Raw genomic sequence first — 66,121 nt, 5'->3', positions numbered from 1 at the left:
CGGTGGTGGTGTGTGTGGTCGTGTAGCGGTGGTGGTGTGTGTGGTCGTGTAGCGGTGGTGGTGTGTGTGGTTGTGTAGCGGTGGTGGTGTGTGTGGGTTGTGTATCGGTGGTGTGTGTGTGGGTTGTGTAGCGGTGGTGGTGGTGTGTGTGTGGTTGTGTAGCGGTGGTGGTGTGTGTGGGTTGTGTAGCGGTGGTGGTGTGTGTGGGTTGTGTAGCGGTGGTGGTGTGTGTGTGTGGTTGTGTAGCGGTGGTGGTGTGTGTGGTTGTGTAGCGGTGGTGGTGTGTGTGGGTTGTGTAGCGGTGGTGGTGGTGTGTGTGGTTGTGTAGCGGTGGTGGTGTGTGTGGTTGTGTAGCGGTGGTGGTGGTGTGTGTGGGTTGTGTAGCGGTGGTGGTGTGTGGGTTGTGTAGCGGTGGTGGTGTGTGGGTTGTGTAGCGGTGGTGTGTGTGTGGGTTGTGTAGCGGTGGTGGTGTGTGTGGGTTGTGTAGCGGTGGGTGGTGGTGTGTGTGGGTTGTGTAGCGGTGGTGGTGTGTGTGGGTTGTGTAGCGGTGGTGGTGGTGTGTGTGTGGTTGTGTAGCGGTGGTGGTGTGTGTGGGTTGTGTAGCGGTGGTGGTGTGTGTGGTTGTGTAGCAGTGGTGGTGTGTGTGGGTTGTGTAGCGGTGGTGGTGTGTGTGTGGTTGTGTAGCGGTGGTGGTGTGTGTAGGCTGTGTAGTGATGGTGTGTGTGTGTAGGCTGGTGTGTGAGGTTGTGTAGCGGTGGGGGTGGTGTGTGTGGGTTGTGTAGCGGTGGTGGTGGTGTGTGTGGTTGTGTAGCGGTGGTGGTGTGTGTGCTTGTGTAGTGATGGTGTGTGTGTGTGTGTGGGTTGTGTAGCGGTGGTGGTGGTGTGTGTGGTTGTGTAGCGGTGGTGGTGTGTGGGTTGTGTAGCGGTGGTGGTGGTGTGTGGTTGTGTAGCGGTGGTGGTGTGTGTGGTTGTGTAGCGGTGGTGGTGGTGTGTGTGGGTTGTGTAGCGGTGGTGGTGTGTGTGTTGTGTAGTTGTGGTTTGTAGGTTATGTTGCAGTGGTGTGTGTGGGTTGTGTAACGGTTGTGTGTGTGGGTTGTGTAGCGGTGGTGGTGTGTGTGGGTTGTGTAGCGGTGGTGGTGTGTGTGGTTGTGTAGCGGTGGTGGTGTGTGTGTGGTTGTGTAGCGGTGGTGGTGTGTGTGTGGGTTGTGTAGCGGTGGTGGTGTGTGTGGTTGTGTAGCGGTGGTGGTGTGTGTGGGTTGTGTAGCGGTGGTGGTGTGTGTGGTTGTGTAGCGGTGGTGGTGGTGTGTGGGTGGGTGGGTTGTGTAGCAGGTGGGTGGTGTGTGTGGTTGTGTAGCGGTGGTGGTGTGTGTGGTTGTGTAGCGGTGGTGGTGGTGGGTGGTGTGTGTGGTTGTGTAGCGGATAGTGTGTGTGTTGTGTAGCGGTGGTGGTGGTGTGTGAGGTTGTGTAGCGGTGGGGGTGGTGTGTGTGGGTTGTGTAGCGGTGGTGGTGGTGTGTGTGGTTGTGTAGCGGTGGTGGTGTGTGTGCTTGTGTAGTGATGGTGTGTGTGTGTGTGTGGGTTGTGTAGCGGTGGTGGTGGTGTGTGTGGTTGTGTAGCGGTGGTGGTGTGTGGGTTGTGTAGCGGTGGTGGTGGTGTGTGGTTGTGTAGCGGTGGTGGTGTGTGTGGTTGTGTAGCGGTGGTGGTGGTGTGTGTGGGTTGTGTAGCGGTGGTGGTGTGTGTGGTTGTGTAGTGGTGGTGTGTGTGGTTGTGTAGCAGTGGTGAGTATGTGTGTTGTGTAGTTGTGGTTTGTAGGTTATGTTGCAGTGGTGTGTGTGGGTTGTGTAACGGTTGTGTGTGTGGGTTGTGTAGCGGTGGTGGTGTGTGTGGGTTGTGTAGCGGTGGTGGTGTGTGTGGTTGTGTAGCGGTGGTGGTGTGTATGTGTGTTGTGTAGCGGTGTGTGGTGTGTGTGGGTTGTGTAGCGGTGGTGGTGTGTGTGTGGTTGTGTAGCGGTGGTGGTGTGTGTGTGGTTGTGTAGCGGTGGTGGTGTGTGTGTGGTTGTGTAGCGGTGGTGGTGTGTGTGGTTGTGTAGCGGTGGTGGTGGTGTGTGTGGTTGTGTAGCGGTGGTGGTGGTGTGTGTGGGTTGTGTAGCGGTGGTGTGTGTGTGTGGGTTGTGTAGCGGTGGTGGTGGTGTGTGTGGTTGTGTAGCGGTGGTGGTGTGTGTGTGGTTGTGTAGCGGTGGTGGTGTGTGTGGGTTGTGTAGCGGTGGTGGTGTGTGTGGTTGTGTAGCGGTGGTGGTGTGTGTGGGTTGTGTAGCGGTGGTGGTGTGTGTGGTTGTGTAGCAGTGGTGGTGTGTGTGGGTTGTGTAGCGGTGGTGGTGGGTGTGGGTTGTGTAGCGGTGGTGGTGGTGTGTGGGTTGTGTAGCGGTGGTGGTGTGTGTGGGTTGTGTAGCGGTGGTGGTGTGTGTGGTTGTGTAGCGGTGGTGGTGGTGTGTGTGTGTGGGTTGTGTAGCGGTGGTGGTGGTGTGTGGTTGTGTAGTGGTGTTGGTGTGTGTGGTTGTGTAGCGGTGGTGGTGGTGTGTGTGGGTTGTGTAGCGGTGGTGTGTGTGTGTGTGGGTTGTGTAGCGGTGGTGGTGGTGTGTGTGGGTTGTGTAGCGGTGGTGGTGTGTGTGGGTTGTGTAGCGGTGGTTGCGTGTGTGGTTGTGTAGCGGTGGTGGTGGTGTGTGGGTTGTGTAGCGGTGGTGGTGGTAGTGTGTGTGGTTGTGTAGCGGTGGTGGTGTGTGTGGTTGTGTAGCGGTGGTGGTGTGTGTGGTTGTGTGGTTGTGTAGCAGTGGTGTGTGTGTGTGGTTGTGTAGCGGTGGTGGTGTGTGTGGGTTGTGTAGCGGTGGTGGTGGTGTGTGTGGGTTGTGTAGCGGTGGTGGTGGTGGTGTGTGTGGTTGTGTAGCGGTGGTGGTGTGTGTGGTTGTGTAGCGGTGGTGGTGTGTGTGGGTTGTGTAGCGGTGGTGGTGGTGGTGTGTGTGGTTGTGTAGCGGTGGTGGTGTGTGTGGTTGTGTAGCGGTGGTGGTGTGTGTGGTTGTGTGGTTGTGTAGCAGTGGTGTGTTGTTGTGTGGTTGTGTAGCGGTGGTGGTGTGTGTGGTTGTGTAGCGGTGGTGTGTGTGGTTGTGTGGTTGTGTAGCAGTGGTGTGTGTGTGTGTGGGTTGTGTAGCGGTGGTGGTGTGTGTGTGGTTGTGTAGCAGTGGTGTGTGTGTGTGGTTGTGTAGCGGTGGTGTGTGTGGTTGTGTGGTTGTGTAGCAGTGGTGTGTGTGTGTGGGTTGTGTAGCGGTGGTGGTGTGTGTGGGTTGTGTAGCGGTGGTGGTGTGTGTGGTTGTGTAGCGGTGGTGGTGTGTGTGGTTGTGTGGTTGTGTAGCAGTGGTGTGTGTGTGTGGTTGTGTAGCGGTGGTGGTGTGTGTGGGTTGTGTAGCGGTGGTGGTGGTGTGTGTGGGTTGTGTAGCGGTGGTGGTGTGTGTGGTTGTGTAGCGGTGGTGGTGTGTGTGGTTGTGTAGCGGTGGTGGTGTGTGTGGGTTGTGTAGCGGTGGTGGTGGTGGTGTGTGTGGTTGTGTAGCGGTGGTGGTGTGTGTGGTTGTGTAGCGGTGGTGGTGTGTGTGGTTGTGTGGTTGTGTAGCAGTGGTGTGTTGTTGTGTGGTTGTGTAGCGGTGGTGGTGTGTGTGGTTGTGTAGCGGTGGTGTGTGTGGTTGTGTGGTTGTGTAGCAGTGGTGTGTGTGTGTGGGTTGTGTAGCGGTGGTGGTGTGTGTGGTTGTGTAGCAGTGGTGTGTGTGTGTGGTTGTGTAGCGGTGGTGTGTGTGGTTGTGTGGTTGTGTAGCAGTGGTGTGTGTGTGTGGGTTGTGTAGCGGTGGTGGTGTGTGTGGGTTGTGTAGCGGTGGTGGTGTGTGTGGGTTGTGTAGCGGTGGTGGTGTGTGTGGTTGTGTGGTTGTGTAGCAGTGGTGTGTGTGTGTGTGGTTGTGTAGCGGTGGTGGTGTGTGTGGGTTGTGTAGCGGTGGTGGTGTGTGTGGTTGTGTAGCGGTGGTGGTGTGTGTGGGTTGTGTAGCGGTGGTGGTGTGTGTGGTTGTGTAGTGGTGGTGGTGTGTGTGGTTGTGTGGTTGTGTAGCAGTGGTGTGTGTGTGTGGTTGTGTAGCGGTGGTGGTGTGTGTGTGTGGTTGTGTAGTGGTGGTGGTGTGTGTGGTTGTGTAGCGGTGGTGGTGTGTGTGTGTGGTTGTGTAGTGGTGGTGGTGCGTGTGGTTGTGTAGCGGTGGTGGTGTGTGTGGTTGTGTAGCGGTGGTGGTGTGTGTGTGTGGTTGTGTAGTGGTGGTGGTGCGTGTGGTTGTGTAGCGGTGGTGGTGTGTGTGGTTGTGTGGTTGTGTAGCGGTGGTGGTGGTGGGTGTGGGTTGTGTAGCGGTGGTGGTGGTGGTGTGTGTGGTTGTGTAGCGGTGGTGGTGTGTGTGGTTGTGTAGCGGTGGTGGTGTGTGTGGTTGTGTGGTTGTGTAGCGGTGGTGGTGGTGGTGTGTGTGGTTGTGTAGCGGTGGTGGTGTGTGTGGTTGTGTAGCGGTGGTGGTGTGTGTGGTTGTGTGGTTGTGTAGCGGTGGTGGTGGTGGTGCGTGTGGTTGTGTAGCGGTGGTGGTGTGTGTGGTTGTGTGGTTGTGTAGCGGTGGTGGTGGTGGGTGTGGGTTGTGTAGCGGTGGTGGGTGGTGGTGTGTGTGGTTGTGTAGCGGTGGTGGTGTGTGTGGTTGTGTAGCGGTGGTGGTGTGTGTGGTTGTGTGGTTGTGTAGCGGTGGTGGTGGTGGTGTGTGTGGTTGTGTAGCAGGCTATCTGTAGTCACATTCCTGCCTCCTGTATTTTTAACCTGCTTATCAGGAGGAGAGGTGGTCGGGAGGTGTTGATGGTATCAGTTAGTTGTAACCAACACCTCCCACTCTCCACCCTGCTGTCTGCACCACACCACACAACACACACCCCCCTCCCCCCCCCCCCTCTCTCTCCCTCCCCCCCTCTCCTCCCCCCCCCTCTCCCCCCCCCTCTCTCTCGCTGGCTACACTGCACATGATGGATGGTTTGATATTATTCATTAGGTCTTACATGTAGTGTGTAGGGCTGATGGAGCCACGTGTCGTGTCATTGGAAGTTACAGGTCATTTGTTATAAGTTACAGGTCATTTGTTATAAGCTACATGTTATTTGTTATAAGTTAAGTGTTATTTGTTATAAGTTAAGTGTTATTTGTTATAAGTTACATGTTATTTGTTATAAGCTACATGTTATTTGTTATAAGTTAAGTGTTATTTGTTATAAGTTAAGTGTTATTTGTTATAAGTTACATGTTATTTGTTATAAGTTAAGTGTTATTTGTTATAAGTTAAGTGTTATTTGTTATAAGTTACATGTTATTTGTTATAAGTTACATGTTATTTGTTATAAGTTACATGTTATTTGTTATAAGCTACATGTTATTTGTTATAAGTTAAGTGTTATTTGTTATAAGTTAAGTGTTATTTGTTATAAGTTACATGTTATTTGTTATAAGTTAAGTGTTATTTGTTATAAGTTACATGTTATTTGTTATAAGCTACATGTTATTTGTTATAAGTTAAGTGTTATTTGTTATAAGTTAAGTGTTATTTGTTATAAGTTACATGTTATTTGTTATAAGTTAAGTGTTATTTGTTATAAGTTAAGTGTTATTTGTTATAAGTTACATGTTATTTGTTATAAGTTACATGTTATTTGTTATAAGTTACATGTTATTTGTTATAAGTTACATATTATGTTATAAGTTACATGTTATTTGTTATAAGTTAAGTGTTATTTGTTATAAGTTAAGTGTTATTTGTTATGTTACATGTTATTTGTTATAAGTTACATGTTATTTGTTATAAGTTACATGTTATTTGTTATAAGTTACATGTTATTTGTTATAAGTTAAGTGTTATTTGTTATGTTACATGTTATTTGTTATAAGTTACATGTTATTTGTTATAAGTTACATGTTATTTGTTATAAGTTAAGTGTTATTTGTTATAAGTTAACTGTTATTTGTTATAAGTTACATGTTATTTGTTGTAAGTTACATGTTATTTGTTGTAAGTTACATGTTATTTGTTGTAAGTTACATGTTATTTGTTATAAATACACAATAAAGTGAAACCTGAACTGTGTCTGTTTCACATGTGCACAAACTTTATAATTATTAAGTATCATAACACAACTATCCTAATATGACTGTTAATACACAGTAAGACTCATGAATAGTAGATGTAACGTAACTATTAAAAATATTATGAAAGTATAACTAGTAAACATGACTAGCAAATATAACTAGTAAGCATAACTAGTAAGTATAACTAGTAAATATGACTAATCAATATAGCTATAAAGTATAACTAGTAAGCACAACTAGTAAATATAACTAATAAATGTAAGTGTGGCGGCCACTAGGGGCTATGCCTCTCACCCAGCAGGGCTGTGGGCGGGGGGCGTGGCTTACGTTCCCGGGCTTTCTGGTGCAGGGTTGTTCCTGTTTCAGTTGGTTTTTGGAGCTGAGGAATAAACATCAGACTCGCCTTGGTCTCCTGTGTTTTTCCTCATCCTGCCACATTGGTGACCCCGAACTGAACATGCTTGGAGCAGAAGAGGAGTGTGAATCCACTTCGGCCACGCCGCCCCAACTCTCACAGCCGGCCGTTCTCGCCGCGGCTGTGAAACTCCCAGAGTTCTGGCAGAGCGACCCGGCCTCGTGGTTCCAGCATGTCGAGGCGCTGTTCCACCTCCGAGTTCACAGCGGCCATTCAGCACGTGGCCGGGAAGTCCAACCTTGTTGCTGATTGTCTGTCACGTGTGCTTGTGTGTCCTGTGCACCTCGGTGTGGATTTCTCCGCTATGGCTGCCGACCAGCCCAGCGACCCGGACGTCCTTGCCCTTAGGTCACCGCGTACCGGCCTCGAGCTAGAAGACGCGGTGATGCAGGAAGGCAGTCCTGCCCTCCTCTGCGATGTCTCCACCGGCCGTCCCCGCCCCGTTGTTCCAGTGGCCTGGCGCCGTCGAGTTTTCGATTCGATTCACTCCCTCTCGCACCCTGGAGTTCGGGCGTCGGTGAAGTTGGTCGGTTCCAAGTTCGTCTGGCCTGGCCTCCGCAAGGACGTCAAGGGGTGGGCGGCTGCATGTGTAGCGTGCCAGCGCGCTAAGGTCCACCAGCACACTAAGTCGCCCCTCGAACCGTTTCCGATCCCGGCCAGACGTTTCGACCACGTGCATGTGGACCTGGTGGGTCCTCTACCTTCTTCACGGGGTTTTACGCACCTGCTCACAATGGTAGATCGGACCACCAGGTGGCCAGAGGCTGTCCCTCTGTCCTCCACAACATCCTCGGACGATGCACGCGCGTTTCTTTCCTCCTGGGTCGCCCGTTTCGGCACTCCGTCAGATATCACCTCAGACAGGGGCCCCCAGTTCGTGTCAGATCTCTGGTCGGCACTTGTGCGATCCTTGGGTGTGCAGGTACACCGCACTACCACGTACCACCCTCAGGCTAACGGCTTGTGTGAACGTTTTCACCGGTCGCTCAAGGCAGTGCTGCGCTGCGCTCTCGGATGGTAACTGGGTGGATCATTTACCTTGGGTTACGCTCGGGTTGCGTTCGGCTCCTAAGGAGGACCTCGACGCTTCGCCCGCTGAGCTGGTGCTCGGTCAGCCGCTCCGCGTCCCTGGGGAATTTTTGCCTGGGAGTTCCGCTCCTCGACCCCGTCCGGCCGTTTATCCTCGTTTGTCCGACAGCACTCAGGTTCCAGGCCCCGTTCACCACTGTTTCCCGCGGTCGTTCGTGCCTGCGGAGCTCATGTCGGCTCGTTTTGTTTTTGTACGGCATGATGCTCACCGCTCGCCCCTCCAACCCCCATACGATGGCCCATTTCGGGTTCTTGAGACGGGTCCTAAGGGTTTTGTGCTGGATATGGGTAGGCGTAGGGAGCGTGTCACGCTTGATGGGCTTAAACCGGCGCACAGGGTGGCAGGCGAAGTTGTGTTTCCGGCCCAGGTTCCCCGTCGGGGTCGTCCTCCTTCCGGGACCCCGGCAGTGTCTTCACGGGTTCAGCGTTCTGCTTCTCAGCCGGCTTTGGACTGTGTTTCACCTACGGTTTCGGCTGAGGGACGGCGCAGCCGTTATGGCAGGCTGCTTAAGCCTCCAGTGAGACACTGATTTTCTTTCCAGGAGTCCCTTCTGGGTGTTCGGGGGAGGCTGTGTGGTGGACACTAGGGGCTATGCCTCTCACCCAGCAGGGCTGTGAGCTGGGGGCGTGGTTTACGTTCCCGGGCTCTCTGGTGCAGGGTTGTTCCTGTTTCAGTTTGGTTTTGGAGCTGAGGAATAAAGTTCAAACTCGCCTTCGTCTCCTGTGTTTTTCCTCATCCTGCCACATAACTAGTAAATATAACTAGTAAGTACTGTAATGTGACTTTCACTGACAGCTAAATCCATTCATTTTATAATGATTTAATGGGTGGCATTGAAACAAACTCATAAGGTCAAAGGTCAATGTTGGCACAATGGTGGGGATGCTCACATGGGTCACATGGTGACGTCATGGTGGCATCACATGCACAACTTCTTCATAAACATTTCCATTATTCCATAAGAGATTTTTGTTATTTAAGCAAATTTCTTTCTTCATTAGAAATCAATCTGCACCACTCTGTGTCCGCCCCCATGCGGTCATAGTCAGTACTACACGTTATGGACAGCACGTCAGATTTGTCGGTCAGGTCTTTCCTAAGAGTCTTGACGTACATCTTCTTTCATCAGCGCGTGTGGGATAGGCAGCGGTGGGACAGACAGAGTACATGAGGAGTCAAGTCCATAAGACGGTCTTTCATGGACCATAAAGTCTTAGACACAGAACATTATTTACTGTAGATACTGCTGGGTTAGTGTGTACACATCCAGGTTGTCCTCTTCTGTTTACGATGTAGTTCTTGAGTCTTGACTCGGCTCAGGTGATGATGGACTCGGGGAGCCTGGTAGTGGCACCTCCTTCCCCCTACACACAAACCCTTGGCAGGAAGCATTGCTTCACAACTTCCTGCTTAAAACTGGATTATGGGAATCAATTGTCTGCCAAGGCGCCCCAGCAGAGTTCCCCTGTGACGCAGGGCCCAGGACTCCTGAATGTCAAGCTCCCTTCTCAGGAGCAGTCCCCCGTGCTGGGAAATGACTGCATAGGATGAAATGAACAGTTTCAATTAACCAGCACATCTGAACAGGCTGTGTATGATATGTCTGCCCCCCTGAGGCATTATGACTGCTAAGTGCAATGCCACAAGTCCAGTCCCAGGAAGCATTATGACTGCTAAATACAACGTCACAAGTCCAGTCCCAGGAAGCATTATGACTGATAAATACAATGCCACAAGTCCAGTCCCAGGAAGCATTATGACTGCTAAATACAATGCCACAAGTCCAGTCCCAGGAAGCATTATGACTGACAAATACAACCCCACAAGTCCAGCCCCAGGAAGCATTATGACTGACAAATACAACCCCACAAGTCCAGCCCCAGGAAGCATTATGACTGCTAAATACAACGTCACAAGTCCAGTCCCAGGAAGCATTTTGACTGATAAATACAATGCCACAAGTCCAGTCCCAGGAAGAATTATGACTGCTTAATACAACATCACAAGTCCAGTCCCAGGAAGCATTTTGACTGATAAATACAATGCCACAAGTCCAGTCCCAGGAAGCATTATGACTGACAAATACAACCCCACAAGTCCAGCCCCAGGAAGCATTATGACTGACAAATACAACCCCACAAGTCCAGCCCTAGGAAGCATTATGACTGATAAATACAATGCCACAAGTCCAGCAGGAAGCATTATGACTGATAAATACAACGCCACAAGTCCAGTCCCAGGAAGAATTATGACTGCTAAATACAACATCACAAGTCCAGCCCCAGGAAGCATTTTGACTGATAAATACAACGCCACAAGTCCAGTCCCAGGAAGAATTATGACTGCTAAATACAACATCACAAGTCCAGTCCCAGAAAGAATTATGACTGCTAAATACAACATCACAAGTCCAGTCCCAGGAAGCATTATGATTGATAAATACAACGTCACAAGTCCAGTCCCAGGGAGCTGAATCAGTTCACCTGGACACACCCCACCCTTATAAACAATACAGTGACTGCAGGTGTCCCCACCCTCATAAACAATACAGTGACTGCAGGTATCCCCACCCTTATAAACAATACAGTGACTGCAGGTACCCCCGCCCTTATAAACAATACAGTGACTGCAGGTACCCCACCCTTATAAACAATACAGTGACTGCAGGTATCCCCACCCTTATAAACAACACAGTGACTACAGGTGTCCCTACCCTTATAAACAATACAGTGACTGCAGGTACCCCACCCTTATAAACAATACAGTGACTGCAGGTATCCCCACCCTTATAAACAACACAGTGACTACAGGTGTCCCTACCCTTATAAACAATACAGTGGCATAACGACCGACCCCCCCCCCCACCAGTTCAGGGATGGTCTTTCCCTCCTCACAATGATGGCCTCTTTGTCTCCCCGTTCAAACCAGCGTTCCTCCTGGCACGTAACAGCCTACGTCGGATCTACCATTTGGGCAACGTGGGCATGTGCCCAGGGGCCCCTAAGCATAAAAGGGCCCTCTGCGATGGGAGGAAAAAGAAATGTATGCAGTTTTTTTTAATGTCGGGCTCCACAGATATATGACACAAAGCTTGACCCATCCTCTTGATAATTATCCCGTCAGAATGAAATAAAACTTGTTTCCGAGAAAGTTAAGTCCCATGACTGATTATCACAGTGGTGTCCAATATAATAATCATTTGTCCAAGTGGTGACTGGTGAGCAAGCGGCAAGACACTATAGACTGGCTAAGGGTCAAGGTGGGCGGGCATAGAGAGCAGGGGGCTCACACTGCACAGATTCAAGATCAGGTTTCTGAAGCCTAGTCAAGGTTGAAAACAGTGGAATCAATTTTTACCTGACCCACTATCAGTTAGGTTGCATCAGTGAGAAGTCCATCCCTCCATCCATCCAGCCAACCATCCATCATCCATCCATCCATCCATTATCCAACCACTTATCCTGCTCTCAGGGTCGCGGGGATGCTGGAGCCTATCCCAGCAGTCATTGGGCGGCAGGCAGGGAGACACCCTGGACTGGCCGCCAGGCCATCAGAGGTCACACACACACACACACACACACACACACACACACACACAATGAATTAACACTTTATCATGTCAAAAAAAGAAAAGAAAATAGAATAAAAAGAAAATGGAAATAAAAATGCTTCTGCTGAACGGCTCACTGTATTCAAGTGTCTCCCACTTGATTGGGATCACGTGAATTTGAGTCCAGACCTTTTTCACGCCAGGTAGACCGGCATCGTCTATGCTTCCCTGTCCCCGTGAGTCTAAAGTGAAGACTGATTACACAGGACCCTGACACCGAGACTGACTCTGTTTAACCACCGGCAGAGGGCCTCTCTACTCCAGCATGTGTCCTGGTGGATCACAAGGCCCTGGCACCTGCTACGTACTGTTGATATTCCAGGCTGGACTCCCTCGCACAGCCTTCACTGCCAGGTCTCTCTCCTGTGGACTTCACGGTACGACGCTGGCTCAGTGTTAAAGGACACGCAGTTCAAGCCCGGAGCCTTCCAGTTTTAGGAAGTACGCCGTGCTCTCAGGCGACTGCAGGGTGCGCTGGGCTGAAGGGTCCACCGAAGGACAGGTGTTCGTACCCCCTCCATCCTTCTTCGTTTTGCTGGAGGTGGATTTCGTATGTGTCGGCACTGCCTGTGGCATACCGTAAAATCCCGTGGGCCCTTTCGCTATTAAGGTGCGGTTATAGTGACAATTAACGACTTAAAATGACCAATACACAATGTACACTGCAAGCTCGGTGAGATAGCTAACCTTCTGATGACCCAACTTGGAATCAAACCCACCCACCACACAAACCACGCCACGCTCACCAACACACAGCTCTGTAGCAGCAAGCCAAAAAACGGCCGATACCATGGCAACAGGAAACCCCAAATTCAGAGAAGTGAGCGGGAAAACCTGCCAAGCAGCAGAAAATGGACGGCGTTACCCAAAAGCCCAGCGGGGCTGCAAAAAGAAAGAAAAGAAATGAAAGACAGGAAAAGGAAGTGAAAGAAGCGGCCACAATAAAAAAAAATGTTAGATTTTTTTCCTCTCAAAAAAGCTAAACAAAGGTCCATCTGCAGCAGACCGGTGTGTTTACCTGGTTAGCCTGTGAGCTGGTGAGTAGGCTGCAGGCCAGCCGAAACCGTTCAAACCTTCTAGTCCACTTCCCACTCCTGGGGTCTTGAAAGGTTGATGCCTCAGGTGGTTGGCTCGAGTCCACTTCCCACTCCTGGGGTCTTGAAAGGTTGATGCCTCAGGTGGTTGGATCTAGTCCACTTCCCACTCCCGGGGTCTTGAAAGGTTGATTTCTCAGGTGGTTGGCTCGAGTCCACTTCCCACTCCTGGGGTCTTGAAAGGTTGATGCCTCAGGTGGTTGGATCTAGTCCACTTCTCACTCCCGGGGTCTTGAAAGGTTGATGCCTCAGGTGGTTGGATCTAGTCCATTTCTCACTCCCGGGGTCTTGAAAGGTTGATGCCTCAGGTGGTTGGATCTAGTCCATTTCTCACTCCCGGGGTCTTGAAAGGTTGATGCCTCAGGTGGTTGGATCTAGTCCACTTCTCACTCCCGGGGTCTTGAAAGGTTGATGCCTCAGGTGGTTGGATCTAGTCCACTTCCCACTCCCGGGGTCTTGAAAGGTTGATGCCTCAGGTGGTTGGATCTAGTCCATTTCTCACTCCCGGGGTCTTGAAAGGTTGATGCCTCAGGTGGTTGGATCTAGTCCACTTCCCACTCCTGGGGTCTTGAAAGGTTGATGCCTCAGGTGGTTGGATCTAGTCCACTTCCCACTCCTGGGGTCTTGAAAGGTTGATGCCTCAGGTGGTTGGATACTGAAGGTGGCGTTTGGTGGAGCACGTGGAGCTGGCTGAGGCGGCTGCAGTGCCGATGGTCCTGCCTCGTCATCCATGTTATTGCCTCGCTGCTGCTAAAGCTAGCTAAAGCTAACACACCCCGCCTGCCTCTCTCTCTTCCTCGTCTTTTCTTTTTCTGCTCTCACTCACCCGGACTGCCGCGCCGCTTCCGGCACCGTGTCGTGTTTTATAGGAACAGAGTCAGCGCGGCAGTAGGGATCTCATCAATACAACTCCCGTGAAGCTCTTCTTCCACAGCCTCTAGAAAAGCTACTCTTCTTCGCCAGTACATGTTAACCACGGCTCTGTAACTGGGCCTCCGGTGCCATCTACTGGCGTAATGTCACAATTCACAACTACATGTAGTATTGCAGTACGCCACAGACGCCGAGCTAGCAAGTAGTAACGACAGCCTGGAAGCGTCTACCGTCGGTCGCAGCAATGCACAGCTAGCTAGCAACGAAAACGTTAGCCTGGGAGTCTTTAGCTCCAGCAGCGACACACCGCCTCTGCTCGGGGTACAACAAGATAGGGAAACGACGAAAAAACGGAAGAAGAAACGAACAAAGACGCGAATGACCAACCAGTGGAACGTGACGTTACTTCAGGCTCATTTGCAGTGGCAGGGCCCATCATTCGTGAAGACCCTGCGGTATGGGGCTGGAGTACAGGCGGACGCTCCTTCCTCCCCACAGCGACACCTACAGCTCGATCATATATATAGACACATATAGCCGAGGATCCCCTTTCCTAATAATGTTACATAACATAACTACAACTTTCAAGGCTCCCATATAAAACATGTGCCGAACACACCGCCCCTCAATAAAACTCAGATACACTCCCAGAACTTTTTTGTGCTTTCTCGTGTTTCCCAAACTAACTACCAACATTGTTTATGGTCTAACGTTCCACCTCACCTCTCATATAAAATATTCCACATCACTTTGTTTTCTTGTCTTTTAGCACATTCTGTTTAGCGGTATTTCTCTCACATATCACAGTACTAATAGTGGTGTAAGTAGGACTGGTCCTGGATGTTCATCTCAGAAAGAACCAATGACCCGTAGCCCTATCTGCTGAACAAGCTCTGAACAAGCTGCAGGCCAGTTCCGGTTTCATTCCAGTTTGACTTGCTCAAAGCCACTGGTATCAAACAAATGAATCCAACCGGACTGTAATTTAGGAACCAATTATTTGTTTTTTTGTTGGTTTTTTGTTTGTTTGTTTGTTTGTTCCGTTTGAATGTCACGTTGAACACAGACGACTTCTACTCAGCCTGTCTGATCATCAGAAACTCCAACTTTTAAGTTAATATGTTCATACTCCTTATTCACTAAATTCCCAATGTGCCTCTTGCTCATTACTTCGCACATCCCTTTGCTCATTACTTTGGAGTATTCATTTCAGACGTTATCGATCACTGCGGCCCGTCCATTTTACCAGATTTTCTTTGAGGTCACGTGATTTTGGAGGCGCTTTATTCAAATGTAATTGTATTCGTTCATTCATTCATTCATTCATTCATTCATTCATTCATTCATTCATTCATATGTAAATGGAAACAAAGTAAAGGAAGTGGGTGAATAACGAGGTCACATCGTAGGATACCATGGTTTCATCCGGTTCCAGTTTTACGCCTTGGACCTTGTCCACGAAGTCAATGGAGTTTTGGATATGGTGAGGTGTTTCGCCCACTAAAGGGGTCAAGATGTTGGCTATATGTTTGGCAATGTTGTACGTGACCGAGTTTATGCTGCTGACGATGGGCCTGAGGGGGGCTCCATCTTTATGGATCTTAGGGAGTCCATATATGCATGGAATGTTATCTTGTGGGTAGAGACGGTGGTATTGTATCCGATCAATGGTTCCTCCTTTCTGTAGTTTCTGTAGGTACTCTATTATTCTCCTCTTGTAACCACTAGTAGGATCGTGTCTCAGAGGTCCATAGGTGTCGGTGTTGCTGAGTAATGATGTGATCTTGGCGTGGTAGTCTGTTGTGTTGAGGATCACCGTGCATCTCCCCTTATCTGCTGGAAGGATAGTGATGTTTTCATCCTTGCTCAGGGCTGTCACGGCTTTCCTTTCCTCCATGGTTAGGTTGGAAGGAGGGAGTTTCACATTGGACAGAGCTGCTGATACCTTTAGCTGTTCCGCCTCGGTTTCCGTTAGCTTGTTTTTCCTTATGGCTGATTCCGTGGATGTGATGAGGTCAACTATAGGTAGTTGTTTGGGTGTCATGGCGAAGTTCAGTCCTACGGGACGACACCCTCCACAATAGGACCAACCTCAACCCAGACCAGATTTGCCAACTACTGGACCTTTGCCTGAACACTACATATTTCCAATTCGGGGGCCAGTTTTACAGACAGAAACACGGCTGTGCAATGGGCTCACCAGTATCGCCCATTGTGGCCAACTTATATATGGAAGAGGTAGAACACAGGGCCCTGAACTCCTTCAGAGGAACACCTCCGAGCCACTGGTTCAGATATGTGGACGACACATGGGTCAAAATCCAAACACAAGAGGTGCAAGCGTTTACCAAACACATCAACTGAGTGGACAAGAACATTAAGTTCACAAGGGAAGACGTAAAGAACAACAGTTTGCCCTTCTTGGACTGTGACGTCCACATTGGGGGAGACAGGAGCCTCCACATTGGGGTTTACAGGAAACCTACACACACAGACCAGTATCTACTTTTCGACTCACACCACCCTCTGGAACACAAACTGAGCGTCATCAGAACTCTGCAACACAGAGCTGACAATGTGCCCAGCAGCACTCAGGCCCAACGAGAAGAACACAAACACCTGAGGGGAGCTTTAAAAACCTGCGGCTACCCCAGTTGGACCTTTGTGAAAACTGCAACACGTTCCAGAAAGACCAACCAGGTGAGCGACGAGGAGAAAAGGAACAGAAGGAAGAGCACAGTCATCCCGTATGTTTCTGGGGTCTCCGAGAAACTCAGGAGAATTTTCAACAAACACCGCATCCTGGTATACTTCAAACCCAGCAACATACTCCCACAAAGACTGGTTCATCCCAAAGACCGTGTACCACACACCCGGAACAGCAATCTGGTGTATGCTGTACAATGCAATGAGGACTGTACTGACCTATACATAGGAGGAACCAAACAACCACTACACAAACGGATGGCCCAACACAGAAGGCCAAACTCCTCAGGACAAGACTCAGCAGCAGTCTATCTACACCTAAAGGAGAAGACACACTCCTTCCAGGACAGCAACGTACACATTTTGGACAGGGAAGATAGATGGTTTGAAAGAGGGGTGAAGGAAGCCATCTATGTGAAACTGGAAAAACCATCCCTCAACAGAGGAGGAGGTCTGCGACACCACCTATCTCCCACTTACAATGCCGTCCTTTCATCTCTACCCAGGAGACTCAAGAAGCCTAGCCTCCAAGAACAACAGTCGCTCACTAACGGCTCCAACCACTCTCATGACCACTGAACAATGAAGTGGAAACTAACACCCCCAACCACCGTCGCTGCTAAACAAATGCAAATCAACAGCTCCGATGGCGACGGGCGCGGCCAAACATCGGTACACAAAAGAGCCACGCATATCTATGGCTCTGACAGCGACTCCTAGAAGATAAATACTGAGTCTCATCAGCAGCCAGTCAGACTAGCTTGGTCTAGTCAGACTAGCTTGGTCTAGTCAGAAAAGAACTGAGGAAGCCTCTTGGATGAGAGGCGAAACGTCTTCACGGATATATACCAAGTCCAGCTGCACTTGATTCACCTCCTTTGGAGAACCATGACGACCTGGATGAATGAGAACATTCACAGACAAAAAAGTAAAGGAAGCCAAACTAAACTCCATTCTGGACCAGGCCATATTGGATGTAATGAGCAACAACGGCCGCTGGGTGGCACTGACTTCATTCTAATCGGTGGGCAGGCGGCGTGTGCCAGTGGGCAGCCGGAAGTTGGGTGTTAATTCTGTTTCGCGGTCTCTTCCTGTCTGCCGTGTCCTGTGAAGTCTGTTCAGACGTACTGTCGTGGCTGTTTTTCATTTGCTTATCTGTTTCATTTTCCTTGTTCTTCCTCTCGGTATAACTTGTGCATGGAAAAGAAATGGTTCGTTAATGAGTATAAATGCATGTAAAGTAAGCACACAGCTGAGCCATTAACCTTATTAACAGATCTGATGATTAAAGGACGAACACGTGCTTGTGTAACATGACGTCAGTGCTGAAAACCAGACGAACGTCACACTCCTCCTCTCACATCCAGGAGGTCCAGTCCTACGCAGTAGCAGGAGACCTGGCGGAGCGCCCACATGGAGTACATCTGAGTACTACATGAGTACATGGAACACAACACAATAAACACACACGTGTAAAGTCAGTACACACATGTAGGACATGTGACGTGTGGACCGGCCGGAGTGCAAAGAACAGCAAGCCAAAGTAGTAGTAGTACTAGTAGTAGTAGTACTACCCCTGATATTACTAACAATCATACAGGATGAGATGAATAGTAGTAGTAGTAGTACTACCCCTGATATTACTAACAATCATACAGGATGAGATGAATAGTAGTAGTAGTAGTAGTATTAGACACAGGATGAGTAGTAGTCGTAGTAGCAGTAGTAGTAGTAGACACAGGATGAGTAGTAGTAGTAGTAGTAGTAGACACAGGATGAGATGAGTAATAGCAGTAGTAGTAGTAGACACAGGTTGAGATGAGTAGTAGTAGCAGTAGTAGTAGACACAGGTTGAGATGAGTAGTAGTAGCAGTAGTAGTAGACACAGGTTGAGATGAGTAGTAGTAGCAGTAGTAGTAGACACAGGTTGAGATGAGTAGTAGTAGTAGCAGTAGTAGTAGTAGACACAGGTTGAGATGAGTAGTAGTGGCAGAAGTAGTAGTAATAGACAAGATGAGAGTAGTAGTAGTAAGCACAGGATGAGAGGAGTAATAGTAGTAGACACAAGATGAGATGAGTAGCAGTAGTAGTAGACAGGTTGAGGTGAGTAGTAGTAGCAGAAGTAGTAGACACAGGTTGAGATGAGTAGTAGTAGCAGTAGTAGTAGACACAGGTTGAGGTGAGTAGTAGTAGTAGTAGACACAGGTTGAGAGTAGTAGTAGTAGCAGTAGTAGTAGTAATAGACACAAGATGAGAGTAGTAGTAGTAGTAGTAAACACAGGATGAGATGATGAGTAATAGTAGAAGTAGTAGTAGTACACATAAGATGAGATGAGTAGTAGCAGTAGTCGTAGTAGTGGTAGTAGTAGTAGTAGTAGTAGTAGTAGACACGAGATGAGTAGCAGTAGCCGTAGTAATAGTAGACACAGGTTGATATGAGTAGTAGTAGCAGTAGTAGTAGACACAGGTTGAGATGAGTAGTAGTAGTAGTAGTAGTAGACACAGGTTGAGATGAGTAGTAGTAGCAGTAGTAGTAGACACAGGTTGAGATGAGTAGTAGTAGTAGTAGTAGTAGTAGTAGTAGTAGTAGTAGACACAGGTTGAGATGAGTAGTAGTAGTAGTAGTAGTAGTAGTAGTAGTAGACACAGGTTGAGATGAGCAAGCTGCTGATTGAGACCGTTCTGCTTATCGTTGATGGATGGAGGGAGGGAGGGGGGGATGAAGCAGGGATGATGGAGGGAGGGAGGGGGGATGAAGCAGGGATGATGGAGAGATGGAGGGAGGGATGAAGCAGGGATGATGGAGGGAGGGAGGGAGGGGGGATGAAGCAGGGATGATGGAGGGAGGGAGGGATGAAGCAGGGATGATGGAGGGAGGGGGGGATGAAGCAGGGATGATGGAGGGAACGGGGGGGATGAAGCAGGGATGATGGAGGGAACGGGGGGGATGAAGCAGGGATGATGGAGGGAGGGGGGGGATGAAGCAGGGATGATGGAGGGAGGGGGAATGAAGCAGGGATGATGGAGGGAGGGAGGGGGGATGAAGCAGAGATGATGGAGGGAGGGAGGGGGGATGAAGCAGAGATGATGGAGGAAGGGAGGGGGGGATGAAGCAGAGATGATGGATGGAGGGAGGGGGGGATGAAGCAGAGATGATGGAGGGAGGGAGGGGGGATGAAGCAGGGATGATGGAGGGAGGGAGGGAGGGAGGGGGATGAAGCAGGGATGATGGAGGGAGGGAGGGAGGGAGGGAGGGGGATGAAGCAGAGATGATGGAGGGAGGGAGGGGGGATGAAGCAGGGATGATGGAGGGAGGGAGGGAGGGGGATGAAGCAGGGATGATGGATGGAGGGAGGGAGGGAGGGGGATGAAGCAGGGATGATGGAGGGAGGGAGGGAGGGAGGGGGATGAAGCAGGGATGATGGATGGATTGGCAGAAGAATGGATGAGGAGATGGGCACTCTACAGTTTCATGGAGGAACTTCAGTCATTACTCTGATTAATTATACATGCCAGCTACAGGTCAGCCACCTGTTCACACACACACACACACACACACACGTGTGTGTGTGTGTGTGTGTGTGTGTGTGTGTGTGTGTGTGTGTGTGTGTGTGTGTGTGTGTGTGTGTTTCCCATTTAAACGACCTCTGAACCAGTCAAAGCGGTTCTTACCACGTCACGTCTCTTGCTAACACAACGACTCACCGAACGGCTCCTGGTTACAAGTAGCTACAGGAAAAGACTAGAACACAATAGAAGACAATAAGATACAATAGAAGACAATAAGATACAATAGAATCCTCTTTATTAGTCACGTGTGCATACATACAAGTGAGGTCATTCTCGGCACGTAACATCCTGTTGTACAGGAGCAGCGGGCGGCTGCAGCATCCGGGGACCAATTCCCCTTCTTCTTTCCACTGCCTTGCTCAGGGACACAGGCAGGAGTATGAACCCTAACACGCATGTCTTCTTGATGGTGGGAGGAAAGCCACGCAGACAGGGGGAGAACATGAAGACTCCACACAGAGAGGACCTGGGACGGCCGGGGGTTCGAACCCAGGACCTTCTTGCTGTGAGGAAGAGTGCTGACCACTGGACCAGCAGCAGGCTCACTGGAACGGGTCCTGGCTGTGTGACACAGCAGGTCACCAGCAGGGAGGAGCAGCACCGTCAGGCTGGTGGGAGGTGGTGTTGACAGGGAGCCTCCTCACCAGTCACCGGAGTCCGGACCACAGCGCTGCTCCTCCTCCCCCCGCCTGCTTCACCTTATGTCCCGCTCATTAAATATGAAGAAGAGTCAACAGCCGCTGTCACTCCACCTCTCCACACCCCATCCCTGAGCACTGGTAACCATGGAAACACCTAGGGTAAACACACACACACACACACACACACACACACACACACAAAGACGGTTTCCTCCCACCATCAAAGAAAGACATGCATGTTAGGGTTAACGCTCCTGCCTGTGCCCCTGAGCAAGGCAGTGGAAAGAAGCACTGGAGTTGGTCTGTGGTACTATGTTAGTACTGATAGAGGTACTGTTGTCTGTGTACTATGTGTATCAGTATGTACTGGGGTACTATGTTAGTACTGATAGAGGTACTGTTGTCTGTGTACTATGTGTATCAGTATGTACTGGGGTACTATGTTAGTACTGATAGAGGTACTGTTGCCTGTGTACCATGTGTATCAGTGTGTACTGTGGTACTACTATGTTAGTACTGTTAGAGGTACTGTTGTCCGTGTACCGTGTGTCTCAGTATGTACTGTGGTACTACTATGTTAGTACTGATAGAGGTACTGCTGTCTGTGTACCATGTGTATCAGTGTGTACTGGGGTACTATGTTAGTACTGATAGAGGTACTGTTGTCTGTGTACCGTGTGTCTCAGTGTGTACTGTGGTACTATGTTAGTACTGATAGAGGTACTGCTGTCTGTGTACCGTGTCTCAGTGTGTACTGTGGTACTACTATGTTAGTACTGATAGAGGTACTGCTGTCTGTGTACCGTGTGTCTCAGTGTGTACTGTGGTACTACTATGTTAGTACTGGTAGAGGTACTGCTGTCTGTGTACCGTGTGTCTCAGTGTGTACTGGGGTACTACTATGTTAGTACTGGTAGAGGTACTGCTGTCCGTGTACATGTATGGGCCCAGGTATAAAATGGAGGCAGGTGTTCTGTACCAGCACATTTACCAGTTTTCAGTTTATTCACCAACTTCACAAATTTACAAAAAACCCCAAGTCACAGAACCAAACACTTCTCTTATAAAAACAACAGACAGGATTCTGTTTTCTTTGTTCACTTCTACATTCATTTTTTCTTCCGATTGTTGATTTGAAAAAAAAAACTTACAAAAATACAAAAAGCCACGTCAGACCAAGTCGTACCCCCCGAATACCCACCGTCACCGGTTACTGCACGGAAACAAGCTCAACAGTAACGCTAAAGTAAAGAAACCCGACTATCACACATTACACACCTCCCACACCCTGTCGTCACAAAGCTGTCAGGCCACACCCCTCAAGCCACGCCCCATCAGGCTACTCCCCCTTTCATTCCGCGTGTATCCGGGGGGCGGGGCTTAGGTAGGTCAATATAGTGCCTTAACCTACCACAGTATAAATCAGGTGTCATCTTGAGTTGAGCACTGAGCGAGCAAGTGAACTTTCGGTGTTTAAGCACCCAGTGATGAGACCGGGTCATTTATTAGAAACATTCGAACATGGTCACTGTTCCCCTTTTCCTCCCGAGCTCGGTGAGCAGGAGGTAACTAACACAGTAGACTGCGGAGCACAGGGATACGTCTAAAGCTGGCTGGAAACTGTAGATTTACAGGCGAATTCATCAAATCTCGTCTCATCATCAGCCACTCCTCCGGGGTCGGGTCGCGGTGGCAGCAAGCTAAGTAGGGCACTCCAGACATCCCTCTCCCCAGCAACATCCTCCAGCTCCTCCTGGGGGATCCCAGGGCGTTCCCAGGCCAGATTGGACATGTAGTCCGTACAGCGAGTTCGCACAGATCAAGTCCACACGAGACCGCACCAGTGAGATGGCGGATACAAGTGGCTGAAATGCGTTTCCTCCGTAGGGTGTCCGGGCTCAGCCCTAGAGACAGGGTGAGGAGCTCGGACATCCGGAGGGAGCTCGGAGTAGAGCCGCTGCTCCTTCACATCGAAAGGAGCCAGTTGAGGTGGTTCGGGCATGTGATCAGGATGCCTCCTGGGCGCCTTCCTTTGGAGGTTTACCGGGTACGGCCAACTGGGAGGAGACCCCGGGGTAGGCCCAATTCAATATCGCATTAAAAACAATGACCATGACCCACAGCACAAACTGGCATTGTCCAGTTTTCACCAAGTGCACATGCAGAAGGCATCAGATGTGTTGTGGCAGAGAATGAGACGAGCAGGCGATCAGGACAAGTCTGGTCTGCAGTCATCATGGTTGTAAGTACCGGCTACAGATAGGCCAGCCTACCGACCCTGTTTTCAGAGGGAAAAGAAAATTAACGGATACTTGCTCTTTCCTCTCCACATGCATTCGAATTATAAACTAGAGGAGTGCACTACATAGACTGCATATCCCTGCCAGGCAGGTATCCCTGCCCCGTCTCCGGTGTTCGGATTTAGGCGACAAACCAGCTGAGGAGATAGCACTCAGATGCGGTATGAAACAGGGTCTTCAAAGGTTTTGAATCACTGCAACCATGAAAGGTCCTTGATCATACATCACAACTGTGCACAAACATCATCAGGCTGACAGGCCCAGTAGGATGAGATTAGCGGCGGGCTGACAGGCCCAGTAGGATGAGATTAGCGGCGGGTTGACAGGCCCAGTAGGATGAGATTAGCGGCGGGCTGACAGGCCCAGTAGGATGAGATTAGCGGCGGACTGACAGGCCCAGTAGGATGAGATTAGCAGAGAGCTGACAGGCCCAGTAGGATGAGATTAGCGGCGGGTTGACAGGCCCAGTAGGATGAGATTAGCGGCGGACTGACAGGCCCAGTAGGATGAGATTAGCGGCGGGCTGACAGGCCCAGTAGGATGAGATTAGCGGCGGGTTGACAGGCCCAGTAGGATGAGATTAGCGGCGGGTTGACAGGGCCAATAGGATGAGATTAGCGGCGGGCTAACAGGCCCAGTAGAATGAGATTAGCGGCGGGTTGACAGGCCCAGTAGGATGAGATTAGCGGCGGGCTGACAGGCCCAGTAGGATGAGATTAGCAGAGAGCTGACAGGCCCAGCAGGATGAGATGAGCAGCGAGCTGACAGGCCCAGTAGGATGAGATTAGCGGCGGGCTGTCAGGCCCAGTAGGATGAGTTTAGCGGCGGGTTGACAGGCCCAGCAGCATGAGATTAGCAGCGGGTTGACAGGCACAGTAGGATGAGATTAGCGGCAGGCTGACAGGCCCAGTAGGATGAGATTAGCAGCGGGCTGACAGGCCCAGTAGGATGAGATTAGCGGCGGGTTGACAGGCCCAGTAGGATGAGATTAGCAGTGGGCTGACAGGCCAGTAGGATGAGATTAGCAGAGAGCTGGCAGGGCCAGTAGGATGAGTTTAGTGGCAGGCAGACAGAGCCAGTAGGATGAGATTAGCGGCGGGCTGACAGGCCCAGTAGGATGAGATTAGTGGCAGGCTGACAGGCCCAGTAGGATGAGATTAGCGGTGGGCTGACAGGCTCAGTAGTATGAGATTAGCAGAGTTGACAGGCACAGTAGGATGAGATTAGCTACGGGCTGACAGGCCCAGTAGGATGAGATTAGCAGAGAGCTGACAGGCCCAGTAGGATGAGTTTAGTGGCGGGCTGACAGGCCCAGTAGGATGAGATTAGTGGCGGGTTGACAGGCCCAGTAGGATGAGATTAGTGGTGGGCTGACAGGCCCAGTAGGATGAGTTTAGCGGCAGGCTGACAGGGCCAGTAGGATGAGTTTAGCGGCAGGCTGACAGGGCCAGTAGGATGAGATTAGCGGCGGGTTGACAGGCCCGATAGGATGAGATAAACAGCGGACGGATACGCACACACGGAGATGAAATCCGGTGTTTCTCCTGCCGTTATAAGATTTTTGCTCAGTGCCAAAGTCGACTGAACAAACTGTTTGATATGCAGCGCTCAGGCTAAAAACAAAACTAATTAAAATAAAATAAAATAACAAAATCTGCCTTATAAAAATATTTTGCCTGTCAGTCTGTGGATGTGCAGCTTCCTAGGTGGACCCTCACATGAATGTGACCACGGGTGACTAGACTCGCTAGCCCTCGGCTAACGGGTAGGACCCCTTAGTTGGCTAGTTAGCGCAGTCCCGGCTGCGGCGGTTCCCGGCTGCCCCCCCACGAAGGTATCCCCACCGTCAAATTAAACTCTAAACATCACGAGTCGCTCAGCACTTGCAGAGTCATATTGACACAGGTTTACAATACAAACCCATCCCAGTACACCTGATTTCACTAAACAACACAACTGGAAACAGGCGGTGACACGTTGGGTTGTACTGAAAACCTGCTGACACACAACTCTCCATGACACATGGTCCAACATTGCTGCAAAACTGTCTATACGCTCCCTCAGATACAAGGAAGTACATCTAAAAATCAGCTTTCTGCTACAGATTGTAAACATCGCTCGCAACTTAGCTCGATTCCGCTAAAATCACCACGACAGCGTCGTGCTCACAGCGGCTACCAGTGTAATGGCCACTGTGGGGTCCGAGTTGGCTTCACAAGAGGGCTGCCACCTTTTAAATTACTTTAAAGTTACAACAGTGAATATCCTTATTTTACAGTTTAATCACTTCACTTTTTCAAACCCAACACTACCTACCTTCCTCTTCTTCTTCTTCGTTTGGCTGCCATGATGAAGATGGAAAAATCTATGCACCCTATGTCTTGATGCTGCTCAATAATCCAGGTAAGGAATTCACAGAAGGTTGAACCAGTTCATCTGGACACCAGAAAAGTTTCGTCATCAGCTAAGTGACCTCTTCAGTCTCACCTGACTGCAGGTACCCCACCCTTATAAACAATACAGTGACTGCAGGTACCCCCACCCTTATAAACAATACAGTGACTGCAGGTACCCCCACCCTTATAAACAATACAGTGACTGCAGGTGTCCCCACCCTTATAAACAATACAGTGACTGCAGGTGTCCCCACCCTTATAAACAATACAGTGGCATAATGACCCAAACCAGCGACCAGTTTCATATGCAAATATGGGTGTGACCATTAACTAGAGTTACCATGGCCATGTGTACTATTCACAGAGGATTGGGGAATAGTTGCAATCACTGCACAGAAGAGCTAAGGGCCCAGACACACCAAACCAACTAGCGGCAACGAAGGCTGACTGTTGCGTCGCCTCACGTTGCCTGCCATCCGACCAAAAAGTAGCACTTGAACACACTGCAAAGACTACAGCCGATGGCCAACTAGCATGTACGTTCTGCACTGATTCGCAAAGCTGAACAGCCAATCAGAGTGACCTCTCTCACTGACAGGCTCTGCCAATTCAACATGCTGAATTGGCCGAAAAGCTGGCGACAGGGGTCCGGCTAGTGCCAACGGTGTGAGACACTCCTCAAAACTAGGGTCACAGACGCTCACTGACGGCCTGACATTGGCCGATGGCCGACCATTGGCCTGGTGTGTCAGGGCCCTAACACGTCAGGCCAGGAATCCACAGTCCACACCATCTAGAGGCCAGTGGCCTCTCTTTCGAGGAGGAACGCTGGTTTGGCCATCTGTGTGAAGAGGGAGCCACCATCCCTGAACTGAGAGGGGGGCCTATTGCTGTTTTCGGTCATTATGCCACTGTATTGTTTATAAGGGTTGGGATACCTGCAGTCAGTTGACACTGAAGAAGTCACCAAGATGAGCGATGAAACATTTCTCTGAATAGATGTGTCCAGAGGAACTGATTCAACTCTCTGTGACTACGCACATCATTTTTCCTGGCAAAGTCATCATGTGAATCTTCAGGATTGTAACTTTAAAACACTAAGACGTTTTAAGTGATATCAAACAGAATGTCATGGTTGTATTTTTATGGATGCTGCGTGATCTTTCTGATTCAAGCAGACGGGACGTCAGCATCTTCTCATGGTTCATCTCTGATCACAGAACTTGCTCTACGTCCCGGCGGGTTTTGGCTTCATCGGCCGGATCTGAACCCAACTTTGAATCTGGACTGATGGATGACAGGATGAGGTGGATCAGAAAGACTTCCATCTGATGGCAGACAGAATGGTGTGGATGAAGTACAGCAGGGTAGCCATATAAGAGAATACCTGGGGAAAAAACAAGAGAGAGAGAGAGAGAGAGATGTTGACCATAAACATATTAATGTCCCAAAAATCTGATTTTACTGTTCATAGAAGCTTTGGGAAACCCGTTTCCCTTGGGGTAGGCCAGTCTTAGCCAATGAAGGACTGTTGGGCATCGGGGTAGGCCATTCTAGGCCTACCCCGATGCCCAACAGTCCTTCATTGTGGACACTGATGCCAGTAACGTAGGGATTGCAGTTGTCCTCTCCCAGCGGGGAGAAAATGGGGAGCATGTCGTGGCCTACTTCAGTCGTACCCTGAGTCAGGCAGAAAAGAACTACTGCGTAACCTGATGCAAGCTGCTGGCAGTGGTTCTGGCAGTATGACACTTCCAGCCATATTTAAAGGGCAGCCACTCCCTCATCTGCACTGACCATGCCTCACTTACCTGGCTTGAGGACAAGGTAAGTGAGGGCCACCCTGAGGGTCAGGTAGCCTGATGGCTGGAGACCCTTCAAGGGTATGACTTCGAAATGCAGCATCGGGCGGGGCGACACCATAGCAACTCTTGCATATTTGTTCTCTGTATGAATTTCCATTTCCCTTCACTAGTTCCATGATTTATTGTTATGTTGCTGTTGATGTTCATTCATTCATTCATCATCAGCTGCTTCTCTGGGGTCGGGTCGTGGTGGCAGAAAGCTAAGTAGGGCACCCCGGACACCCGTCTCCCCAGAAACGCCCTCCAGCTCCTCCTGGGGGATCCCAAGGTGTTCCCAGACCAGCTTGGACATGTAGTCCCTCCAGTGAGTTCTGGGTCTACCCCGGGGTCTCCTCCCAGTTGGCCGTGCCCGGAAAACCTCCAAAGGAAGGCGCCCAGGAGGCATCCTAATCAGATGCCCGAACCACTTCAACTGGCTCCTTTCGATGCGAAGGAGCAGCGGCTCTACTCCGAGCTCCCTCCGGATGTCCGAGCTCTTTCCCCTATCTCTAAGGCTGAGCCCAGACACCCTACGGAGGAAACTCATTTCAGCCGCTTGTATCTGCGATCTCATGCTTTTGGTCACTACCCAAAGCTCATGACCATAGGTGAGGATTGGAATGAAGACTGACTGGTAAATTGAGAGGTTTGCCTTCTGGCTCAGCTCCCTCTTCACCACAATGGTCTGGTACAACGTCCACATTACTGCTGATGCTGCACCAATCCGCCTGTCAATCCCCTGCTCCATCCTACACAGTAGATGTATTTATTGATTTAAAAAAACATTCGACACAATAGATCACAACATATTAATTGCTAAATTACATACATGTGGTGTGAGAAGAGTGGTTTTAAATTGGTTAAGCAGTTATTTAGATGACAGAAAGCAATTTGTTCAGTTTGCTGGCAATACATCTGAGTGCATGCAGATTGAACGTGGAGTCCCACAAGGCTCGGTGTTGGGGCCGAAACTTTTCATTTTATATATCAGTGACATATGTGAAGTGTCAAAGATACTGCAGTTTGTTTTGTTTGCAGATGACACTCTTTGTTTAGTTCAGGAGATGACTTAAAAGTTTAGGAGAAAGCATTGTAAATGAAATGGTCCAACTGAAAAGATGGTTTGAGGAAAATAAGTTATCATTTAATATGAACAAAACTAAGTTTATGACATGGAAATCTCATATAGCATATGTAAACAAGGGTGTGTAAGATTATTTCTGTTCAGAACAAAGCAAAGTACATGTTAGATTACAAGGTAATGTGAATTCTGTACTGTTCACTTATTTTGCCATATTTCAGTTACTGTGTGGAAGTGTGGGGCAACATAAAGCCATTGGTGATATGACAGAAAAGAGCAGTAAGAATGATTCATAAAGTGGATCCAAGAGAACACACCGACGGACTGTTTATGAAGTCAGGATTAATGAAACTTAGAGGTTTAGCTGTGTTACAGACATTGTTAGTTATGTACAGGGCAAAAAGCAGAGTATCACCAGAAGATTTACAAAAGTTATTTGTTCTTAGTTCAGAGGACGAGGACCATAGAAGGGGATGTAATTTTAAACATCAGTATGCACGTGCTACTTTAAAGCAGATGTGTATTTCGGTATGTGGCGCCAAACTGTGGAATTCTTTAGAGAGCGATCTGAAGGGCTGTACAAATATCTCTCAGCTCCACAACATGTATAAGGAGATAACACTTAGACAGTATGGAGTCGTCAGCTAATGGGTTGTCAGTTGATGGTGAATCATTGTGTATGGCTTTGTGATTCTCTCTCATTTCTCATGTAGCTGTGAGAGTTAGTTGTTGAGTAACTGACTGACAGACCATGTATTCAGTTGTGTGTTTATGTTTGAGTAAGGGGCAGGTAAAATAAAGTGTCCTTCTCCCTGCTCCTCTTCGGCCATGCAATGTGTAAACTGAGTTGCGTTTGATCATGAATTGCTTGTTTCTGTCTGGAGCTGTGCATTCCCATGAGCAGAATAAATAATAATGAAATGCAATATTAAATAGATGTTAATAAATAGATACAAGAGCTTCTTCAGATAAAGCCGACTCACCACGGCAGAGATATCCAGCTGGTAGTTCTTGAAGTTGGTGCCATCTTTCTTTTCCAGGGTCACTTTCGCCAAAGCCACTGAAGCACTGAGGTAGAAGAAGGCTGCCACGCCATGGTAAATAAAGTCCTACAAGAAAGAAGAGTAGAAGAAGAGATGAAACAGTTCATCTCAAGTTCAAGTTGTTTTGTTTGTCAAATGCACACATGCCCAACACTGCTGGCAATGAAATGCTTAGCCATCAGTTCATCTGGAAGAAACACAGAGCAGTCAGCAGTAAAACCAGTAGAAAACCAGTAGAACAAGTAGAACATCAACCACTGTCCCCAGTGCAGTCAAGGTCTAAGGGACTCTTGCACTCCAGCTGACCTACTTGGTGAGACATGTGGTGCAGTGACTTCTGGCGCTGCAAAGAAATTGAAAAGCACACAGGAACAGGCGCAGGAGGAAATTACAAGATAAAAGGAGGCAACTCCCACTCCACTTGCAGGAGCCAATCCACTGTACTAGTGGAAGGAGCACCAGAGCGAGTATCCACTCGTCACACCTTGTAAAGAGATACCTGTGTATCCCGGACACAAGTGTTTCCCCAGAGAGTCTTCTGTACCACGGGGGATATAATCATAGCACAGGAGTGCATTTAGCCCAGACAATGCTGATCAAATTCTGTTCCTGAACAAAAATCTGAAGACAAAGTGGGCCTGCTACTGAACTCACGTGTTGGAGGGTCTGTTCAGTGTTCACCTCAGACAGGCCAGAGGTTACTCAGCTAAAGACAGGCCAGACGGTCAGGACACTTGATACTTAACATGTAACCATTCAGGCGTCCGGGTAGCGTAGCAGTCTATTCCGTTGCCTACCAACACGGGGATCGCTGGTTCGAATCCCCGTGTTACCTCCGACTTGGTCGGGCGTCCCTACAGACACAACTGGCCGTGTCTGCGGGTGGGAAGCCGGATGTGGGTATGTGTCCTGGTCGCTGCACTAGCGCCTCCTCTGGTCGGTCGGGGCGCCTGTTCGGGAAGGGGGGAGGGGAACTGGGGGAATAGCGGGATCCTCCCACGCACTACCTCCCCCTGGTGAAACTCCTCACTGTCAGGTGAAAAGAAGCGGCTGGTGACTCCACATGTATGGGAGGAGGCATGTGGTAGTCTGCAGCCCTCCCCGGATCAGCAGAGGGGGCGGAGCAGAGACCGGGACGGCTCGGAAGAGTGGGGTAATTGGCCAAGTACAACTCGAGGAGGTCGGTGAGGTATGGGGGAGCCAGTTTGTGAAGGCCTTTATAAGTAAGAACCAGGAGTTTGTAATTGATCCGGTGGGAGATGGGTAGCCAGTGGAGGTCTTTTAGGACCGGGGTGATGTGGTGCCAGGATTTGGTGAAAGTTAAAAGTCGGGCGGATGCGTTCTGGACCAATTGGAGTCTCTTGATAGAGCTAGCACTGATGCCATAGAGGAGTGAGTTGCAGTAATCAAGTGTCTGAAACAGACAGAGTGGTCAGCAGCACCGGGGCTCCGCAGGGGACGGTCCTGTCTCCCTTCCTTTTCACCCTCTACACCACGGACTTCAACTACCACACAGAGTCCTGCCGTCTTCAGGAGTTCTCTGATGACTCTGCTGTAGTTGGATGCACCAGTAAGGGCGAGGAGGCTGAGTAGAGGGCTGTGGTGGGAAACTTTGTCACGTGGTGTGAGCGGTACAATCTGTAGCTCAGCGTGACTAAGACAAAGGAGTTGATTGTTGATCTGAAGAGGGACATGACACCAGTGACCCCTGTCCCCACCCAGGGGGTCAGTGTGGACACTGTGGAATACTACAAGTACCTGGGGGTGTATATAGACAATAAACTGATCCACAAGGCCGGTGACGTTGTGGGGGTGGAGCTGGATTCTCTGGCGGCGGTTTCTGGGGACAATGTCTTCCACCCACTCCATGACATGCTGGTTGGGCACAGGAGTACTTTTAGTAAGAGACTCATTCTGCTGAAAAGCACCACAGAGCGCCACAGGAGGTCAGTCCTGCCTGTGGCCATCAAACTTTACAACTCCTCCCTCAGACTCAGACTGTCAGACACTCTGAGTTAATGGTCATTGGACCGGCCCTGTCGGGTTTTGTTCCTGCTGCTTGTTGTGTGCTGCGGTAGTGCAGTATAGATAGGGTGGTATGTGCACCATGCTTGCTGATATATTTTGTTCTTATTTCTATTTCTTATTTTATCTTTTATTTCTATTTGGTTCTGATTTTCTTGTTTCTATTTGTTTCTATTTTCTTATCTTGTATCTTTTTAGTTTTTAGTTATTAGAGTGTGAGTGTCTGTAGTAGAACCCAATTTCCTCTTGGGGATCATTGATTCTGATTCTGATTCTGACGTCTGGACTGTTTGTGGTTTCAGACTGGCTCACCGCGGCGGCCCAGCTGCTCCTGTTGTGATGCCCCCCGCAGGCGAACACCAGCATCCAGATGAAGGTCATGACGAAGCAGAAGACGGAGACGAACATGACCCAGCCCTGTGGGTTCGCTGGGTCCACCAGAGTACACGCCACTAGGATCCACACCAGACCTCCAAACACCTGCAGAACACACGGCTTACAGATAACTGTGCTCTGTGTAGCATATCTGCTATCCTGAACCATCATGTGACAAGTACAAAACAAGATATACGACTAGAAGACATTATCAATAGTAAATATCCTTATATGACTGATAAATTGTATGACGAGTAAATAATAAAACAGATAAATATAATGACTAATGAATATCATAACAAGACCAGTAAATATTTTGAGTAGTGAATAACAAGTAAGCATCCTACTAAGGATTATAAATGTCATCACATGTCTAGTAACCATCATAATGTGACTAGTAAATATGACTAGTAATCATCATAATGTGACTAGTAAATATGACTAGTAAATATGAGAAGGAACCATCATAATGTAAAAAGTAAACATGACTAGTAACCGTCACAATGTGACTCGTAAATATGACTAGTAACCATCTTAATGTGACTCGTAAATATGACTAGTAACCATCATAATGTTCATTCATTCATTCATTCATTCATTCATTCATCATCAGCCATTTCTCTGAGGTCGGATCGCGGTGGCAGCAAGCTAAGTAGGGTACTCCAGACGTCCCTCTCCCCAACAACGCCCTGCAGTTCCTGCTGGGGAATCCCAAGGTGTTCCCAGGCCAGATTGGACATGTAGTCCCTCCAGCAAGTTCTGGGTCTACCCCGGGGTCTCCTCCCAGTTGGCCGTGCCCGGTAAACCTCCAAAGGAAGGCACCCAGGAGGCATCCTAATTAGATGCCCGAACCACCTCAACTGGCTCCTTTCGATGTGAAGGAGCAGCGGCTCTACTCCGAGCTCCCTCCGGACGTCCCTCCTCACCCTATCTCTAAGGCTGAGCCCAGACACTCTACGGAGGAAACTCATTTCAGCCACTTGTATCCGCGATCTCACCCTTTCAGTCACTACCCAAAGCTCCTGACCATAGGTGAGGGTTGGAACAAAGACTGACTGGTAAACTGAGAGCTTTGCCTTCCGGCTCAGCTCCCTCTTCACCACAACGGTCCGGTACAATGTCCACATTACTGCTGATGCTGCACCAATCCACCTGTCAATCTCCCGCTCCATCCTACCCTCACTCGTCAACAAGACCCCGAGATACCTGAACTCCTTCACTTGAGACAACAACTCATCCCCAACCCGGAGGGAGCAATCCACCATTTTCCGGTAGAGAACCATGGCCTCAGACTTGGAGGTGCTGACTCTCATCTCGGCCATTTCACACTCAGCTGCAAACCGCCCCAGTGCGCTGGAGGTCACGTTCTGATGAAGCCAACAAAACCACATCATCTGTGAAGAGCAGAGATGCAATTCTGAGGTTCCCAAAACAGACACTCCTCACCTTGGCTGCACCTTGAGATCCTGTCCATGAATATCACAAACAGAATGGGAGACTAGGGACAAACTTGGCGGAGTCTGACACCCACCGAAAACGTGTTTGACTTTGTGCCGAGAATGTGGACACAGCTCTCACTTTGGTTATACAAGAACCAGATGGCTTCTAGCAACTGCACCGGTACCCCATACTCCCACAGTACCCCCCATAGAGTGCCCCGGGTACACCGGGCACTCTGTGTGCGTGTATATATATATATATATATAAACACTAAACACTGAACAGCAAAATCACAATTCTTCTGTTTGCAGTTTTAAGTTAAATTTTACCTATACTAATTTATATATTTGTCTACGATGTTGCAATGTGACACATTCTGTTGACAGGCCCGTTGCCCTAACGTCTGTGGTCATGAATTCCTTCGAGAGACTGGTATTGGCCCACCTGAAGGAAATCACAGGCCCCCTGCTCGACCCCCTGCAGTTTGCCTACCAAGCAAACAGGTCAGTGGAGGATGCAGTCAACACGGGATGGCACTACATCTTCCAACACTTCAACTCTCCAGGGACTTACGCAAGGGTCCTGTTTGTGGACTTCAGTTCAGCGTTCAACACCATCGTCCCAGATATCCTCCACTCCAAATTCACCCTGCTCCCTCCACCAGCCCCCATCTGCCAGTGGATTAAAAACTTCCTGACAGACAGGAGGCAGCTGGTGAGGCTGGGGAAAAACACATCCAGCACCCGGACAATCAGCACTGGTGCCCCCCAGGGATGTGTGCTCTCCCCTCTACTCTTCTCCCTCTACACAAATGAGTGCACCTCACGTAACCCGTCTGTTTAACTCCTGAAATTTACGGATGACACAAACATCATTGGCCTTATCCGGGAATGTGATGAGTCTGCATGTAGATGGGAGGTTGATCATCTGGCCTTCTGGTGTGGCCATAACAACCTGGAGCTGAATATGTTCAAAACAGTGGAGATGACGGTGGACTTCAGGAGGAGACCCCCCAACACTGCCTCCCCTCACCATACTCAACAGCAGTGAAAACCTACAGATTTCTGGGTTCCACAATCTCCCAGGACCTAAGGGGGCATCCAACATAGACACAATCATCAAAAAGGCCCAGCAGAGGATGTACTTTCTCCACCAGCTCAAGAAGTTCAACCTGCCTCAGGAACTGCTGATTCAGTTCTACACTCAATAATCCAGTCTGGCCTCTGCACATCCATCACTGTCTGGTCTGGATCGGCCACCAAACAGGACAGGGACAGACCTCAACAGACAGTTAGGTCTGCAGAGAAAATCACTGGTGCCAACCTGCCCTCCATTCAGGACTTATACACCTCCAGACTCAGGAACCAGGCAGGCAACATCACTGCAGACCCATCACACCCTGGTCCCAACCTGTTCCAACTCCTCCCCTCTGGTAGGCGCTACAGAGCACTGTACCCCAAAACAACCAGATATAAAAACAGTTTCTTTCCGCGGGCTGTCATTCAAATTAACACAACACTGTCAATAAATAATAATAATAATAATAATAATAAATCAATCTTATATAGCGCTTTTCAAGTACTAAAAGTCACTTTACAATAAATGGAGTGAAACAAGACGACAGATGAACATAACACAGACATACAGGGGTGGCTGGGAAGGGGGGCAGACATACAGGGGTGGAAGGGAAGGGGGGCTACGAGAGGGAGAAGCGGCAGCCACAGACGACGCCAGCAGTACTCTCCCACTTGGACAGATATAAAGGGGAAGAAAAACAAACATCATAAATCACATAAATCACAGATGCAGGTCAAACGCTCAGTCCCCAGCCTGCCCCAGACCAGGGGTGTATGAGCGGACGGGGGGGGGGGGGCTGTGCTTGACCTGCATCTGTGTAGTAGTGTTGTTATTCTATGTTCAGTACAATGAGAGAGTTGTGTTGTAGTGTTGTTATTCTGTGTTCAGTACACTGAGAGAGTTGTGTTGTAGTGTTGTTATTCTATGTTAAGTACACTGAGAGAGTTGTGTTGTAGTGTTGTTATTCTATGTTCAGTACACTGGGAGAGTTGTGTTGTAGTGTTGGTATTCTATGTTCGGTACACTGAGAGAGTTGTGTTGTAGTGTTGTTATTCTATGTTCAGTACACTGAGAGAGTTGTGTTGTAGTGTTGTTATTCTGTGTTCAGTACACTGAGAGAGTTGTGTTGTAGTGTTGTTATTCTATGTTAAGTACACAGAGAGTTGTGTTGTAGTGTTGTTATTCTATGTTAAGTACACTGAGAGAGTTGTGTTGTAGTGTTGTTATTCTATGTTAAGTACACTGAGAGAGTTGTGTTGTAGTGTTGTTATTCTATGTTAAGTACACTGAGAGAGTTGTGTTGTAGTGTTGTTATTCTATGTTAAGTACACTGAGAGAGTTGTGTTGTAGTGTTGTTATTCTATGTTCAGTACACTGGGAGAGTTGTGTTGTAGTGTTGTTATTCTATGTTCTGTACACTGAGAGAGTTGTGTTGTAGTGTTGTTATTCTATGTTCAGTACACTGAGAAAGCCATGACACAAGAGTCACATTCCCTGTGTGTGCAGACCCACATGGCCAGTAAACATGGTTCTGGTTTATTGTACACTGCTCAAAAAAATAAAGGGAACACCTAAAAACACAATATAGACCTCGATGAATGAAATATTTCAGCTGAAAATCTTTATTTATTAGACAGAGGAATGTGTTTAGAGCAAAATAATCTAAGAATGATCAATGGAAATCAAAATCATTAGCCCATTAAGGTCTGGATTCAGACTCATACTCAAAATCAAAGTGGAAAATGAGAACATAGGCTGATCCAACTTCTGTGGAAATTCTTCAAGACGATTCAAAATGAGGCTCAGTAGTGTGTGTGGCCTCCACGTGCCTGTATGCACTCCCTACAACGTCTGGGCATGCTCCTGATGAGACGACGGATGGTCTCCTGAGGGATCTCCTCCCAGACCTGGATCAGGGCATCGGTCAACTCCTGGACAGTCTGTGGTGCGACATCGCGTTGGCGGATGGTACGAGACATGATGTCCCAGAGGTGCTCGATTGGATTCAGGTCTGGGGAACGTGCAGGCCGGTCCATAGCATCAATGCCCTCGACATACAGGAACTGCTGACACACTCTGGCCACATGAGGACGAGCATTGTCATGCATGAGCAGGAACCCAGGGCCCACTGCACCAGCATATGGTCTGACAATGGGTCTGAGGATCTCATCCCGGTACCTAATGGCAGTCATGGTACCTCTGGCTAGCACGTAGAGGTCTGTGCGGCCCTCCAAGGATATGCCTCCCCAGACCATCACTGACCCACCGCCAAACCGGTCATGCTGGAGGATGTTGCAGGCAGCAGAACGTTCTCCACAGCGTCTCCAGACTCTCTCACGTCTGTCACATGTGTTCAGTGTGAACCTGCTCTCATCTGTGAAGAACACAGGGCGCCAATGGCGAATCTGCCAACCAAGATGTTCTCTGGCAAAGGTCAATCGGGCTGCACGGTGTTGGGCTGTGAGCACAGGCCCCAATTGTGGACGTCGGGCCCTCATACCATCCTCATACATTCTGTTTCTCACTGTTTGAGCAGAAACCTGCACATTAGTGGCCTGTTGAAGGTCGTTTTGTAGGGCTCCGGCAGTGCTCCTCCTGTTCCTCCTTGCACAAAGGACCAGATAGCGGTCCTGCTGCGGGGTTGTTGTCCTCCTGCGGCCCCCTCCACGTCTCCTGGTGTACTGGCCTGTCTCCTGGTACCTCCTCCATGCTCTGGACACTGTGCTGGGAGACACATCAAATCTTCTTGCCACAACACGCATTGATGTGCCATCCTGGATGAGCTGCACTACCTGAGCAACTTCTGTAGGTTGCAGATACCGCCTCATGCCACCTCTAGTGGTGAGGGCACTAGCAAAATGAAAAACTAACCAAAGATCGGCCAGAAAAGATGAGGGCAGGCAAATGGTCTGTGGCCACCACCTGCAAATCCATTCCTTTTATAGGGGTTGTCTTGCAAATTGTCTCATTTCCACCTGGTGGAAATGAGACAATTTACCAACAGGTGAAATTGAGTCACAAATCAGTGTTGCTTCCTAACTGGACAGGTTGATATCTCAAAAGTGTGATTGACTTGGAGCTACATTGCATTGCTTATGTGTTCCCTTTATTTTTTTGAGCAGTGTACTTTTGTTTTGTTTCACACTTGTTTTGGCAAGGTACACGTATGTTTCCCATGCCAATAAATCCCTTGTGAATTTCAATTGAGAGACAGAGACAGACAGACAGCGAGAGAGACTGAGATAGAGAGAGAGACAGAGACAGACAGACAGCGAGAGAGACTGCGATAGATAGAGAGAGAGAGAGAGACAGATGGTGAGAGAAGGACAGAGATTGAAAGAGATTTACCGAGGCATGTGTCAGTAGCAACCTGGGGAAGTTATTCTGCAGCATCCTAAGCAAGACTTCCTCAGTGATGATAATGTCCTGAGCCGAAGTCAAATCGGTTTTACATCACAACATCAAACTACAGACCATATCTATACCCTCCACACCCTCATTAATAAACATGTCCACCAAAACAAGGTCAACATCTTCTCTTGCTTTGTAGATTTAAAAAAAGCGTTTGACTCAATTTGGCACAGCGGTCCGTTTCTGAAATTAATTAAAAAGGTGTAGGGGGGAAAACATATGACATAATTAAAACAATGTATACAAATAATAAATGCACTGTGAAAATTGCCAATATGGAAACAGATTTTTCTCCTCAAAGTAGGGGTGTGAGACAGGGCTGCGGTCTCAGCCCCACCCTGTTTAACAGTTATATTGATGAACTGGCAACATCTCTAGAACAATCAGATATCCCTGGTCTCACCCTCTCTGACGCACAAATTAAATGCCTACTTTTTGCAGATGATCTAATATTATTAGCTTCATCTAAAGAGGCATTACAACAGCAACTGGATCATCTGCAAAACTTCTGTCAGACCTGGGCCCTGACAATTCATCTGAAACAGACTAGAACTATGGTCTTCCAGAAGCGACCCAGGTGTCAGGGAAACCCAAATAGGTTCTTACTAGGCTACACTGACACAGAACACACACACAGCTACACATATTTGGGGTTAATAATTACCTCTACAGGAAATTTCAATCTCACTATTAATGATCTCAGAGACAAGGGAAGAAGAGCTTTCTATACTATAAAGAAAGTCTTCAAACATAGACATACCTGTTAGAACATGGCTCAAAATAATCAGATCCATAATTGAATCAATGCTACTATATGGCAGTGAAGTGTGGGGTCCTCTTGTAAATCAAGACCTTGAAAAATGGGACAAACACCCAATCGAAACCCTGCACACTGAGATTTGCAAGAACATTCTCAGAGTACACAGGAACACACCCAACAATGGATGCCGAGCAGAACTGGGCCAGTTTCCCCTGTTAATAACGATGCAAAAAAGAGCAATCACATTCTACCAACACCTAAAAGCAAGTGACCTAGACTCCTACCATCACAAAGCTCTCAGTTTCCAAAAGGAGAACAAAGAGAGGAGTCCCCTCAGCTAGCTGGTCTTGAGGCTCAGCTCAGCCAACAGCACAAGTCATCAGGACAACCTTCACACAATCTGGCCCAACCAAATTATAGCAAAAGAAAAAGAAAATTACATTAACCATTGAACATCTATCACAAAAACTCAAAGAAAACTTCAACGTTATGTGGCTCTAAACAGACGGTACACGATGGCAGACTACTGACCACCATAACCGATCAGAAACTGAGAAAGGCATTGACTATGTACAGACTCAGTGATCACAGCTTGGCCATAGAGACTGGCCGACACAGGCAGACCTGCTGCCCAAAGAAGACAGGCTGTATCGGCTCTGTCCAGAGAGACAGGTGGAGACAGAGCAACACTTCCTGCTACAATGTAGCACATACCAAGACTTAAGAACAAAATTCTTTACATAAATTAAATGTAAATTCCAAGACTTGGACACACTCTCTGACCAGACCAAAATGACATGGACACACTCTCTGACCAGACCAAAATGACATGGACACACTCTCTGACCAGACCAAAATGGCTTGGACACTCTCTGACCAGACCAAAATGACTTGGACACACTCTGACCAGACCAAAATGACTTGGACACACTCTGACCAGACCAAAATGACTTGGACACACTCTCTGACCAGACCAACATGACTTGGACACACTCTCTGACCAGACCAAAATGACTTGAACACACTCTCTGACCAGACCAACATGACTTGGACACACTCTCTGACCAGACCAAAATGACATGGACACACTCTCTGACCAGACCAACATGACTTGGACACACTCTCTGACCAGACCAAAATGACTTGGACACTCTGACCAGACCAAAATGACTTGGACACACTCTGACCAGACCAAAATGACTTGGACACACTCTCTGACCAGACCAAAATGCAACATGTACTTGGGGAAAACAGTGTCAGCTCATAGATGCAGCAGCGAGACATGTCGGGTCATGTGACAGCCTGAGAGACAAGCAGCACAACACATGACAGCTGTAGTCTCCTCACCACCCATGCTCCACCTGCTGATCTGCTTCTGTTTCTCTATTGTTACAGCTGTGTTATTGTTTCTTTATTGATCGTTACAATGTTGTGTTGATGTTCATTATTAGTGTTATTGTGTACCATTCAAACTGCGTTAGGATGCTTTGGCAACATTGCCGTAAAACTTTCATGCCAATAAAGCCCTTTGAATTGAGAATTGATAGAGAGAGACAAACAGAGAGAGAGACAGATGGAAAGAGAAAAACAGGGATAGAGAGAGCGACAGATGGAGGGAGAGAGACAAACATATGGAGAGAGACAAACAGATGGAGAGAGAGAGACAGATAGAGACAGACAGACCGAGATGGAGAGAGAGAGACAGACCGAGATAGAGAGACAGACAGATGGAGAGAGAGAGAGAGAGAGAGAGAGAGAGAGAGAGAGAGAGAGAGAGAGAGAGAGAGAGAGAGAGAGAGAGAGAGACAGACGAGACAGAGAGACAGACAGATGAGAGAGACAGACAGACAGACAGATGGAGAGAGAGAGAGAGAGAGAGAGAGAGAGAGAGAGAGAGAGAGAGAGAGAGAGAGACAGATAGAGATAGAGTCAAACAGAGATACAGGGAGTGACAGACAGATGGAGAGAGACAGACAGATGAGAGATCGAGAGACCAGCAGATGGAGAGAGAGACAGACAGAGGAAGAGACAGACAGATTGAGAGACAGACAGAGAGACAGACAGAGACAGTGTTGTTGTTGTTTTACATGCCTTGGCAATATGTACACAAGCATATGTCATGCCAATAAAGCACATATTGAATTGACAGAGAGAGAGAGACAGACAGATGGAGAGACAGACAGAGATAGAGGAAGAGACAGAGAGATGGAGAGAGACAGATAGAGACAGACAGAGAGACACTCAGATGGAGAGAGAGAGACAAACAAAGATAGAGAGACAGACAGATGAGAGAGTGAGACAGATAGAGACAGACAGAGATAGAGAGAGACAGACAGATAGAGGGAGAGGCAGACACACAGATGGCGAGAGAGACAGACAAAGGTAGAGGGAGATACAGACAGATGAAGAGAGAGCTAGACAGCGATAGAGAGAGAGAGAGAGAGATTCAGATTCAGACTTTATTTATCCCAGAAGGGCAATTCAGAGACAGACAGAAGGAGATAGAGAGACAGACAGACAGACAGACAGAGAGAAACAGACAGAGCTAGAGAGACCGACAGATGGAGAGGGAAACAGACAGAGGAAGAGACAGACAGATGGAGAGAGACAGATAGAGACAGACAGATGGAGAGAGAGAGAATTGAGATAGAGACAGTTGGAGAGAGACTGACGTCAGATATCTGTTCATCTACATTCCAGTTGTGTTGTAACGTCACAGATCGATGTGTGTTTTTTGGGTGTGACAGTGAAACAGGTTGTTCGTCACTTGTAGTTGTGGAGATGAACTATGTAGTGTGTCTGTCTGGAGGTCTGACTTCTCATCTGGAGATAAACTATGTAGTGTGTCTGTCTGGAGGTCCAACTTCTCATCTGATAAACCGCAGCACCGCTGCTCTGAACAGACGCGTGCTCTGCTGGGTCTACTGACGGCGTTCCTCTGATCACCTGCGGGTTAATTAGCTGTTAGTGGAACACGAGCCTCTGTCCATGAAGCCAACACGCCTCGTCTGCTCTGCACGCGCACCGCACCGGGGTTATTAATAACTTCTGCACTTTTCAGAGCAAGACGACAAAACGCTCAGAAGTACAACTTTAACTGTGACACTGCGGTCTTATTTCTTCTTATTTCTTCTTTCGTCCAACACAACCCTCTGTGATGACACACATGATGAAGACCGACAGTCTGTTGTCCGTCAACAAGCACACTTCTGGATCCTCTGGACCAGAGCTATCAGCCCACATGCCCCCTACATGCTCCCTACATGCCCCGTCCGTCTGCCCCGGGAGACTCACCAACTCGGGCAGGTACAGGATGTCCGGGATGGTGGTGCAGATTCCCGCCCCGCGCGGCAGGTTGCTCATGGTGGCCGTGTTGGAAGCCATGGCTGCTCGTGCGTCCCGCTGCGCACCTGAACACAACTGAGAGAGTTTCGGCAGGGGCGGGGCGGGGTGGGGTGGGTTGGGGGGTGGGGGTGGGGGTTGAGGGGGGCGGGGCTGAAGGGTCAGTCATGACACTTCCGTATGTCAGAAAAACTGAATGATCTCTGTGCTGCCAGTGGAGTGTTAAGGTATGAGAATAATGCACGTGTTTTGTGTCATGTGACATTGAACAACACAGCAGCATGTCTGTTTGATGCCCTTATACCCGGTTGTTATGGAAACAGTTTATGGAATGGTTAAGTAGAAAAACCACAACAGTGCATATGATAGATCATAACAGTGTTATTTTTGTGTGTCGTTAGAAGATAAAAGATTGGACCTGCTGATCAGTGTTTTACTTATTTTAGCCATATTTTTTATTCACAAGGCCGAAATTATTAAGACTCCGCCCATCTTCACTGCTACTACAATGCACTCTGTATTAATCCTATATTAAGTTCCTGAAATTAATAAAATCAAAACGTGCCAAAGATCTTTATGGATTACTAGAAAATGGTCTGACCAATGTAATATCTTAAAAACGAACAATCGTTTAGTCATCCTTATTTATGATTCAGTTATTTTATGGTTATTTTACGTTTTATTCTGCCTAATTGATATATTTGTTATTTTGCGTTTTATTCTGCCTAATTGATGTATTTTATTATTATTTTACGTTTTATTCTGCTTAATTTATTTATTTTATGGTTATTTTATGTTTTATTCTGCGTAATTGATATTTTGTTGTTATTTTACGTTTTATTCTGCCTAATTGCTTTATTTTATCGTTATTTTCCGTTTTGTTCTGCCTAATTGATTTATTTGTTGTTATTTTACGTTTTATTCTGCCTAATTTATTTATTTTATGGTTATTTTATGTTTTATTCTGCCTACTTGATTTATTTTATGGTTATTTTACGTTTTATTTTACCTGATTGATTTATTTTGTTGTTATTTTCTGTTTTATTCTGCCTAATTGCTTTATTTTATGGTTATTTTACGTTTTATTCTGCCTAATCACTTTATTTTATAGTTATTTTACGTTTTATTCTGCCTAATTGATTTATTTTATTGTTATTTTATGTTTTATTCTGCCTAATTGATTTATTTTGCTGTTATTTTCCGTTTTATTTTTCCTAATTGCTTTATTTTGTGATTATATTACGTTTTATTCTGCCTAATTGATTTATTTTGTTGTTATTTTACGTTTTATTCTGTCTAATTGATTTATTTTATGGTTATTTTATGTTTTATTCGGCCTAATTGATTTATTTTGTGGTGATTTTACGTTTTATTCTGCTTAATTGATTTATTTTATTGTTATTTTATGTTTTTTCTGCCTATTCAATTTATTTTACGTTTTATTCTGCCTACTTGATTTATTTTATGGTTATTTTACGTTTTATTTTACCTGATTGATTTTATTTTTTGTTATTTTACGTTTTATTCTGCCTAATTGCTTTATTTTATGGTTATTTTACGTTTTATTCTGCCGAATTGCTTTATTTTATAGTTATTTTACGTTTTATTCTGCCTAATTGATTTATTTTGTTGTTATTTTATGTTTTATTCCGCCTAATTGATTTACTTTGTTGTTATTTTACGTTTTATTTTGCCTAATTGCTTTATTTTGTGATTATATTACGTTTTATTCTGCCTAATTGATTTATGTTATGGTTATTTTATGTTTTATTCCGCCTAATTGATTTATTTTGTGGTGATTTTACGTTTTATTCTGCTTAATGGATTTATTTTATTGTTATTTTATGTTTTGTTCTGCCTAATCAATTTATTTTACGTTTTATTCTGCCTACTTGATTTATTTTATGGTTATTTTACGTTTTATCTTACCTGATTGATTTATTTTGTTGTTATTTTACGTTTTATTTTGCCTAATTGCTTTATTTTGTAATTATATTACATTTTATTCTGCCTAATTGATTTATGTTATGGTTATTTTATGTTTTATTCCACCTAATTGATTTATTTTGTTGTTAATTTACGTTTTATTCTACCTAACTGATTTATTTTGTTGTTATTTTGCGTTTTATTTTGCCTAATTGATTTATTTTGTTGTTATTTCACGTTTTATTCTGCCTAATTGCTTTATTTTGTGATTATGTTACGTTTTATTCTGCCTAATTAATTTATGTTATGGTTAGTTTATGTTTTATTCTGCTTAATTGTTTTATTTTATGGTTATTTTATGTTTTGTTCTGCCTAATTGATTTATTTTGCTGTTATTTTACGTTTTATTCTGTCTAATTGATTTATTTTATGGTTATTTTATGTTTTATTCGGCCTAATTGATTTATTTTGTGGTGATTTTACGTTTTATTCTGCTTAATTTATTTATTTTATTGTTAGTTTATGTTTTTTCTGCCTATTCAATTTATTTTACGTTTTATTCTGCCTACTTGATTTATTTTATGGTTATTTTACGTTTTATTTTACCTGATTGATTTATTTTTTGTTATTTTACGTTTTATTCTGCCTAATTGCTTTATTTTATGGTTATTTTACGTTTTATTCTGCCGAATTGCTTTATTTTATAGTTATTGTACGTTTTATTCTGCCTAATTGATTTATTTTGTTGTTATTTTATGTTTTATTCTGCCTAATTGATTTATTTTGTTGTTATTTTACGTTTTATTTTGCCTAATTGCTTTATTTTGTGATTATATTACGTTTTATTCTGCGTAATTGATTTATGTTATGGTTATTTTATGTTTTATTCCGCCTAATTGATTTATTTTGTTGTTATTTTATGTTTTATTCCGCCTAATTGATTTATTTTGTTGTTATTTTACGTTTTATTTTGCCTAATTGCTTTATTTTGTGATTATATTACGTTTTATTCTGCCTAATTGATTTATGTTATGGTTATTTTATGTTTTATTCCGCCTAATTGATTTATTTTGTTGTTATTTTACGTTTTATTTTGCCTAATTGCTTTATTTTATGGTTATTTTATGTTTTATTCTGCCTAATTGATTTATTTTGTGGTGATTTTACGTTTTATTCTGCTTAATGGATTTATTTTATTGTTATTTTATGTTTTGTTCTGGCTAATCAATTTATTTTACGCTTTATTCTGCCTACTTGATTTATTTTGTGGTGATGTTGCGTTTTATTCTGCTTAATTTATTTATTTTATTGTTATTTATGTTTTGTTCTGCCTAATCAATTTATTTTACGTTTTATTCTGCCTACTTGATTTATTTTATGGTTATTTTACGTTTTATTTTACCTGATTGATTTATTTTGTTGTTATTTTACGTTTTATTTTGCCTAATTGCTTTATTTTGTAATAATATTACATTTTATTCTGCCTAATTGTTTTATGTTATGGTTATTTTGTGTTTTATTCCGCCTAATTGATTTATTTTGTTGTTATTTTACGTTTTATTCTACCTAACTGATTTATTTTGTTGTTATTTTGCGTTTTATTTTGCCTAATTGATTTATTTTGTTGTTATTTCACGTTTTATTCTGCCTAATTGCTTTATTTTGTGATTATATTACGTTTTATTCTGCCTAATTAATTTATGTTATGGTTATTTTATGTTTTATTCCGCTTAATTTATTTATTTTATTGTTATTTTATGTTTTGTTCAGCCTAATCAATTTATTTTACGTTTTATTCTGCCTAATTGATTTATGTTATGGTTATTTTACGTTTTATTCCGCCTAATTGATTTATTTTGTTGTTAATTTACGTTTTATTCTACCTAACTGATTTATTTTGTTGTTATTTTGCGTTTTAGTTTGCCTAATTGATTTATTTTGTTGTTATTTCACGTTTTATTCTGCCTAATTGCTTTATTTTGTGATTATATTACGTTTTATTCTGCCTAATTAATTGATGTTATGGTTATTTTATGTTTTATTCTGCTTAATTGATATATTTTATTGTTATTTTATGTTTTGTTCTGCCCAATTGATTTATTTTGCTGTTATTTTACGTTTTATTCTGTCTAATTGATTTATTTTATGGTTATTTTATGTTTTATTCAGCCTAATTGATTTATTTTGTGGTGATTTTACGTTTTATTCTGCTTAATTTATTTATTTTATTGTTAGTTTATTTTTTTTCTGCCTATTCAATTTATTTTACGTTTTATTCTGCCTACTTGATTTATTTTATGGTTATTTTACGTTTTATTTTACCTAATTGATTTATTTTTTGTTATTTTACGTTTTATTCTGCCTAATTGCTTTATTTTATGGTTATTTTACGTTTTATTCTGCCGAATTGCTTTATTTTATAGTTATTTTACGTTTTATTCTGCCTAATTGATTTATTTTATGGTTATTTTATGTTTTATTCTGCCTAATTGACTTATTTTGTTGTTATTTTACGTTTTATTTTGCCTAATTGCTTTATTTTGTGATTATATTACGTTTTATTCTGCGTAATTGATTTATGTTATGGTTATTTTATGTTTTATTCCGCCTAATTGATTTATTTTGTTGTTATTTTATGTTTTATTCCGCCTAATTGATCTATTTTGTTGTTATTTTACGTTTTATTTTGCCTAATTGCTTTATTTTGTGATTATATTACGTTTTATTCTGCCTAATAGATTTATTTCGTTGTTATTTTACGTTTTATTCTGTCTAATTGATTTATTTTATGGTTATTTTATGTGTTATTCTGCCTAATTGATTTATTTTTGGTGATTTTACGTTTTATTCTGCTTAATGGATTTATTTTATTGTTATTTTATGTTTTGTTCTGCCTAATCAATTTATTTTACGCTTTATTCTGCCTACTTGATTTATTTTGTGGTGATGTTGCGTTTTATTCTGCTTAATTTATTTATTTTATTGTTATTTTTGTTTTGTTCTGCCTAATCAATTTATTTTACGTTTTATTCTGCCTACTTGATTTATTTTATGGTTATTTTACGTTTTATTTTACCTGATTGATTTATTTTGTTGTTATTTTACGTTTTATTTTGCCTAATTGCTTTATTTTGTAATAATATTACATTTTATTCTGCCTAATTGATTTATGTTATGGTTATTTTATGTTTTATTCCGCCTAATTGATTTATTTTGTTGTTATTTTACGTTTTATTCTACCTAACTGATTTATTTTGTTGTTATTTTGCGTTTTATTTTGCCTAATTGATTTATTTTGTTGTTATTTCACGTTTTATTCTGCCTAATTGCTTTATTTTGTGATTATATTACGTTTTATTCTGCCTAATTAATTTATGTTATGGTTATTTTATGTTTTATTCCGCTTAATTTATTTATTTTATTGTTATTTTATGTTTTGTTCTGCCTAATCAATTTATTTTACGTTTTATTCTGCCTAATTGATTTATGTTATGGTTATTTTACGTTTTATTCCGCCTAATTGATTTATTTTGTTGTTAATTTACGTTTTATTCTACCTAACTGATTTATTTTGTTGTTATTTTGCGTTTTATTTTGCCTAATTGATTTATTTTGTTGTTATTTCACGTTTTATTCTGCCTAATTGCTTTATTTTGTGATTATATTACGTTTTATTCTGCCTAATTAATTGATGTTATGGTTATTTTATGTTTTATTCTGCTTAATTGATTTATTTTATTGTTATTTTATGTTTTGTTCTGCCCAATTGATTTATTTTGCTGTTATTTTACGTTTTATTCTGTCTAATTGATTTATTTTATGGTTATTTTATGTTTTATTCAGCCTAATTGATTTATTTTGTGGTGATTTTACGTTTTATTCTGCTTAATTTATTTATTTTATTGTTAGTTTATGTTTTTTCTGCCTATTCAATTTATTTTACGTTTTATTCTGCCTACTTGATTTATTTTATGGTTATTTTACGTTTTATTTTACCTGATTGATTTATTTTTTGTTATTTTACGTTTTATTCTGCCTAATTGCTTTATTTTATGGTTATTTTACGTTTTATTCTGCCGAATTGCTTTATTTTATAGTTATTTTACGTTTTATTCTGCCTAATTGATTTATTTTATTGTTATTTTATGTTTTATTCTGCCTAATTGATTTATTTTGTTGTTATTTTACGTTTTATTTTGCCTAATTGCTTTATTTTGTGATTATATTACGTTTTATTCTGCGTAATATATTTATGTTATGGTTATTTTATGTTTTATTCCGCCTAATTGATTTATTTTGTTGTTATTTTATGTTTTATTCCGCCTTAATTGATTTATTTTGTTGTTATTTTACGTTTTATTTTGCCTAATTGCTTTATTTTGTGATTATATTACGTTTTATTCTGCCTAATAGATTTATTTTGTTGTTATTTTACGTTTTATTCTGTCTAATTGATTTATTTTATGGTTATTTTATGTTTTATTCCGCCTAATTGATTTATTTTGTTGTTATTTTACGTTTTATTCTACCTAACTGATTTATTTTGTTGTTATTTTGCGTTTTATTTTGCCTAATTGATTTATGTTGTTGTTATTTCACGTTTTATTCTGCCTAATTGCTTTATTTTGTGATTATATTACGTTTTATTCTGCCTAATTAATTGATGTTATGGTTATTTTATGTTTTATTCCGCTTAATTTATTTATTTTATTGTTATTTTATGTTTTGTTCTGCCTAATCAATTTATTATACGTTTTATTCTGCCTAATTGATTTATTTTATTGTTATTTTAGTTTTATTCTGCCTACTTGATTTATTTTATGGCTATTTTACGTTTTATTCTGCCTTATTGATTTATTTTGTTGTTATTTTACATTTCATTTTGCCTAATTGATTTATTTTATAGTTATTTCACGTTTTATTCTGCCTAACTGATTAATTTTATTGTTATTTTACGTTTCATTCTGCTTAATTGATTTATTTAATGCCTTTTGTGTATGGCGTGTGTACATGTTTTACATCTCTTGTGGTGTCTGCTCATTGTTTTCATTCTAGAGGATGAAAAGTTTTCAGTTGTAATGTTTGTCTTATTGTTGCATTTTATCCCCTGAATAAAAAAAACTAAAAAAATAAACACATACAAACTCGTGTTTTATAAAACGCCCTGACGACAGCGAAACGTGTTATTTACATGTACATACCTGTTGAGCAATTATATTTTACTAGACACCCATAAAAAGAATTGTTGGATTTATTTAAAATGTAATGGTCAGTTGATTCCACGTCTTTTATTTTAGGAATCAAACTGTTCACACTTTATTCAACACGGTGAACATTTCTAAACGAATTAACAGTGTCCATTCCCTCACAGTATATGTGTACTTTACATTTACTGATGCATCTTTCTGTGTCATTACTTTGTGTTAACAGAGTCCTATGTGTGGGAGAAGTAGGGACTAACCCTCTGGACATCTAACCATGTCCATACTGCATCATGAAGGTCTCATCAAGACAATAATCAGTTGTCCCTGTTGAGGGCACACTGTCCACCTTCCCACTGTGAAGATCACCCCTACTGAAAGATCACCCCTACTGAAAGGTCCCCCCTACTGTGAAGATCACCCCTACTGGGAGGCCCTGGAACACAGCTCATATACATCTGGAAACTTCTGAACCACATAAAGTGTCATTATGATGTGATGAAAGAAAGAATAAACCATGCTCAGCTGGAGTGCCTTGGAGCCAGCAGGAGCAACCAGTATTCCCATCACACAGAGGCTCCTCTTGGACTGGTCACCAGTTTGGCTCTGGTGGACACTGTGCTGTGGTGGCCGAGCCTGGAGTCATTCATCACCACAAGGTTAAAGGGCCAGTCAGTGATTTATGTGGCCGCATCACATGGAGGTATATTTCCATACGTAAGTTTGAGTTCCAGAAGTAAAATAATCATGCTGAGTCTTCCTCATCAGATGGTAACTGAGCATGTGGGTGTGTTTGACTCCAGTCTTTACAACCATCAGTGATGTGAACAACCTTCTACAGCATCACACAACACGAGACACTCACATGTCGCTGTTCTGTACTGTTAGTCCATGTATCAAGACACCTGTCAATCAATCTGGGAGTGACAGCAGGTTCTTGTACTGTGCTGTGTAATTTGTTCATATTTGAATTGAGGATTTTAACTTCAACAGGTGATGGCGAATATTTTCACAGAGTTCGACTCATGACTCACAAAGCCACACCACTTTATATATTTTTTTTAACAATCCAGTGATTCAAGTAAATTCTTTATGAGACAGTACAAGCCTGTTTGATGCCACAAGCAATCACCAACTTTCCCTACCACTGAGTGTTTCTTTTAACAAAGTTTTATATATATATATAATCTCCCTCTAGCCCTTTTTCCTAGTGGTGTGTGACATCCTCAAGCTCGGGTCCTCTACCAGAGGTCTGGGAGTTTGAGGGTTCTGCACAAGACCTTAGCTGTTCCTAGGACCACACTCTTCTGTTGTTCCTGGAATCTGCTGGAGCCACTCTCCCAGTCTGGGGGTCACAGTCCCTAGGGCTCCTAGTCCCACTGGGACTATTGTGGATTTCACCTTCCACATCTGATCTAGTTCTTCCTTCAGTCCTTGGTATTTCTCTAGATTCTCGTGCTCTTTCTTCCTGATGTTGCCGTCGCTCATGATGCTACATGGATCACTACTGCTGTCTTCTGTTCCTTGTGCACCACCACAATGTCTGGTTGGTTAGCCAGCACCTGCTTGTCAGTCTGAACTTGAAGTGCCACAGGATCTTAGCTCTGCCATTCTCAACCACCTTTGGCGGTGTCTCCTATCTCTATCTCTATCTCTCTCTCTCTCTCTCTCTCTCTCTCTCTCTCTCTCTCTCTCTCTCTCTCTCTCTCTCTCTCTCTCTCTCTCTCTCTCTCTCTCTCTCTCTCTCTCTCTCTCTCTCTCTCTCTCTCTATTATATATTCATTCACTTAAGACAGGACAAAATGTGGTTTAATAACCTTATTAAGTGGAAACATTGGTGAATAAAAAACTGTTGAAGCCTTAATTTTGACTGCTAAAATTCACCCTTCTGACATGTATGGAAACCTGCAGCTATATGATCATAAGCAATTATAGCCCACCTGTCAATCATTCCTCTGTCCCACCTACCTGTTCCAATAGTCTATTTCAGTGGTTCTCAGTCGGGTTCTCGGGTTACAGCAGAACCGCTGGTTTTCTATTGTACCAGGCAGGTCATTACATTCACCTGTTGTTCCAGTTATTCAGCCTCCAGGCCACCCTGGAACCACAGCTGAATGTGATGACCTGCCTGAAGAATTTCACACAGTTGTATGAGGAAGTGGCAGAGAAGTATGCAGGAGTGCTGCAGCACATGTACGAGGGCAGTGTGACAGTGGTGAGGTGTGTGGTAGGAATGACCCATGGGTTCAAGGCGGAGGCGGGATTACATTTGCAATGGTGATGGACAGGTTGATGGATGAGATCAGGCAGGAGTCTCCGTGGACTATGATGTTTGCGGATGACATTGTGATCTGTAGTGAGAGTAGGGTGCAGGTGGAGGAAAGCCTGGAGAGGTGGAGGTATGCACTGGAGAGAAGAGGAATGAAAGTCAGTAGGAGCAAGATGGAACAGTGGAATGGTGAGGATGCAAGGAGTGGAGGTGATGAAGGTGGATGAGTTTAAATACTTGGGGTCAACTGTCCAAAGTAACGGGGAGTGCAGAAGAGAGGTGAAGAAGAGGGTGCAGGCAGGGTGGAGTGGGTGGAGAAGAGTGTCAGGAGTGATGTGTGACAGAAGGGTACCAGCAAGAGTTAAAGGGAAGGTTTACAAGATGGTAGTGAGACCAGCTATGTTGTATGGTTTGGAGACAGTGGCACTGATGAAAAGACAGGAGGTGGAGCTGGAGGTGGCAGAGGTGAAGATGATAAGATTTTCACTTGGAGTGATGAAGAAGGACAGGATTAGGAAGGAGTATATTAGAGGGACAGCTCAGGTTGGACGGTTTGGAGACAAAGCAAGAGAGACAAGATGGAGATGGTGTGGACATGTGTGGAGGAGAGATGCTGGGTATACTGGGAGAAGGATGCTGAATATGGAGCTGCCAGGGAAGAGGAGAAGAGGAAGGCCAAAGAGGAGGTTTATGGAGGTGGTGAGGGAGGACATGCAGGTGGCTGGTGTGACAGAGGAAGATGCAGAAGACAGGAAGAGATGGAAACAGATGATCCGCTGTGGCGCCCCCTAACGGGAGCAGCCGAAAGTAGCAGTAGTAGTAGCAGCACAAAGATTTCTTATAGTAACCCCTCTATGTACATCTACACATTACCATGCAAGACACTCCCCAGAGGAAAGTACACGCTGTCATGTACACACAGAGACACACACACAGACACACACAGACACACACACCTGTATATATTCACATTAGCTGTCACATGCTAACAGGGAAGGCTAGTGGCTGATGAGGTCTCCCTCAGCGAGTGTGGAGTGTTGACATGTGGACATGAGTGTGTAGAGATGGGGCAGTATGGATCAGTACTACTACAGAACTTGAAGTAAACACGTCCGTGTGAATTTCACCTTCACAAGTGAAGAAGAGTCAGGTCTTCCCCAAATCTTCAACATCTGACTTGTGTACGGTGGTAACCAGCAGAGGCACGCGCTCACTTCCTGTTCGCTCACTTCCTGTTCGCTCAGACGCTGCTGGATTGGAGGAGGGGTATCCGGGCAGGGTGGACTTGTTTATGTGCTCCAACTGTAAACAACATCACCATGGAAACTACAGGCGTCCACGTGGGCAGCCCAGGCCGGACCCAGACAATCAGCGGGTCGGATCGGCTTACCAGCTGCTGTCATCCTATCTGCTCCTAGAGGAAACTTACCCCCGCCGGGGGCAACTAACCCTGAAGAGGTGTCAGGCAGCGAGAGGCTTCCAGGAACAAACACCGCACCAACAAGTCAGGAGGAAAACGCTGTTTGCTCCGTCAGCCAGGGTTTAAAAACCTTGTGACCTACCCCGTGGAGGCCCTTTATCTCACCCCATCTGGCCTCCGACACCCACGTCACATGGGCTCCTTCCTTTAAAGATCGCTGTCACTGCAACACACTGAGCTCTACACAGCAGCTAGCTAGCTAGCTAGCTGCTGTGTAGAGCTAGCTAGCTAGCTAGCTTGTTGCTGTCACTGTGAGCACACACACACACACACACACACACACAAGTACCCCGTGATTTACTCTGAACTTCCTGTCAGACGTTTTGCAGCAAATCCCTCACCAGTACCCGTTGTGGGATTTGCTCTGCCAGGAGCTGTGTTACCGTGGAGAACCTGGTGTGGTGTTTATATCTTAATCCCAGTGTGTGTCGGTGTGTGTGTCCCAGTGTGTGTCGGTGGGGTGTTTACATCTTAATACCAGTGTGTGTCGGTGTGGTGTTTATATCTTAATCCCAGAGTGTGTGATGGCCTGGCGGCCTGTCCAGGGTGTCTCTTCTCCCCACCTGCCGCCCAATAACTCCTGCTCTCAGCATCCCACGACCCTGACAACAGGATAAGGGATGGATGGATGATGGATGGATGGATGATGGATGGATGGATGATGGATGGATGGATGGATGGATGAATGATGGATGATGGATGGATGGATGGATGGATGGATGGATGGATGGATGGATGGATGATGGATGGATGTATTAAAGTATGTGCTGCGTCTCTCACCATCCTGTGCAGACACACATTTAAGACAGTGGTTTTCAGACTGCGGTGACCGAGCAGAGAAGCAGCAGGGTCCTGGCGTGTCACAGTGGACACAGTAAAAATACTCATTTATATATTTGGTTAGATCTGGTTAGATCTGGTTAGATCTGGTTTTATTTAAATGAACACGAAATAAAAGATTAATGCTCATTCTTTTGTAGAAAAGATCAGCAAATGGATGTTTAATGTGGACGTATGTTTGGTGTTGCATGCGATCATCAGTAGTAGTACATGTGATTATCAGTAGTAGTACATCAGTAGTAGGGGTACATGTGATCATCAGTAGTAGTACATGCGATCATCGGTAGTAGTACATGTGATCATCAGTAGTAGTACATCAGTAGTAGTACATGTGATCATCAGTAGTAGTACATGTGATCATCAGTAGTAGTACATGTGATCATCAGTAGTAGTACATGTGATCATCAGTAGTAGTAGTAGTACATGCGATCATCAGTAGTAGCACATATGATCATCAGTAGTAGTACATGTGATCATCAGTAGTAGTACATGCGATCATCAGTAGTAGGACAGGTGATCATCAGTAGTAGGACATGTGATTATCAGTAGTAGTACATCAGTAATAGTGGTACATGTGATCATCAGTAGTAGTACATCAGTAGTAGTACATGTGATCGTCAGTAGTAGTACATGTGATCATCAGTAGTAGTACATGTGATCATCAGTAGTAGTACATGTGATCATCAGTAGTAGTAGTAGTACATGCGATCATCAGTAGTAGCACATATGATCATCAGTAGTAGTACATGTGATCATCAGTAGTAGTACATGCGATCATCAGTAGTAGGACAGGTGATCATCAGTAGTAGTACATGTGATTATCAGTAGTAGTACATCAGTAATAGTGGTACATGTGATCATCAGTAGTAGTACATGTGATCATCAGTAGTAGTACATGTGATCATCAGTAGTAGTGGTACATGTGATCATCAGTAGTAGTACATGTGATCATCAGTAGTAGTACATGTGATCATCAGTAGTAGTGGTACATGTGATCATCAGTAGTAGTACATGTGATCATCAGTAGTAGGACATGTGACCATCAGTAGTAGGACATGTGATCATCAGTAGTAGGACATGTGACCATCAGTAGTAGTACATCAGTAGTAGTGGTACATGTGATCATCAGCAGAAGTACATGCGATCATCAGTAGTAGTACATGAGTGAAAAGGGGAATACTGCACTGCTGAACAACATGGAGAGGACTGGTACTCGTCTGACTTTCTGACAGGTAATGACACTTTACTGTTTATTCTACAACACAAAATACTTGATGGGGTCAAAAACTCTCTACACATGTAGTAAAGTTTGAGAAGAACTGTGTTAAACAATGAGGAAACACGGATTTATATCCTGTCTGTGTCTCTTGACATGTAAAAAAGATATACGAAGGGTATACGAAGGGTATACGAAGGGTATACGAAGTGGTGTAGATGTAGAGGACAGTGATGAAGTTGTGGGTTAGACTGGAGGTGACAATGATGTCATACAACTCTACTGAAGAAGTAGTAGTAGTAGTAGTAGTAGTAGTGGTAGTGGTGGCAGTAGTGGGAGTAGTAGTAGTAGTGGGAGTAGTAGTAGTAGTGGGAGTAGTAGTACTAGTAGGAGTAGTACTAGTAGTGGGAGTAGTAGTAGTAGTAGTAGGAGTACTAGTAGTGGGAGTGGTACTAGTAGTGGGAGTAGTAGTAGTACTAGTAGTGGGAGTAGTAGGAGGAGTAGTACTAGTAATGGGAGTAGTATTAGTAGTAGTAGTAGTAGTACTAGTAGTGGGAGTAGTACTAGTAGTGGGAGTAGTGGGAGTAGTAGTAGTAGTAGTAGTAGTGGTAGTAGTAGTACTAGTAGTGGGAGTACTAGTAGTACTAGTAGTAGTAGTAGTGGGAGTAGTAGTAGTACTAGTAGTGGGAGTAGTAGTAGTAGTAGTGGGAGTAGTAGTAGTAGTAGTAGTGGGAGTAGTAGTGGGAGTAGTAGTAGTAGTAGTGGGAGTAGTAGTAGTAGTAGTAGTAGTGGGAGTAGTATGTCTGGTAGTGGTAGCAGTAGAAGACTCAGACTCATTATCGTTGCCCTGTACGAATGTCTCATACATAAAAGGTAACGAAATTATGTTTCACAAGTAATTCTTGTTTTGAATAATTATAGTGTGTTATTTGCCTTTATGTGGCACTGTGGTCCATCCATCCATCCATCCACCCATCCATCCACCCATCCATCCATCCATCCATTATCCAAACCGCTCATCCTGCTCTCAGGGTCACGGGGAGGCTCCAGTATCACCGCGACCCTGAGAGCAGGATAAACGGCTTGGATAATGGATGGATGCATGGATGGATGGATGGATGGATGGGTGGGTGGATGGATGGATGGATGGATGGATGGATGGATGGATGGATGGATGGATGGATGGATGGATGGATGGATGCATGGACCACAGTGCCACATAAAGGCAAATAACACGCTATAATTATTCAAAACAAAAAGGGCATTAAACAGAAAAATGACTCCACAGACCGAGACACCACAAGCACCCCTGACAGGGACAGTGAGTGAGGCGGTCCAAAGGTCCTTCGGTGGCAGGTGGAAGTATTCCAGCTGCTGAGCAACCCCACAGCCTCCAACCGCAGAGTCTGGTGGAGGCAGCACGGATACTAGAAGTAGTAGTAGGGGTGGTGGTAGTAGTGGTAGTAGTGGTAGTAGTAATAGTAGTAGGAGTAGTAGTGGTGGTGGTGGTGGTAGTAGTGGTGGTGGTAGCAGTAGTAGTAGTAGTAGTAGTAGTGGTGGTGGTGGTGGTAGTAGTAGTAGTGGTACATTTGCTACATAGTGAACATATAGTAGAGTACATGTCATGTTGAGTACATTTGGTGCAGGTGTGTCTTGGTTCATATAGGAGGTGAATAGAAGCACAAAGTAGATTTATATTGAATCATACAAGTATAACAGACATGAAGTGCAAATAGAACAGTTCTCAGCAGTAGACGTCAGTAGTCGTGGTGTTTACTCACTGTGGGTGGGATAGTAGACGTCAGTAGTCGTGGTGTGTACTCACTGTGGGTGGGATAGTAGATGTCAGTAGTCGTGGTGTTTACTCACTGTGGGTGGGATAGTAGACGTCAGTAGTCGTGGTGTGTACTCACTGTGGGTGGGATAGTAGACGTCAGTAGTCATGGTGTGTACTCACTGTGGGTGGGATAGTAGACGTCAGTAGTCGTGGTGTGTACTGACTGTGGGTGGGATAGTAGACGTCAGTAGTCGTGGTGTGTACTCACTGTGGGTGGGATAGTAGACGTCAGTAGTCGTGGTGTTTACTCACTGTGGGTGGGATAGTAGACGTCAGTAGTCGTGGTGTGTACTCACTGTGGGTGGGATAGTAGACGTCAGTAGTCGTGGTGTGTACTGACTGTGGGTGGGATAGTAGACGTCAGTAGTCGTGGTGTGTACTCACTGTGGGTGGGATAGTAGACGTCAGTAGTCGTGGTGTGTACTGACTGTGGGTGGGATAGTAGACGTCAGTAGTCGTGGTGTGTACTCACTGTGGGTGGGATAGTAGACATCAGTAGTCGTGGTGTGTACTGACTGTGGGTGGGATAGTAGACGTCAGTAGTCGTGGTGTGTACTCACTGTGGGTGGGACAGTAGATGTCAGTAGTCGTGGTTTTTACTCACTGTGGGTGGGATAGTAGACGTCAGTAGTCATGGTGTTTACTCACTGTGGGTGGGATAGTAGATGTCAGTAGTCATGGTGTTTACTCACTGTGGGTGGGACAGTAGATGTCAGTAGTCGTGGTTTTTACTCACTGTGGGTGGGATAGTAGACGTCAGTAGTCGTGGTGTGTACTGACTGTGGGTGGGATAGTAGACGTCATTAGTCGTGGTGTGTACTCACTGTGGGTGGGACAGTAGATGTCAGTAGTCATGGTGTTTACTCACTGTGGGTGGGATAGTAGACGTCAGTAGTCATGGTGTTTACTCACTGTGGGTGGGACAGTAGATGTCAGTAGACGTCAGTAGTCGTGGTGTTTACTCACTGTGGGTGGGATAGTAGACGTCAGTAGTCGTGGTGTTTACTCACTGTGGGTGGGACAGTAGATGTCAGTAGACGTCAGTAGTCATGGTGTTTACTCACTGTGGGTGGGATAGTAGATGTCAGTAGTCATGGTGTGTACTCACTGTGGGTGGGATAGTAGATGTCAGTAGTCATGGTGTTTACTCACTGTGGGTGGGACAGTAGATGTCAGTAGTCGTGGTGTGTACTCACTGTGGGTGGGATAGTAGATGTCAGTAGTCGTGGTGTGTACTGACTGTGGGTGGGATAGTAGACGTCAGTAGTCGTGGTGTTTACTCACTGTGGGTGGGACAGTAGATGTCAGTAGTCGTGGTGTGTACTGACTGTGGGTGGGATAGTAGACGTCAGTAGTCGTGGTGTGTACTGACTGTGGATGGGATAGTAGACGTCAGTAGTCGTGGTGTGTACTCACTGTGGGTGGGATAGTAGACATCAGTAGACATCAGTAGTCGTGGTGTTTACTCACTATGGGTGGGACAGTAGACATCAGTAGATGTCAGTAGTCGTGGTGTTTACTCACTGTGGGTGGGATAGTAGACGTCAGTAGTCGTGGTGTGTACTCACTGTGGGTGGGACAGTAGATGTCAGTAGTCGTGGTGTGTACTGACTGTGGGTGGGATAGTAGACGTCAGTAGTCGTGGTGTGTATTCACTGTGGGTGGGATAGTAGACATCAGTAGACGTCAGTAGTCGTGGTGTTTACTCACTGTGGGTGGGACAGTAGATGTCAGTAGACGTCAGTAGTCATGGTGTGTACTCACTGTGGGTGGGATAGTAGACGTCAGTAGACGTCAGTAGTCGTGGTGTGTACTCACTGTGGGTGGGATAGTAGATGTCAGTAGTCGTGGTGTTTACTCACTGTGGGTGGGATAGTAGACGTCAGTAGTCGTGGTGTTTACTCACTGTGGGTGGGACAGTAGATGTCAGTAGACGTCAGTAGTCGTGGTGTTTACTCACTGTGGGTGGGATAGTAGACGTCAGTAGTCGTGGTGTTTACTCACTGTGGGTGGGATAGTAGACGTCAGTAGTCGTGGTGTTTACTCACTGTGGGTGGGATAGTGGACGTCAGTAGTCGTGGTGTGTACTCACTGTGGGTGGGACAGTAGATGTCAGTAGACGTCAGTAGTCGTGGTGTTTACTCACTGTGGGATTGGATAGTAGATGTCAGTAGTCGTGGTGTGTACTCACTGTGGGTGGGATAGTAGACGTCAGTAGTCGTGGTGTGTACTGACTGTGGGTGGGATAGTAGACGTCAGTAGTCGTGGTGTGTACTCACTGTGGGTGGGATAGTAGATGTCAGTAGTCGTGGTGTGTACTCACTGTGGGTGGGATAGTAGACGTCAGTAGTCATGGTGTTTACTCACTGTGGGTGGGATAGTAGATGTCAGTAGACGTCAGTAGTCGTGGTGTGTACTCACTGTGGGTGGGATAGTAGACGTCAGTAGTCGTGGTGTTTACTCACTGTGGGTGGGATAGTAAATGTCAGTAGTCGTGATGTGTACTCACTGTGGGTGGGATAGTAGATGTCAGTAGACGTCAGTAGTCGTGGTGTGTACTCACTGTGGGTGGGATAGTAGACGTCAGTAGTCATGGTGTGTACTCACTGTGGGTGGGATAGTAGACGTCAGTAGTCGTGGTGTTTACTCACTGTGGGTGGGATAGTAGACGTCAGTAGTCATGGTGTTTACTCACTGTGGGTGGGATAGTAGATGTCAGTAGACGTCAGTAGTCGTGGTGTGTACTCACTGTGGGTGGGATAGTAGATGTCAGTAGTCGTGGTGTTTACTCACTGTGGGTGGGATAGTAGACGTCAGTAGTCGTGGTGTGTACTCACTGTGGGTGGGATAGTAGACGTCAGTAGTCATGGTGTTTACTCACTGTGGGTGGGACAGTAGATGTCAGTAGACGTCAGTAGTCGTGGTGTGTACTCACTGTGGGTGGGACAGTAGATGTCAGTAAACGTCAGTAGTCGTGGTGTTTACTCACTGTGGGTGGGATAGTAGATGTCAGTAGACGTCAGTAGTCATGGTGTGTACTCACTGTGGGTGGGATAGTAGACGTCAGTAGTCATGGTGTGTACTCACTGTGGGTGGGATAGTAGACGTCAGTAGTCGTGGTGTTTACTCACTGTGGGTGGGATAGTAGACGTCAGTAGTCATGGTGTTTACTCTCTGTGGGTGGGATAGTAGACCTCAGTAGTCGTGGTGTTTACTCACTGTGGGTGGGACAGTAGATGTCAGTAGTCGTGGTGTGTACTGACTGTGGGTGGGATAGTAGACGTCAGTAGTCGTGGTGTGTACTCACTGTGGGTGGGATAGTAGACGTCAGTAGTCGTGGTGTTTACTCACTGTGGGTGGGATAGTAGACGTCAGTAGTCGTGGTGTTTACTCACTGTGGGTCGGACAGTAGATGTCAGTAGACGTCAGTAGTCATGGTGTTTACTCACTGTGGGTGGGATAGTAGATGTCAGTAGTCATGGTGTGTACTCACTGTGGGTGGGATAGTAGATGTCAGTAGTCATGGTGTTTACTCACTGTGGGTGGGACAGTAGATGTCAGTAGTCGTGGTGTGTACTCACTGTGGGTGGGATAGTAGACGTCAGTAGTCGTGGTGTTTACTCACTGTGGGTGGGACAGTAGATGTCAGTAGTCGTGGTGTGTTCTGACTGTGGGTGGGATAGTAGACGTCAATAGTCGTGGTGTGTACTGACTGTGGATGGGATAGTAGACGTCAGTAGTCGTGGTGTGTACTCACTGTGGGTGGGATAGTAGACATCAGTAGACGTCAGTAGTCGTGGTGTTTACTCACTGTGGGTTGGACAGTAGACATCAGTAGATGTCAGTAGTCGTGGTGTTTACTCACTGTGGGTGGGATAGTAGACGTCAGTAGTCGTGGTGTGTACTCACTGTGGGTGGGACAGTAGATGTCAGTAGTCGTGGTGTGTACTGACTGTGGGTGGGATAGTAGACGTCAGTAGTCGTGGTGTGTACTCACTGTGGGTGGGATAGTAGACATCAGTAGACGTCAGTAGTCGTGGTGTTTACTCACTGTGGGTGGGACAGTAGATGTCAGTAGACGTCAGTAGTCGTGATGTGTACTCACTGTGGGTGGGATAGTAGACGTCAGTAGACGTCAGTAGTCGTGGTGTGTACTCACTGTGGGTGGGATAGTAGATGTCAGTAGTCGTGGTGTTTACTCACTGTGGGTGGGATAGTAGACGTCAGTAGTCGTGGTGTTTACTCACTGTGGGTGGGACAGTAGATGTCAGTAGACGTCAGTAGTCGTGGTGTTTACTCACTGTGGGTGGGATAGTAGACGTCAGTAGTCGTGGTGTTTACTCACTGTGGGTTGGACAGTAGACATCAGTAGATGTCAGTAGTCGTGGTGTTTACTCACTGTGGGTGGGATAGTAGACGTCAGTAGTCGTGGTGTGTACTCACTGTGGGTGGGACAGTAGATGTCAGTAGTCGTGGTGTGTACTGACTGTGGGTGGGATAGTAGACGTCAGTAGTCGTGGTGTGTACTCACTGTGGGTGGGATAGTAGACATCAGTAGACGTCAGTAGTCGTGGTGTTTACTCACTGTGGGTGGGACAGTAGATGTCAGTAGACGTCAGTAGTCGTGATGTGTACTCACTGTGGGTGGGATAGTAGACGTCAGTAGACGTCAGTAGTCGTGGTGTGTACTCACTGTGGGTGGGATAGTAGATGTCAGTAGTCGTGGTGTTTACTCACTGTGGGTGGGATAGTAGACGTCAGTAGTCGTGGTGTTTACTCACTGTGGGTGGGACAGTAGATGTCAGTAGACGTCAGTAGTCGTGGTGTTTACTCACTGTGGGTGGGATAGTAGACGTCAGTAGTCGTGGTGTTTACTCACTGTGGGTGGGATAGTAGACGTCAGTAGTCGTGGTGTTTACTCACTGTGGGTGGGATAGTGGACGTCAGTAGTCGTGGTGTGTACTCACTGTGGGTGGGACAGTAGATGTCAGTAGACGTCAGTAGTCGTGGTGTTTACTCACTGTGGGATTGGATAGTAGATGTCAGTAGTCGTGGTGTGTACTCACTGTGGGTGGGATAGTAGACGTCAGTAGTCGTGGTGTGTACTGACTGTGGGTGGGATAGTAGACGTCAGTAGTCGTGGTGTGTACTCACTGTGGGTGGGATAGTAGATGTCAGTAGTCGTGGTGTGTACTCACTGTGGGTGGGATAGTAGACATCAGTAGACGTCAGTAGTCGTGGTGTTTACTCACTGTGGGTGGGATAGTAGACGTCAGTAGTCGTGGTGTGTACTCACTGTGGGTGGGATAGTAGACGTCAGTAGTCGTGGTGTGTACTGACTGTGGGTGGGATAGTAGACGTCAGTAGTCGTGGTGTTTACTCACTGTGGGTGGGATAGTAGATGTCAGTAGTCGTGGTGTGTACTCACTGTGGGTGGGATAGTAGACGTCAGTAGTCATGGTGTTTACTCACTGTGGGTGGGATAGTAGATGTCAGTAGACGTCAGTAGTCGTGGTGTGTACTCACTGTGGGTGGGATAGTAGACGTCAGTAGTCGTGGTGTTTACTCACTGTGGGTGGAATAGTAAATGTCAGTAGTCGTGGTGTGTACTCACTGTGGGTGGGATAGTAGATGTCAGTAGACGTCAGTAGTCGTGGTGTGTACTCACTGTGGGTGGGATAGTAGACGTCAGTAGTCATGGTGTGTACTCACTGTGGGTGGGATAGTAGACGTCAGTAGTCGTGGTGTTTACTCACTGTGGGTGGGATAGTAGACGTCAGTAGTCATGGTGTTTACTCACTGTGGGTGGGATAGTAGATGTCAGTAGACGTCAGTAGTCGTGGTGTGTACTCACTGTGGGTGGGATAGTAGATGTCAGTAGTCGTGGTGTTTACTCACTGTGGGTGGGATAGTAGACGTCAGTAGTCGTGGTGTGTACTCACTGTGGGTGGGATAGTAGACGTCAGTAGTCATGGTGTTTACTCACTGTGGGTGGGACAGTAGATGTCAGTAGACGTCAGTAGTCGTGGTGTGTACTCACTGTGGGTGGGACAGTAGATGTCAGTAGACGTCAGTAGTCGTGGTGTTTACTCACTGTGGGTGGGATAGTAGATGTCAGTAGACGTCAGTAGTCATGGTGTGTACTCACTGTGGGTGGGATAGTAGACGTCAGTAGTCATGGTGTGTACTCACTGTGGGTGGGATAGTAGACGTCAGTAGTCGTGGTGTTTACTCACTGTGGGTGGGATAGTAGACGTCAGTAGTCATGGTGTTTACTCACTGTGGGTGGGATAGTAGATGTCAGTAGACGTCAGTAGTCGTGGTGTGTACTCACTGTGGGTGGGATAGTAGATGTCAGTAGTTGTGGTGTTTACTCACTGTGGGTGGGATAGTAGACATCAGTAGTTGTGGTGTGTACTCACTGTGGGTGGGATAGTAGACGTCAGTAGTCATGGTGTTTACTCACTGTGGGTGGGACAGTAGATGTCAGTAGACGTCAGTAGTCGTGGTGGTTACTCACTGTGGGTGGGACAGTAGATGTCAGTAGACGTCAGTAGTCGTGGTGTGTACTCACTGTGGGTGGGATAGTAGACGTCAGTAGTCGTGGTGTGTACTCACTGTGGGTGGGATAGTAGACGTCAGTAGTCGTGGTGTTTACTCACTGTGGGTGGGACAGTAGATGTCAGTAGGCGTCAGTAGTCGTGGTGTTTACTCACTGTGGGTGGGACAGTAGATGTCAGTAGACGTCAGTAGTCGTGGTGTTTACTCACTGTGGGTGGGATAGTAGACGTCAGTAGTCATGGTGTTTACTCACTGTGGGTGGGATAGTAGACGTCAGTAGTCGTGGTGTTTACTCACTGTGGGTGGGATAGTAGACGTCAGTAGTCATGGTGTTTACTCACTGTGGGTGGGATAGTAGACGTCAGTAGTCGTGGTGTTTACTCACTGTGGGTGGGACAGTAGATGTCAGTAGACGTCAGTAGTCGTGGTGTTTACTCACTGTGGGTGGGACAGTAGATGTCAGTAGACATCAGTAGTCGTGGTGTTTACTCACTGTGGGTGGGACAGTAGATGTCAGTAGACGTCAGTAGTCGTGGTGTTTACTCACTGTGGGTGGGACAGTAGATGTCAGTAGACGTCAGTAGTCGTGGTGTGTACTCACTGTGGGTGGGATAGTAGACGTCAGTAGTCGTGGTGTTTACTCACTGTGGGTCGGACAGTATCAGCTGGCACAAGTCATCCTGACTGTAACGGGTCAGTAGAGACCACGTTAAGCGTGGAGGTGTGGGCCTTGAGGAGGAGGGTTTTTATGAATGGAGTTCTGGCTGTCAGAAGAGGATTTTGGGAGTCGTCAGGTCTCTGTCAGGGGGAGGTCTCGTCGGGTCAGGTGTCTCTCTGTTCTTCTCAGATCTGGTTTCCTCACAGTGATGCAACCAAATCCCCCTGGACGCCTTCAGCTAATCGGCTGCTCTGGCGCTTCTGCAAAGTCTTCAGCTCGTGCTAAAACGTCAGTCACTCATCCATTCTTAATACCCACATAATCCTGTTTAGGGTTGCTGCAGATACTGGACCCTTTCCCAGCATGCACCGGGTGGAAGGCAGGGAGGGACCCAGCACACGCAGAAGCCATTCAGCGTCTCCTGTTCACCTTCAGGTGGTGGAGGGAAACCGGCAGGAACTGCTAAAACCCACAACAACAACAAGAGGACTGGGGATTGAACCAGTTAAACCCTGTTTTACTAAATCAGGCAGCAGTTCTCCGCGTCCTAACTCAGCCCTGTCTACCAATGGTCAACCCACATTCTTTCCTCTTCCAGGAAGTCTTTTTTGTTTGTGGGTCATCATGTTCAAGGGTTTCTGTAAAACACCTCCTCTCCTTTGTAGCCTCATAAACACCGTGCTGGTGTTATCTCTGTTTTAATAACATGTTGTGAGGTTTCTATCAGGTGTGATCACACAACGTTTTTTCATTGGTCAAGGTCAAAGTCAAGCCAAAGCCCAACTCGGTTACCCTTCCCTTCGTGCACCTCCCTGATCAGCCGGGTGACAACTCCGGTGTCTTCTAGGCACCCTGGATCTCCAGGAATGCCCCCTTTCTGTATCAAAGCATCAGTGTAGGCATTCTTATGGAGGAAGTCTGCCACCCTTCTGGATAGGACACTGAAGAAGATCTTCCCCTCCCCACCAAGGAGCGAGATGGATCGGAACTGCTCCAGCCTTTGTGAGAACTCTTCCTATGGTATGCAGACTCCCTCTGCCTGCCTCCACTGGCACGCCCCACTTCCCCTGTGCCAAGTCACCCGCAGAATCTTCCAGAGGATGTTGGGTGGTCATTTTGACCGTTTCGGATTTTCAAAGTTTAGTTCTGTGAAAGAAAGAAAAAATGCAGACCTGCCGCTCCCTGGAGAAAACGAGGCGGTTGAGGAGCTCCGCGACTGGAAGTTGCAAGATAAAGCACCAGGCAACTGCTGGAAAAGCTTTGTCCAGCAAGCAGGACATACCGTCCCACCCCACCTGAGTGTGAGAGGGGGTTTCTGCAGTTGATAATACTGACCGCAAGACCCGCAATAGGTTGCATGAAAACAGCCTCTCGTCACTCTTTTTTGTGGATCTTAACGGACCCCCTTTGGAGAGATTCGACCCAACATCCTTTAACACATCTTGGATTAAACCAGGTCATCGCCAGTCCACATCACGGGCTTCTGGACAAACAGTGAAGGCAGCTGATCCCAGGCCTCTGTGGTCGCTTCTGTTTTAAGGTAGGGGCTCTTCCCAGTGGACTGTATCCTTGGCTGTTAGCACTGTACTGTCTGTGATGGGTGTTGAAGAGGACTGGATCCCTTGTAGGAGGCCCGGCCTGTTTCTGCTGGTATCTACAGTGCTCATGCATGTGTGTGTTGTTCCAGGCTGGTTTGGTGATGTGTGACCCTCGCGTTTGATGTCTTAACTGTACCGAGAAATGAGTGTGCTCGTCTGTATGTGACGGTTGACTTTAACTGCTGTTGATGAGGACTCGGTCCCTGGTAGGCAGGCTGGCGTGCTCTGGCTTTGGTTTAATGCTCATACGTTTGTGTGTGTGTAGGCTGTTTATTTGACCTGTCCGGGTCGTATTAGTGCTGAGAAAGTGTGCAGAGTATCCTGTGCCCTGCTTTAGTTGGCCGTGGTGCAGCATACTGTGATGTTTGGGTTTGATACCCGTGTGGAGGTTTGATGTGGTCATTAACTGATGACGTTATATTATGGTGCTGTTGCTGAATTCATGGGTCACCTGATCCAGACGACATGGAACTACAAGACAGTAAAGCCAGGCCACGTCACATGAGTCCACATCCATTCATGTTGAGTCTTTTCAGTGGACAGATCGCTCATAGAGGCTTTGTTAAGGCTGTTGTTTACATTGTTTACATGCTAACAGAGCACATTCCTAACAAGATGGCGCCCCCCTCGCAGCATACAAGGCGGGTGACGTACCTTCACATTCCCTATGAATCAGGTGTGCTGCCATAAAGCAAGTAGGCCTACATGCTTGCAGCTAGAAATGTTGCTTTGCAACAAGAGTCCCAGTCAGCCCAGTCTGAGGCCCGCGCAAGCGTACAGCACAGTGACCCTGTCACTCCGCTGTGGCAATGGGATGTTGTTGTTGTTGTTTTCCAGAAGGAAGACTGTCCCCTACTGGCCCACCAACACCACTTCCAGCAGCAACTCCGTTTTCCCAGGAGGTTTCCTACCCAAGCACTAGCCAAGCCCACACCTGCTTGGCCTCCGCCATTGGGCAGAGCCAGGGTACATGTACGGCTGTCGGCGCCTCAGCCATGTTAGATCAGAATACAAGGTGCTTCTGCTGACTTATAAAATCCTAAAGGGGCTTGCCCCATCCTACCTGTCTGATCTCCCTAAACCTTACATGCCATCTCAAGCTCTCCGCTCTCAAAACACAGGGCTCCTGTGTGTACCCCAAGTTAAGAAGTCCGCTGGTGGCAGCAGGGCCTTTTCCTATCTGGCCCCGTTCTTGTGGAATAACCTGCCTGCTGCCATCAAACCATCAGTCTGTTGAGTCTTTAAATCCAAACTCAAAACT

General features: G+C 46.0%; 1 protein-coding gene across 1 annotated transcript; it reads right to left on the bottom strand.

The window, feature by feature from the left end:
- Positions 1 to 26,188: 26,188 nt before the first annotated feature.
- Positions 26,189 to 41,316, bottom strand: LOC130113358 (myelin and lymphocyte protein-like). The gene is made up of 4 exons (XM_056280943.1): positions 41,227 to 41,316; positions 31,182 to 31,349; positions 28,785 to 28,910; positions 26,189 to 26,263 (listed from the first exon to the last, which is right to left on the bottom strand). The coding sequence occupies exons 1-4, from the start codon at positions 41,314 to 41,316 to the stop codon at positions 26,189 to 26,191; spliced, it is 459 nt and encodes a 152-aa protein (XP_056136918.1).
- Between the last annotated feature and the right edge of the window lie 24,805 nt (positions 41,317 to 66,121).

This window comes from Lampris incognitus, chromosome 5 (genome assembly GCF_029633865.1).
Source record: "Lampris incognitus isolate fLamInc1 chromosome 5, fLamInc1.hap2, whole genome shotgun sequence".
In the NCBI taxonomy this organism is placed as follows: Eukaryota; Metazoa; Chordata; class Actinopteri; order Lampriformes; family Lampridae; genus Lampris; species Lampris incognitus.
Note: the sequence above shows the minus strand (reverse complement) of the source record. Positions and strands in the feature narration are given on the sequence as shown.

Excerpts from the sequence above, each read along its gene's own strand:
- LOC130113358 (XM_056280943.1), bottom strand. The coding sequence starts at position 41,316 with ATGGCTTCCAACACGGCCACCATGAGCAACCTGCCGCGCGGGGCGGGA. Across the intron at positions 31,350-41,226 it reads TCCTGTACCTGCCCGAGTTG|GTGTTTGGAGGTCTGGTGTG; the intron begins GTGAGTCTCCCG and ends TGTGTTCTGCAG. Across the intron at positions 28,911-31,181 it reads GGAGCAGCTGGGCCGCCGCG|GACTTTATTTACCATGGCGT; the intron begins GTGAGCCAGTCT and ends TCTTTCTTGTAG.